The following is a 67,321-nucleotide window of genomic DNA, read 5'->3' as shown; positions in this document are numbered from 1 at the left end:
CGGTACACGATTTCCTCAGTCAAACTTGCATGACTGCCACGCCAGACTGGGCATGCCAGGTGGCCAGGTACTCGTGTACTTGTTACATAATTTAAGGCTTATCATGTACTCGGTACACGATTTAAACACCTATTTTTGGGAATACTTTCCCCCCAATTCTATTTTTGTCATTATTTATTAAAAAAAACATTATTTAAAAAAAATCCTTTTATTGTTATTGTGTATCTAATCACTACTAGACATGTGTCACTATTTTCCCTATTAAATTGAATGCCTTCGCCTCTATTTTCACACGGAGAGCATATTATCCGAGGTGCCTTTTTTTCTTTTTCTTCAATGTCTTCTTTAGAAGGCTTTGGCTCCACTGATTTACCCAATACAGTATTGTCGTCTATATCATTTTTTCAGCCAACCTAATACCATTCATCCTCAAAACTCTTCTTTCCCCCCACCTGTCTCACAATCTTGTTTTCCTCCGATTAATATTCCTCCATCATTAGACCCTAATTTTAACCCTCAACCCACGATTCCTCCTTCTCAAAAACCCCAATGGAGTTTTTCCTTTATCCTTCTACTCCATCTTTACCATTTTTTCCTCTGCCTCAACCAAACGCAAACCCCTTTTTGTCCCTTACCTAGCCTCTATCCATCAAACTCACCGATTCTAATTATCTCATTTGGAAGAATCAACTCCTTAAGTTCATTATCGCTTATGATATCGAAGGTTTCGTTAATGGTTCCATTCTAGCACCACCCCAATTTCTTGATCCATTGAGAACTCAGGTAAGTCTTCGATATACAATTTGTCAACGATTTAATTGGACGATCATGAGTTGGTTGTACCCTTCCCTTTGTGAAGACAGACTTGGTGAAATTGTGGGTTGTTCTACTGCGTTCGAAATTTGGGATACTTTCAAGAGGGTGTATGAATATTCTTCTACACCAAGTATAATGGGTTTACGCTCTCAATTCCAACGAGTGAAGAAAGATGGCCTCTCTGTTTCTCAATACCTTACACAGATCAAGGACATCGTTGACCATTTTGTTGCCATTGGCGAGCCACTCTCTTATTGAGATCATTTGGCTTATATACTCGAAAGGCTTGGAATAGAGTATAACACTTTTATCTCAAGTATACATAAACCTGATAGGGACAACGACCTTCAAAGATATTGTCCACTTTGGGCATATTTCAAACCAAAAGGCTTCATTCCAATGGGGATAGTCATCCTGACTTATATACCATGATCTTCCCCTTATCTAATCAATGTAAGGCTTTGGTTGCATTCTTAACAATCCTCCCATCGAACAAAGGACCATCGAGCCTCCCCTCAAATAGTCATCCATCCATCTAACTCATATCTAGATTAACTTCTTTTCACCCCAGCCTACCGCCTATCCAATAGAGTTAAACCATGGATCATACCATGACTACTTCCAAGGCTCCACTATATATATTTATTCAGCACCGAAAATCCTATCGAGCTTGGTTAAGTTAGAGGCATGGCTCTAATACCACTTGATAGGGACAACGACCCTCAACCTATCTCGACAATGGTATGATATTGTCCATCATGGTTTTGTTTTTGGTTTCAAACTACTAAAAGGCCTCATTCCAATGGAGATAGTCATCCTCACTTATATACCTATGATCCTCCCCTCATCTAACAAATATGGGGCTTTGGTCACATTCCCAATAAAACCATCCTTGGTTGATGTTCAGAGTCTTCTCTTGGCCTATGATGCTCGTTTGGAAAAACAAAACACCGTGGATCAGTTGAATGTTTTTCAGGCTAACCTCGCAAACTTTCAAATCTCTTAAGATAGACGAGGATCCAAACCACATTATTCAGGTAAACCGCCTCCATTTTCATCTACGCTCTCTACTCCTTATACCCCTCATCCATCTGGTTTTTCCCCATGTTTAGTCAACATATGCAGCCATTTCCCCATTCCTCCCCTGGTCCTGGTAACAGCCATTTTAGCTCACCATATCCACAAAATAGAAATCACAAAACCCCCCGCCCTTAATATCAAATCTACGGCAAACTTGGCCATACAACCTTTGCATGTTACAACAAGAATAACCCTGCCTATCAAAATCCTCTGAGGCCTCAACCCCATGCCTTCTTTAGCTCTCTGCAACGTGCACCAAATATATATGTCTCCCTTCAACTACCATATGCTACTGACATCTCCTCTACCCAATCCTCATCTCATCCCGATGATGCTTGGTTTATGGACTCGGGTGCTACTCATTATATGACACTTGATATCAATACTCTTCATTAACACCTTCCATATAATGGATATGAGCAAGTCGTAGTACGCAATGGTAAGACTATCCATGTTCTTAATATTGGTTTTGTTTCGGTTTCACCACCTTATTCTTCTACTCATGTTCATCTTAAGTTTACTATCCATGTTCCTGATATTTCCCATAATTTAATTAGCATAGCTAAGTTGTTTTCTGAACATATGGCCTTTGTTGAGTTTCATCCGACTTATTTTCTTGTAAAGGACCAAATCTCCAAGAGAGTCCTGCTTTGGGGACACCTTGATTGTGGCCTAACAAACTCTCCACTTTTGATTTCATTCCTCTAGTGTCTCCAACCTCAATAACTCCAACTATCTTTCTCTCAATTCTACAAGATCCTCAAGTTTGGCACCACAAGCTTGGTTATCCATCAAGTTCTGTCGTCCTTTCTATTTTAAGTCAATGTAATGTCAAACTTAGTTCTAGCTCCATTCCATTTTGTAATGCGTGTCAAATGGCCAATATTTGATCATATATTGATTAAAATCAATATATGATAAAAAATCAAATGGCCAAATTAAAATCAATTAAAATCAATATATGATAAAAAAATCGATCAACCCAACCCGAATTTATTATTAGCTTTAAAATATTTTTTTGTTACTTATAGCACAATTATTTATCATATATTGATTTTAATTTTATTTAATTCCAATATTTTTTAAATAATTTATTCTTCAACAACTTTTAAAAGTGGTTTCTTTGCACTTTAGAAAGAAAATTTTCACTATATAAATTGAAAATTGAGTTGTTAATCTTAATTCAATATATGAAAATACTTAAATTAGATTTTTACATATTTACGTTTTGCTTCTTTTTAGAACAAAATTATAAATAAATGACCCGATTAACCTGAACAAACCCAAACCAAATATTTCATGGTTGGGTTGGGTTGGGTTCATTTTTTAATAAGGGTTATTTAAGTTGAAGAAATTTACAAACCGAATAATTGAGTTGGGTCTAAAAAGTCTTTCAACCCAACCCAACCCAACCCAACACATAAACACCCCAAAAGAGGTGTTTATGAGTAGCAGCCCTAAGCACGGGTGTTTAAAGGTAAAGCTAGTGTATGTGTTGGTTAGTGATCCGTGAGCAAGGGAATGCGACGTTAGTCGGGGTACGCATTGGCCGAAAGAAAGACAAGATGGGATGCAAACCTGGGTGTTGACGAAGGACTTAAGCATTCAGCTTAATCACCCAATTAGTGGGCTAAGTGGCGTGCTTAGAGGCAATAAAGATGGGTTAGTGCTCCAGTTGTCACTTTGAGAAAGCTTGGTGAGCATGCATCCTTAGTATAAAAGGAAAGTTTGAATTGAGGTGCTTGGTTTGGGAATTCTACTCGAGTTAAGGAAAAAGAACTTTTGCCAACTTGAAGCTTGAACATTGAAGGAGTTGAAACAGGACTGCCAGAGGAAAAATTTCCATGGAATTGAGTTGAAGGTTGAAGAATTTCTTTAAATGTTCAAGAATCTTAGGCTACACGGATGAGTAAAAAAGATTAATAAGTTTCAAGCTTGTGAAGAAGAATCAAAGGTTGGGATTTTAAGCTAAGCTAATTAAGATGTTTAAAGATAAGTCTTGGAAGGAAATTTCATGAGATTAAGTATGAAATTTAAGTTATTTAGGTTGAAAGTGAAATATGGAATTTTGGTGGGATGAACAAGCATTCAACTACAACCCACACATAAGCAAGCAGTTGACCAACAGAGGCTAAGTGTGGATAAGCATCCATTGCATAGGTGAGATAGGCACGTTTTAACGCCTAGGAGCCTCTTATGTCCAAGCTGTTACCCACCTAGTTAATCACAAGGTAAAAAAATTTGGTTAAGTGTGGTAATGCGTTAAGTACAATATACTGAGGATGCGTCGAGTAAAAAGGGGAACAAGAAGATGCGTCGAACTAGGTTTGAGGCTTAGCATGCGTTATCCTGAATAATAAGTTAAGCTTGAGAGGGAGCTAAGGCATTAATAAAAGACTCTTGTTATTCTTACAAGGAAAATACGTATAGTGGAGGCTTACAACCCTTTGAGGGAGTAACTTAAGATAGTGAGTGACTAGTTTTTAAAATATTTGCAAGTTTTTAACTTATGAATCTCCAACACATAGTCAGATTTATCTTGATTTTCCAACGTATGTTTTAAAGTATTGGGAATCGTTTATAAACGTATGTTAATGGTTTTAAGACAGATTCTACATGGGTTTTCTATGCGTCCCACTCGAGTTTTATGCCATGACTTAGCATTAAAATAAGCTATTTACCGATTCTCATAAGCTTGATAAGTATGTTGTTTTATAATGTTAACATGTATATTTGACATGTAAAACCTACTCTTAAGCATTGGTATCGAAGGTATGGTAATGTACCCAACTATATAACGATCCTTGCTACCGAAGGTTTGGTAAGGTAAGTAGGATCCTAATAAGTTCTACGTGCATGTAATATCTATGTTATTGGCATTGATGAGATCAAGCAAAAGGGTTCTCTCGCGTGTTCAGGCAAAGGAGTAGAGGAATTTTACAAGAAATGTTGATGAGTTTTAGTCCAGGGTTTAACATGCTATGATTTTCTTATTTTCTTATTTTTATTTATGAACTCTGGAATGTGAATGTGAATGTTTTATTCTAAACATGTTTATATCGTGAGCTATGAAAGTATGATCTATTTAAAAGAAGTCACTCACTGGAGATTTTCAGCTCACCCCTTTTTAAATGTTTTCCTCCCCAGGCAGTGGTTGAAATCTCGGGGCCTTGCAGTTTTGCCAGTCAGTCACTTCTCAAAAATATCAGAAACTTGAGCTTAGGTGGCTCATCAACTCTTTGTTAAACTTGAGTCTTATGTTCGTACTAAGGGAAGTCAGGGTAGAGTTTTGATGGTTGTTGTAGATAGACTTACTGGACCCCTTAACTATGATATATGTGATTAAATGTTCTACTGTATGAGAATCTTTATGTTTAAGTTGTGTTGACTATGTGGTAATGGTCTGTTATAAAATATAACTTGTTTATTAGGTGCCAAGGGTGTTGGTTCATGGAATTATGTTGGCGGTAATTATCATAAGAGGGTTAACAATTGCTGTCTTCACACTTCTTCTCAGATTATGAGGGTAATTCGGGAAGGGGTGTGACAAGTTGGTATAAGAGCATAACATTTTGGGAAATAGAATCATGCATTAGACTAGGGGCATGTGAATAATGTTATGAGCCCAATAATGTATATTTTATAGGAACCAAGTCTCGAGAAAGTGACGGACTGACTCAGCAGATGGCTGAAAAGGATTGTGACCCTTCCGGAGATCTCGTAGCTTGAAGGGATCCAAATTCAGTTAGAGAACCAATAGTATAGAGAGCTACATCAGAGGGAGATTCTACTACCCATCAGGTTAGAATTGATGGAGTCTTTGATAGAATTGCTCAGAAACCGGTAGCTAGCGTAGGATCTATATGGACGGATCTTGAGAAAAAGTATGGCATTGAGAGGATGGCACTGGGTGCCACTACATTTGAGGATACTACTGACCTTGTAGAAGTTGAGGCATGGTTAATTCAGATAGAGAAATGTTTCCAGGTAACAGGATGCTCTGAGGATCGTAAGGTCAAGTTAGCGATATTTCTGCTGCAGAAAAGGTCCAAGCAATGGTGGAAAGTGATAGATTCTAGAAGGAACAAATAAAAGGAGATGACATGGGATATGTTTAAAAGGATATTTGAAGACAAGTACTATCCTACTTCTTATTGTGAGGCAAAAAGGAATGAGTTCTTGAAGCTCGTTTAAGGTGATATGAAAATTGTTGAATATGAGTAGAAGTATACTCAGCTATGCTTCTACGATTATAGCTGAGAAAAAAGTCACGTGCAAACATTTTGAGAGCGGATTGAGAAGAGAGATACAGACTCCTGTTACTGCTATAGCTAACTTGACGTATTTTTCCTAGTTAGTGGAGACTACAATGCGAGTAGAGGAGAGATTGGTAGAAGACAGGTAAGACAGGAAAGCCTTCAGAAGAGAAAAGAGGAAATTTACTCCAAGAGAATCTGCCAAGAGAGATTTTAAGCCCCATTTTAGTCAACAGAGAAGAAGTAGCCAGACAACTAAGGGATCTAGATTGGGACGTACAAGAAAGTTAGTGGCCAGTACAGGTAGGAAGCCTTAGTGTACCAGATGTGACAAATATCATTCAAGATAGTGCTATGAGGGACAAAATGTTTGCATTAGTGTGGACTACCTGGGCATTACAAGAGGGAATGTCCCCAATTAATGATAGGGGCACAAATTGAGCAAAAGGCAACATCCCAGACAGTGATGTAGCCTAAGGTAGGCACACTAGGTGATGAGGGCACTAGTAGTGCCAAGCAGAAAGGTGTAGCAGGACAGCCACGTCAGTCGGGCAAGTTTTACGTTATGACCCAGCAGGAGGTCGAGGATGCACCAGATGCTGTTACTGGTATGGTCTTTATTCATGATACACATGCTCATGTATTATTTGATTTAGAGGTGATTCATTCATTTATTTCTAGCATGTTTGCATTGGGTATTAATAGGATGTTAGAAACTATGCCTAGGGAGTTAGTTATTTTTACCCCTGTTGATGATGTGCTGGTAGTTAATAACTATTATAGAATTGTATAATTGTAATAGAAGGACAGAGCATGTTGATTGATTTGATTCCCTTAGAATTGCTAGAGTATGATGCTATTCTGAGAATGGATTTCTTGTTTAAATACCAAGCAACTGTTGAATGTCATAAGAAGGAAGTGATATTCAGATTACCAGGTCAAACAGAAATAGTGTTTGCAGGAGAAAGGAAAATGTTCCTTACTTGTCTGGTTTCAACAGTAAAGGTCAGGAAGCTGTTGAGTAAAGATTGTGCAGCGTACTTAGCCCATGTAATAGTCTCATAGTCGAAGAAGTTAGGACCAGAGGATGTTCCTATGGTGCAGGAGTTCACGGATGTATTCCGTAAGGAGTTATTAGGATTACCACCTACTCGGAGCTAAGTAGGTGTCGTTAGTTCTACCTAACCCGAAACAAACAATATTTGTAAAGCTCAAATAACAACCTAAACTAACTCATAGTTAAAGTAGAAGTAAGAGGTCGATCCACAGAGAAATGTTATTTAATATTTTCTTTGACCAAGCTTAAATATAAAAGCTATAAAAACAGGGGTTTTTGATTAAGACAAGAAAACATGCTAAAGATCAAAAGACAAAGGATAGTTATAACCGAATTTTGAGCAATATTGCTTTTAGTCCAAATTAGACATTCGATACAATTCTTATCATTGAATTTTACAAGTTTAATTCACAATCGAATTAAGCTCACAACTATTTACTTAACTAGATTAAACTAGTCTCTACAGAGACGGAGAACTAGCATAACCTCGTCAAGAATGCGTCCTAATCAACAATTAAGGTAGGATAGCTTTAACCCTAATCAATCTACATGATTCTACATATATTGGGTTTGATAGCGGCCATATAGAAGAGAAAACACGTTCATTAAGTTCTAGAATTTAATTGCACTTATTAATTGTTAAGATAGCTTACTCAATTAACTAAATTTTCTTCAAATCTAATAATTAGTACATCTTAGGATAGATATTAAATACACAATTACTATTTCCTCTTGTAGATCTTTGCTAGACATTCTATCGAACACATTAAAAGCAACGCACTCAATCATGAGTGAATGTGACAAAACCAAGCATCTAGGCTATACATGTTCAAGATATAGATCATTCAACATGCTTCAAGAATTAAAAACGGATTCAAGAATGCTCAAATCAGATTGCTAATGATAAAGAAAAGTAGAAAACTCAAAAGAATTTGCAAGAACTCTTGAAATAGAAACAAGATTCGATTACTTCACAAATCTTGATTACAATTAAAAAAGATATCAAAATCTAAACTAAGTAGGAAACAAAATAACCATAAAGTCTAATTGATACAGAGTGAAATTCCAGCCTCCATCGAAATCCTACTCCCTCCTTTTCAGCAAAAATGAAAGAAAACTATTTATACTTGCAAGGTAGCATTACAATGCTGAGGCTATCATTGCAACGCTAAATTGCAAAAATGCCAAAAAGCATTGAGCTTGAGATGTGATGCTGGTGCTTGATGCTGCATTGCATGAGGCATGCACGGGATGAAACACGTCAAAATCCGGAGCATTGCAACGATATGGGGAGAATTGCAACTCTGCCCCATTTTGCAACAAAAGCGAGCGTTCTATCTTCAAGCGTTGCTCGACACTTCTCCTAGGGTCGTGTCACTGAAACTTGATGGTGAAACTCAATACTCGATGCTCAATGGCATTTACTTAATGGTACTCAATGCTCGATTATACTCGATTATACAATGGCATTTTGGTAATTTTCTGATTCTCTTCAATTTAGTTGATTTTCTTGGTCATTTTTTATCCTTTTGGCCCAAGTCTCTCTTAATGACTCCTAAACGCCCCGGGGACCGTTTTACCTACAAAATTAGCAATTAAAGTAAATAATCAACACTATTTTGGGGAAATTAACATAGAACATATATATCATTTGAAAAGCTAACACCATCTGATAGAGAGGTGGAGTTTACCATAGATTTTATTCCAGGGACAACACCCATCTCTCAGACACCTTATGGGATGGCACCAACTGAGCTGAAGGAATTGAAAACTCAGATGCAAGAATTAGTAGATAAGGGCTATATCAAAGGATGAAGATCAACAAAACAATCAAGAAAAGAAAACAAAGGAATAGGGCTTAGAGGATGGCAGATCAACAAAACAATCCAGAAAAGTCAAATGTAGTAATCAATGATGATGCAAATGCTCCGGCCAACCTCATTCTTCTAGATAATGATCGCAACAATCCCATTAGGGACAACACTTCTCCAATTCTATATGATTTCTCACCTGGAATTATGCGTTCGACATTAGATGGTTCCGATTTGAGATGAAACCGTCATGCTTCAGATGATTCAAGTAGCTAGACAATTTGGAGGGAGACGCGGCGAAAACCCTCATGCTCACTTAAGAAGTTTCCTTGAAATTTGTAACACATTTGTATTTCACAACATCACTCAAGAAGAAGTTAGGCTCACCTTATTCCCATTTTCACTATGCGATGACACCAGAGGGCTTATTAACTTAAACCTAGTGAAATCACATCATGGGAACAAGTCGTGGAAAAATTTATGAAGAAATATTTCCCACCTACAGAAAACACAAGAAAGAGAATGAAAATAAAAAATTTTCAACAGGAAGAAAATGAAACATTAAGTGATCCATGGGAAAGATTCAAAAGGCTAGTAAGAGATTGTCCACATAATGGACTCCCTAATTTTTTACAAATGGAGATTTTTTTACTATGGCTTGAATTCAGCATCTCAAACTGTCATAAATGCTTCTGCAGTAGGTGGTTTATTGGATAAAACTTATGTTGAAGCTAAAAACAACCTTGATCGCATCTCAAAGAATCATGGGGACTGGAAAGAGAGTGAATATGGCTCAAGATCGAACAAGAGAGGAAGAAGTGGATAAAGTAATGATGCCATCGTATCACTATAAACACAGGTGAATGTGATGACCAGTTTGCTGCAGGCAATGACAATGACAAAAACATTGTCACATATGATTAGTGACTCAAACAAAGAAATATAATCACTGATCCTAAGACTTATACCAAAAACATGCAGTAAAAGTAGTAAGATGGGGTTAAATCCACAGGGAAACTATTGACTAGCAAGGTTGATTAAAGAGTTCATGTGACAAGGGGGTTTTGGTTTGTTTTGTGAAAAAGGAATTAAAAAGTAACATGTAGAGAAAAGAAGTTTGAACGATAGTGAGCACACAATTGGGTTGAAGTTAATAAATAAAAGGGGACTTGGGGATAATATGTATGTCCAATTTCAATCATTAGATACTAATTAATAACACCGAATCCGTGAACTCCACAACCTATTAAAGATACTAATAGCCCAATTAGCCAAATTTGTTATGAAACCAAATTGGCCCCAATTTAATTTAAAACTATTCTTTCTCAGCGAAATCAAGTTAAAATTAAATTACATTTCGAAAGGGTTCATGTGTTGAGACATACTACAAGTTGGAAAGCCTAATCCTATAGCATGATTAATTGGGCAAGATTAAACTAGGGCAAACATGCATGAGATCAGAAATAGTCTTAGCCGACACATGTAATCCTAGTTTGTGCAACTAAATCATCAATTATGCATAGCGTCATGAAGATTTTGCAAACAAGAATTTAATACAATCGATTTGTCAAATCAATTCAATAAAATTCTATTAAATATAATCCAAATCAAACCCAATGAGTTCACAAAATTCAGTACAATTAACTATAATTCTTCAAGAAATCAAACATACAACTGAACCCAAGAAAGAATTTACCTAGCCTTGGATAGGAATATGGAAAAGATTAATGATTGAAAAGGACATAATGATGAATCTGGTGAAAATCCACATAGAAATCGTCCCAATTGTTGCCCAAAATCGTTCTCTTTTTTGTATTTTTCTTTACACCCTCTGCTGTAACCAAAACTCTCTATTTGTAAAACAATCATAGCATCATAATACCGAAAGCATTGCAACACCGTTGCCAATCAAACATTGAAGGAGAGGTGCAATGCTGCTATGACAGTGCGTTGTGTGCATGCGAAAGCCATTCGTCCGTTGGAGTTCGTAGTGTTGCAATGCTTTGCTGAGCGTTGCAACACTACCTTGTTTGCTCGCTTCTGTCCAATAGTGTCGAGTTGGAGCGTTGGTTGGGCATCGTGACTTTGATTGCTTGTCTTGAAATCGATGCTCTCTACCTTTCAATGTCACACGAGGATCAAGGAGGGTTGCAACACTGCCCTTAAGGGCAGTTTGGTTATTTTGACATCTTTACTCACTATGGTGCATCAAACTCCTGTTTTTTTGCTTCTTTTTGGCTTGTTTTCATCCCAACAACACATTTGCTCGTCAGGATCAATTTACCTACAAATAAGACAAATAAAGCATAAGAATTATTCAAATAAGTGGGATTAAGGACATAAAATTAGCTCTTTTTGAGAGCTAACAAACACCCTTAACTTAATACTTGATTGTGTCGAGCAAGGTCCTAACATTTAATTATGCAATCAATAAAGTACTGTTCACTCTATTTAATGATCCCCAACTCAAGTCTTAATAGTCTTACGAGCTACTCAATAAAACACATGACAAACACTCAATTGAGGCTCATTGTAAAAGATACTTTTTCAATCAAACGAATGTATAAATGAACACTAAGGCCACGAAAATTTTTTCCACAAATAAAAGAATACCCAAAAAAGTTTTATCTTACTCCCATTTTTTCCCTCTACTCTGGCTCAGTTATCAGCTCAAGACATACCGCTCTTGCTAAGAGCAACACTTAACCAAGAGTGCACAAAACATAGAGGGCATCAATTTTACTGAGAGGGCTAGCTTTCACACTCAATTGCCGAAAACCTATCCATTCTTTTCTCGCGGGTCCTAACTACACACGATGGAGGTAGCTCTCTTCTCCTCCATCCATGCACACACTGTAAATCCCGAACCCTAATTTTCGTATATAAGTATGTTGATAGTATGTTAAGTATGATTAACTCATGATAAAACTATGATTGTACGAAAAAGGTTTGAGAAGGACAAAAAAAGAAGAAATAATTCTAAGTGTTGAAAGCATAAGGCTCTCAGGTAGAAGTTTCTTGTGTGCCTATTAGAAAGAAGGAATGTGCCTAAGTGTTGAACCTAGCGTTGAAGGCTTGATGGCCAAGGAAGTGTGTGGCAAGACTTGCATTGAGGCAAGGAGTAGGCATTGGCCAAGTGATTGCCAAGGATGAGACCGTGCGTTGAGTAAGGACTAAGCGCTGGCCAAGCTTTGCGTTGAGTTTCGAAGGCATGGACCTCGCGTCATTGGGCAAAATTTCCCTAGGGGTTGTGGCAGCGTGTGCATGGTCGGGCGAAGGCTTACGTGCGAGGGAGACCATATGATGGCTGCAAGGTTAGGTGATGGCGTGAGGAGGCGTGTTCTTAGAATATGCCAACACTAAACTTTTTTGCTGTCTCTGTAATTGCGTGATCTATCTTCTATGTCTTAATCGAGCTAACAGATGATAAATGGTATGCGATGTTACAGAGTTTGTTATAAAATATCAATTGATGTGTTTAGATAGTGTTATGCGCATCACAAGTTTTCTTGCGATGAAATCAAGTATAATTCCACCATGAGTTTCTCAGAATGATCCGAGGTCGAATGCGGGGATTTGCGATGTTTGTGCGACAATGAGGTGATATATGCGGTCGTAAACAAATTATGATTGTGAAGTGCTAAAGAGTAAAATGTGATGGTAAATGAATAAACAGGTAACAAATAATGCTGAAATTGTGCAAGGTGTGCTTGAGTGAATGTGATGACAAGATGTGGATAGAAATGTAGGGTGAAATGGGTTAGAGGAAAATATTATCGCGAGTTTGATCCTGTTAAGGACGCAACTAAAGTTCCGTCTTCCCTTGGCTTACACCCTTCGGTGATTTCCTGTGTCACCATATTTCTATGATAATCAGGGAAGAATGTTTCCAAACGCAAGGTTGTTTCTATTTCTAGAAATACTTATTGCTTTAGTTAACATTCTATCAACCTTCTTTTGAGAGGTGGATTAACATCTTCACTTTTGCTCTCGCAGGTGAAGATGCGATTGAGCATACGTTAAAAAACTTAGCTGACATCTTCAACATGGGTTGACTCACTCGCTCAATCCTTCCCACACACCCTAGAAGTTCAGTGACTCATGGTGAAAGAAATGAAGGATGGATGCATAATGGTGAATAGAGAGATGAAGATGAACATGGTAGTGATATTACTTGGTAAAGCGTTTGTTAAAGAGATATGAATTATAGACATGAAAGGAACAACAAACGATGAACAGAAAGTAAGAACAGTCGAGAGCTGTGTGTCAATGTCCTGGCACGGATCCCGATCGGAGCTACTTGCTTGCCAGCGCGTTGGATGAGTGGAGGAATGAGGTGGAGAACTTCCTTCTCAAGAGAGTTCTTGGGAGAAGAGTGTTCCTTGCACAAAACTTCTTTGTGTTATTCTCTTCATCTCTTCGTCTCCCCTCTCTCCTCGTCTCCTGTGCTGAGTGTTGCTATTTATAGATTTTAGCACTTCTTGCCTCAGTGGTCCAGCTCTGAAAAGTTAGCTTTTCTTGTTGCGGCTGGTGGGAATGTCCGCTCTACTCCACGTTCCATTTGTTAGACCGTATGTCAGAAAAAGTTGTACGATTTCAGAAATCCTTGAGAATGCGTTGATCTTATTGTTTATGAGCAATTGTCGGATGTGGTGATGCTTGCTACCTGCAAAAGAAAGGTTTGGACATCCTTTTTTCCCTCGCAATGTGGTCAGCGGGTGTGTTTGCGATGCTTTTACAAGCTTCATGTTTCTAAGCCAAATTTACTACATTCGACTAAACTTTTCCTTCCTATTGCCGCATATTCTAAGTAAGACGATATAAATAACATGTATTTTTAGGCGCTAAAGCATGTGTTGGCCGAGTGTGGTGCATGCACCTGAGTGAGCCTTGTGTTAGTGAAGTTTGAAGGATGAATCAAACGTTGGTGATTAGTTGAAGCCCTCCCTTTAATCACTAACCTAAGTGGGCCAACTACCGAGATTAGGAAAATTAAACCCATTTAATGGGCTAGCTGGCACCTAAAGTTTAAGTTGAGGCGTGAAGTTTCTACTATAAAAGAGTGTTTCACTTCAGGCTTCTGGTTTAGCCATTTTAATCGAGCAAAAGAAGTGTTTTTAGAGTTCATTTGAAGGTTGATGAATGTTGTTGATGCTCTTGCGCTGCTGGAAGAAAACTCTTATGGGATCGAATTGAAATCTGAAGATTTTCTCAAGAAGGTCAAGTTCTCGGATGACTGAAAGCAAGGTGTGAAGATTGAAGGTTATCAAACTGACCAAGAAGAACTTAAAGCTCAAATTTTAAGGTTAGAAAGCTAAGACACCTATAATCAAGTTTGTAGAAGGAAAATTTCCAAAATAAACTCTAGAAAAAGAGTTATTTGAGCTCAAAGTTGAATCTGGAAGTTTTAGTTGAATAAGCAGGCAGCCGCTTCAGTTGAGTAAGCAGGCAGCTAAACCAACTAGGCGGAAGCACTGATGGATGCGCACGCGAAGAAAGATTGGGCATCAGGCGTTGTGCTAGACGTGCATGCAAGGTTTGCACTGAGGGGCGCAAGGCATGGGGTGTGCGACAGGATGCGCGCAGATGCGTTAAGGCGGCATGTGTTGGCGCATGAGTGAGGCGTGCAGTGCATAAGTGTTGTAAGTGTGCCAAGACAAGGAAGAGGTGCTTGTGACCGTATAAGCCTAGAAACACAACTTAAGGTATTTTCCTAAGTGTTGAACGCATAAGTTGGGTATGCGTTAGGAAAGGAGTTTTGATGTTCTAAGTTAAATGTTAAGCTTAATTAAGTAAGTCTCACAAGGGGACTAATAACATTAACCAAAAGTGTTTATCATTTCCACAGGATTAAGGGGAAGCTTACCATCCCTAGGAAAGATGCCCAAGACTATGAGTGACAAACCAAGTATTTACAAATGCTTAGTAAATGCATGTTTGATTTAAAAGACTAGTTCATACTTGCTTTCATTTCTAAGTATGATTAAGATAGTTTTCCAAGAAAACTAGCTTTCAAAGAAGTTTCAACGCATGCTTAGTTTTAATATGTTTATGAAAGCATGATTTAAGTACTTCTATTCTTAATGTTCATAAGGCATGCGTTGATAGTTCCCATGTAAATGATGAATATGATTTCAGCATATGATTTAAGGTACATATGCTTTCAAAGTATGCTTATTTCAAAGAATGAGTTTTATGATATTGATGTTGAACCCGAAACTGAAGGACTTTGAGAAGGTATCTAGGCCCTAGTACCTAAGGTATGACGATACTTAGTTATTATCATATGCATGTAGGTAGAGTTGCTGTTCGTTTTATTGAGATTGCTCCGCACCAACTAAGGTTTGACATTGAGGGATTGAACAAAAGGGTTTTCTCTCAATAAAAGATTATGTTTATTAATGTTTTCGAGTAGTTTTATGTTAAAAAGTCTTAAATATGAGTTTGCTCGGTAGTTTTTAGTACTTATGTTTTATATGGTCATTCATTGGGCTAGTAGATCATCCTTTCAAATGTTTTCTTTTTCGTAGGTAGTGGTTATCTTCCTAGAGGTTAGCTGCCTTGCTGCTCTGCCACTCAAGGACTCAAGTTAAAACTTAAGCCAGAAGTGAAGTTTAGGTGTTATCTTAGATTTGTCTATGTATATGTTATGTTTATGTTTAGGGACTTGTTAAGAGTTTTCGAGACCTGCTAGGTTTTTGGTATCTTTAATTATGTTATATGTATAGTGTGTGCACTGAACCTTGGTCATTTAGGTTATTTTGTTAAGTTATATTCAGAATTTTTATGTAATGAGATCTTGTATCAAGAGTTGTTTAAGTAGGTTTAAGAAGATCTAGATGGGTAGTAAGTGCCATAAAAGGAATGGTAACTGTTGCCATCACATTCTCTTCTTGATTAAGACGGTAATCAGGGAGGGGGTGTGACACACACGCTGTTATTTTTTTGCAGGCAAGCTACTTTTGCCTCTTTTTTTTCTTAAGCAACTAATTTGCTTCTCTTTCTTATTTTCTTTCTCTTATTTACACTAGGCCTCTTTTTTCTCAATGTCTAATTTTTCTCTCAGGGATTAAAAGTTACTCCTAAGCTAAAAGTGGGACTTTCAAGGTGGTAATGAGAATTCAAAAGGAATAACCCATTTCTAAGTCTCTTTAGGATTTATAAAGAAAATTTTTTCGACCTAGGTTCATTATGCATGGGTTTTCATGAAAAGATTTTTTTTAGAAAGAGCTCAAAATCATGAAAGAATTTCTTTCTTGAACACATACAACTCAGTGAGTGCATCATCGACTTGTCGTTGAAAAGAAACGACAAACAGGGCAAACAAATCATGCAAAACCAAACATTCAGACAAATTTTCAACATAGAGATTCTTATTTCATTTCATAGCAACCAATGAAAAATTATTCAGATCACAAAAAGCCGATCTCAGATGCATGTTTCCAGTAGTGATTCGATACACAATAACAATAAAACAGAAAATATAATGGAGATAACAGGGACAAAACTGCAAAAACATAATAATGAAATATCTTCAATCATACCCCCATAAGAGAATGGGCCTTAAAAAGGATTGTGAGCTTGGTTCGAAGACTGGAAAAATGAGTTGTCGGTAATGCCTTAGTGAGAATATCTGCCAGCTGATCATCTGAGGGCACGAACCAAACAATGAGCTGATTTCAAAGCTTTGTGTGACTTGAGGGCCAACATAAATTTGATGCCGCTGTCGATTTTTAGACAACTAAATGTGGGGCAACTTGTGTCCACATCCGTGACTCTCCAACTGGCCGACAGATCTCTGGTTCATCTAGAGGGTAAGGTAAAGGACGTGCTGATCACAATTGATAAATTTATTTTGCCAACTGACTTCATCATCCTGGATTATGAGGCCGGTAAATATGTTCCCATCATTTTGGGGCGACCTTTCCTATACACAGGTCATGCTCAAATTGATGTGCACAAGGGCGAGATCACTTTGAGCATAAATGAATAGAAGCTCAAATTTAATATAATTCGTGCCATGAAATTTCATGATGAGGAAGACCTACCAAATTTGAAAGATGACGTAAATTTGATTGAAGAAGAAAAGTCTGATGAAGAGTATGAAGAAGAGGATGCCGAAACATCCATAGTTGTCTGCAATGTGATCATAGCAAAAACAAACAAAGAAGAAGGATCGATTGCAACGCAAGAAGTAGAGTCGAAGGAAGAAAGAAAAATAATACAACCTTCTCTCGTGGAGCTACCAACCTTTGAACTAAAAACCCTACCAACACACCTAAAGTACGTATTTCTATGGCAGAATGAGAAGCTGCCAGTAATAATTTCCTCCGCACTTAATGCAAATCAAGAGAATGCGTTGATGAGCATTCTCAAAAACCATGTGCGAGCAATCGGCTGGACACTTGTGGTATTAGAGGAATTAGCCCTGCGTACTGCATGCACCACATTCATTTGAAGACGACCACAAAGCAACCATTGAGAATCAATGCAGACTTAATCCTGCGATGAAAGAGGTCGTCAGAAAGGAGATTATCAAGTGGCTGGATGCGGGCATTATCTATCCCATTGTAGATAACACGTGGGTCAGCCCCATGCAATGTGTGCCTAAGAAGGGCGGAATGACGATAGTCCTCAATGAGAACAGAGAATTAATATCGCAAAGAACCATCACTGTTGGGAACCAAGGTACTCATTCATACTGATCACTCGGTAATCAAATATTTGATGAAAAAGAAGGATGCAAAGTCGAGATTGATCAGATGGGTTCTCCTCCTTTAAGAATTTGATATCGAGATAATTGATCGTAAGGGGATAGAGAATCAAGTTGCAAATCACTTGTCCAGACTGGAGAATCCTGAAGTTGACCACAATGAATTTGAAGTGAGTGTCGTGTTCTCGGATGAGCAGCTATTTCGAATAGAAGAACTGCCATGGTATGCAGACATCGTTAACTATTTGGTCTGTGAACAATTTCCTGAAGATTACACCTACCATCAACAGAAGAAGCTCAAGAATGAATGTAGACACTACTATTGGGATGAGCCGAATCTATATAAAAGAGGTGTAGACCAAATAATTCAATTATGCATACCAGATGCTGCTTAACAACGCATATTATCACAGTGCCACGATTCACCTTATAGAGGGCACTTTGGAGGACAACGCACTGCAGCCAAAGTTTTGCAAAGCGGATTCTTTTGGCCTTCATTATTCAAGGATGCTGCTGACTACGCAATGAAATAAGATCGGTGTCAATGCACTGGCAACATTTCATGGAAGAACGCAATGCCGATGAATACTATCTTGGAGCTGGAATTATTCGACGTATGGGGGATTGATTTCATGGGACCATTCCCTCCTTCAAATGGTAAGCACTATATTTTATTAGTCGTTGACTATGTCTCCAAGTGGGTAGAGGCAATTACATGCGCCACGAGTGATGCGGCAGTAGTCTCCCAGTTCCTGAAGAAAAATATTTTCACACTTTTTGGCACTCCCTGTGCCATCATAAGTGATGAAGGATCACACTTTGTCAACCACCATATAAAGGAGCTGCTGCGCAAATACAATATCCTTCACAAAGTGGCCACCGCATACCATCCGCAAACAAATGGCCAGGCTGAAGTGTCCAACCGTGAAATTAAATTGATACTTGAAAAGGTAGTAAAACCTTCGTAGAAGGATTGGGCAGTGAAGCTTGATGATGCATTGTGGGCATACCGGACCGCATTTAAAACACCAATAGGTAAGTCCCCCCATGCGTTGGTATTCGGCAAAGCGTGTCACTTACCCTTGTAGCTGGAATATAAAGCATTGTGGGCAGTCAAGAAACTGAATTTTGATTTAAAGGAAGTAGGGGAAGCATGGAAAATGCAATTGGTTGAACTAGAAGAATGGAGGAACAATGCATATGAAAATGCGAAAATTTATGAGGAGTGCACCAAGCGCTGGCACGATCAACGCATATGCGGCAAGAACCTCCAAGTCGGACAAAAAGTCTTGCTTTTCAATTCACGTCTGCGACTCTTCCTAGGAAAGCTAAAGTCTCGTTGGTCCGAACCGTTCATAATTCGACAAATACTTCCACATGGCGCAGTAGAATTATCAAATGACGATGGTACCAACATATTCAAAGTCAATGGGCAGCAAGTAAAGGTATACCATGGAGAAGATTGGCATCGCCAAGTCGACTCCATGGAACTAAGAAACTTTGAATAAAGAAGGAAGTAGGTGGCCCCTGCATTGTCATACGATCGCAATTTCTCAGGGACGTAAGTTTTCAACTCTTTTCTCCACTACTCAGAATCTTCACTATCTTTCAGCTATCTTTTCATTTTTCAGTTCTATTTACATCAAAAAAAAATATTTAATTTGCGTTAATGATTTTTCTTTTGTTTAAAATAATTTGACCCTCTCTTTGTTTCCTTACAACGATAGAGGCGCTGAAATGAGGCGATGTCACGCAAAAAAGCATTCATCTTATTTCATCGCTGCAACCCACAGAAGAAAGATCACCGCAAGGATGGATGCGTCAACACAATGCAGGCGACAACACAAAATTTAGGGGTGCACTCTTCCTTATCTTTATTTCAAATTTTGCGCTATCACATTGCATGTCGCTTTTCGAAGTTTTATCACCGCATCCTTCTTGATTACCGCAATCATTTAACAAGTAGATAAATTTAGTAGTTTACTGCATTCGGTTTCTTTACCTAGTAAGATTTCATTGATGAAAAATATGCTTCTATTTCGTTCGTATATATTAGAGTCAACTTAATCTTAAGATAGTCACCTCATACAATATTTCTAGAAGTTAGGGGTTTGCTAGCTTTCTTTCAAACTCTCTTTACAACGTATTCTAGAACATCGCATAAGTTATTTTAATCTTTTGGCAATGGGGACATTGCCGCATTTTAAATTTGGGGGTGAGTATTTATTTTCGACCTTGCTATTTTCATTTCTTAAAAAAAAAAAAAAAAAACTTTTTTTGAGAATAACAACTCCACTGTCAACGCAAAGGGGAAACCCATGTTGATAAGAGTTAAGTTGTGAAAGGCACTTACTCGTAGTTGGAGTCCGCATGACACACGTGGGGGAAAGCCAAAATGAAAGTAAGTTACCATGATCAACGCATAAATCGATGATCGCAACTTCAATGCCAAATCGGTATGAGTTTAAGAAAGAGTGCACTGCTCGTAGTTGGATGTCTGCATGACACCTGTGGGGGCAAGCCAAAACGAAGGTAAGGCACTTGAATCAGTGCAAGGTCAGAAAAGAAATTGCAATAAAGAATTTTTTGTGCAAGGATAAATCTTTTGTCACCTCGGTAGAAAATTTTCTTTTTGAAATAAATCATGCGGATGTTCCGAAATTTAGTAAAGTTCTTTTGAAAGTTAAACTTGCAGTCCCTAGGTCTTAGAAATATTTTAAGAGTAGACTTGAATAAGACTTAAGAGAATTTGTAGTATTAGGATTTGAATGAAATATCCTTGAGAAATCTAGGAAAAGAACTTTGCGGTGGACTTGCTAAAGGAATCTTTAGCTTATGCTTGAGGACAAGAATTGTTTAAATTTGGTGGTGTGATAACGGGTAGAAATGCACGTTATCATAGTGCTAAGTTATTAAACAATGTTGGATTGCATTGTGAATGTCATGTTGTCATTGCAGAAATAGAAATAGAGGTTTATGTGTAATCCCTGTAGACTTATTGCATATTTATCACATGCGTTCTAGCCTTAGAAGCCGTGGCATTCACGCCGAGAGGTGGTTTACTATTGCCATGCATGTTGCATGATCGCAAGGCATGAACGTAACCTAGGAAGTGTTAGCCGAAACCCTTCTCAACCTGTTCACCGCATATTCATCATATTTCTCGTTGCCAACTCTTTTCGAACTCTGTCGTATTTATTATTATTTTCATTAACACAACAACAAACCACCACCTTATTTATTTTACCGGTTACCGCAAAGTTTTCATAAGAAAATTATCAATGCAACTATTTTCACAAGTCTCTGTGATCGACCCTAGATTTACCAGGAAACTCAGAGAAATTTACACTTGGATTCTGCTGGAGAAACTTGAGTGCACAACGTAATTTCATCAACACCTATCATCCATTTCCACATTTAATAAAATAACGCATCAGCGTGATAAGTTAATTTGAAACGTTCAAATTAGAATTAAGGGAATTAATAATTATATGTAATATAATTACACGTTTAACCTTGAAATTAAACGAAATTGGAGAATCAATTAATATTTAAATATGATCTAAATATTAAATTCATGAATAGGGATTCATGATGGTGGAGTTAATGTTAAATAATTCAATATTTGATATTGAATTAATTAGAATTAATTAAATTGTTTATTATTAATTTTGTAAAATTAATAAAGATTTCATTTTTGAAAAATTGATTTTGGAAATCAATTACAAACTCAAAATTGAAAAAGATAGAAAATGGAAAATCCCAAAAAGTGGGATTTCTCCACTTTCTAATCAACAAGCTCACACATATTCCACCATAGTTTTGTGTCATTCATCCAAGCATGAGCTGCAATTCATGCAGCAATTCCTTTGTATGGAAGTCATGCAAAAAATACTGAATATTGAATTGGAATTTGGGCATTCAAAGGGTTGCATTTGGCTAAAAAATTGTTGTGAAGAAGTGTTATTCACACTGTCTTAAACCAGAGATCTTCTTCTCCATTTTTCCCTTAATCCAAGCTTATTTTGAGTCCCACAACTCAATCTAAGGCACCAAGAGGATAGTAGGGAAGACCTTGAGGTGGTGCACAAGTGTTTCTTCAAAGGTATGTCATGAAACCCTCTTATTAGTTTATGAGCATGCTTAATTTAAAGCCAAAATTAATTAATTGAAATGCTTAATAATCCGTTTTACTTGCACTGCGTGTTTTCTACCTCTAACAGAAGCCAAGATCCAACAAGAATAAATTTAGCAAACGGTATGGCAGTGGTTGGAGGTGAGCGACGACGCTATCTGCGGCGAGGAACTGGCTGGAGGCGAGTGGCGCGACTGTTGGACGAAGGAACGAACAGCAAGGAGGAAAAGACCTCAGAGGATGGGGGCGCTTCGTGAAGACAAATGAGAGAGAGAGAATTTGGGGGGGGGGGGGGGGGGGGGTGTGCGGTGCATGAGGGAGAGAGAGAGAGATAGAGGGAAGAGATAAATTCATGTGAATTTAATTCAAGTGAATTTAATATTCCAATTTTAAAACCACATGACATAAATTCATGTGAATTTAATTCAAAATTACTAATACACGAGATGTTACATTCTTCCCATCTATAACGACCCAACAATTAGCCTCCATAATTTTGAATTTAATCTTGACAATAACTCCAAATCCATCTATAACCATTCATCTCTTAATGCCAATTCAAAATTAACTACTTCCCCTCCAAATAGAATTTAATTTTGACAATAACTCCAAAATAAATTCATATAACTCCAAATCCATCTATAACCATCCATCTCTTAATTCCAATTCAAAATTAACTACTTTCACTCCAAATTGAATTTAATTTTGATATATATTTCCTTTTTTCTTTTCCTTAATAAATATATCACAATTAAACTCAAATCTTTCACCTTTTCTCCAATTAATTAAACAAACCTTAAAATAAACTCACCAACTTTAAATCACTTCTTTCCAAAAATCCTAAATCCCAAAATTAAATTCCAACTTTCCGAATTAACTTAAATCCAAATTTACAAATCTTTTTAGATACTTGATTTAATATCTTTCAAATAAACCAATTATCTTCTCCTAATTATTTACTTAAACTTTGGATCCAAATTCCAAAATTAAAGAGGATAAAATTTTAAAACCACAATTTCTCTTTTTCCCTTTCAAATTTCACAAAATCTCAAAATTTCTTATCCAAATAATTCAATTATCCCTTCCAATTAATTTAAAACTCTACTCAAAGAATCCCCATTAACCAATAAAACTTCTTCAACTGTAACAATTTGATTCCATATTCCAATGATTAGGGAAACTAAAACTCAACAATTTAAGATGATTAACTTAAATTTTCCTAAAAACTTGGGATGTTACAAGACTGTTGAAACTTGAGTAATGAACCATGCATGTGAGTGAGCATATTATTGTGTCCCTACTGTTTTATTCTACCTTGCTCGAGGATGATCAAGAATTAAGTTGGAGTGATGATAGCACTGAAAATATGCTATCATATTCCGCTTAACTCGAGATTGTTCTTGTATTTTATATGTTTATTTGATGAATTTATAGGTTTCAAGTACATAAGAGGTAGAATGTTGCGTTAGTGAAGAAATAGAGCTAAAACGAGCAAACACGGAGCTTAATTATATCAATCAGGAAAGAGAATGCCAAAATGACCAAAATACTCTTAGAAGTGCAGTGCACAGCGTAGCGGCGCTAGCACCCAACTCTTTTTCCAGAAGCACCAAATTTGGTGCAGCAGTGCGATGCTCTGAAGTCTAGGCACGTGTAAATTTCTATCAACACCACGACACTGGAATGGTTTTGTAAATAAGAAATTTGCCGCCTATGTGAGAATCTTGAATTCCAATCGAGCTCCACACGATTTTTTTTTTCTATTTTCACCATCTTTTTTTTTTCTATACCTGTACCTAAACAATTCTTGGTTGTCCATCATGACAATTATAGGCTAAGGTAACTTGTTCTAGCTTGAGTTTTAGGATTTTTCTTTAGTTTCATGTACTTGTGAGCCTTCAAACCAAATATTGATGTATTTTCCTGATTTAATTATGTTTTTATAAGATTATGATTATATTATCCGACGTTTGTAGATTTTAGGATTGACACTTTTGATTAACATTCGAACGTGACATATAATCTTATTTTGATCACTAATAAGCAATAAGCTAGGCTAGCTTGCGAATAATATTGTTCTAACCAATCTAGAACTGAATCAAATGAATACTTAATCATGGCTTTTCCTGTTGAATATTCCACCTAATATTTTCCTAGATCTTATACAACTAAGACAAATTTGGATTTTCATATTTTTCATCAATTCTGAAAAATATTAAAACAAGATATGGATAATATGCTCTCTGTGTGAAAATAGAGGTCGAAGTATTCGATTTAATAGATCATAGATAAAGTGATGATCGACCTCAACATGTTTGGTTTGGTTGTGAAGGACTAGATTAGGTGCCATATAAGTTGCACTAACATTATCACATAAAAGAACGGAAGGTCAAATAGCTAAACCAATTCTAGATAAGATGGATTGAATACAAATAAGTTCAGATGTAGCATTGGACATCCCTCAATATTCATAATCCACACTCGAATGTGAAACAACACTTTGCTTAAATGACTTCCAAGAAACTAAATTAGAACTAAGAAAAATACAGAAATCGCTTGTACTCCTATGATCATAAATATAACTAGCCCAGCCTGCATCAATATAACAAGTGAGAGACTGATGAGAACTCTTGGTGAATGATAAACCAAGAGATGAAGTGCCTTTCAAGTACTGAATCTTCAACAAGAGTTGTTAAAGAGCCTAGTACCTCAACAAGAGTTGTTGAAGTAGGTTCATCTAGTAGGTCAAATCCACCTCAGGTGTTGAGGGAACCTCGACGTAGTGGGAAGGTTGCAAACCCACCTATTCGCTATATGGGTTTAACTGAAATCCTAGCTATGGTAGCTGATGGCGAAGTTGAGGATCCATTGTCTTACAAGAAGGCAATGGAGGATGTTGGCAAAGATGAATGGATCAAAGCCATGGATCTCGAAATGGAGTCTATATACTTCAATTCAATATAGGATCTTGTAGATCAACCTAATGGGGTTAAACCTATAGGTTGTAAATGGATCTACAAGAGGAAACGAGGTGCTGATGGGAAGGTGCAAACCTTCAAGGCTAGATTGGTGGCAAAGGGTTATACCAAGGTAGAGGGAATCGACTATGAGGAGAGTTTCTCATTTGTTGCCATGCTTAAATCTATCCGGATCCTCCTATCCATTGCATCATATTATGACTATGAGATATGGAAAATGGATGTCAAGGCTGCTTTTTTGAATGGCAATCTTGAGGAGATCATTTATATGGTGCAACTCGAGGGATTCATAACCCAAGGTCAAGAGCAAAAGGTTTGCAAGCTTAATCGATCCATTTATGGACTGAAACAAGCATCTTGATCTTGGAACATAAGGCTTAATACTACAATCAAACCTTATGGCTTTGATCAAAATGTTGATGAGCCTTGTGTTTACAAGAAGATCATCAACAGTTCAGTTGTTTTTCTAGTGTTGTATGTAGATGATATCCTACTCATTGAGAATGATGTAGGTTTACTGACTACAGTTAAGAACTGGCTACCGACCCAATTCTAAATTCAAGAATTGGGAGAGGCTCAGTTTGTTCTAGGTATTCATATCTTTCAAGATCGAAAGAACAAAATGCTAGCACTGTCTCGGGCATGAAGTTACATTGTCTAAGGAACAGTGTCCTAAGACACCTCAAAAGGTTAAGGAGATGAGACGGATCCCCTATGCATTTTCCGTGGGCAGTTTGATGTATGCAATATTATGTACTAGATTTGACATCTGCTATGCAGTGGGGAGAGTCGGTAGATATCAATCTAATCCAAGATTAGATCACTGGACAGTCGTTAAGAACATCCTTAAGTATCTATGGAGAACGAGGGACTACATGCTTGTGTATGGTTCTAAGGATTTGATCCTTACAGGATACACGAACTCTGATTTTCAGACTGATTGGGATTCTAGGAAATCCACATTAGGATCAATGTTCACTCTAAATGGCGGAGCAGTAGTATGGCGAAGCACCAAACAGGGGTGCATCGCGGACTCCACCATGGAGGCTGAGTATGTAGCGATTTGTGAAGCTACTAAGGAAGCCATTTGGCTTAGGAAATTCTTGACTGATCTAAAAGTTGTTCTGGACATGTCAAAGCCCATTACACTTTATTGTGATAATAATGGTGTTGTGGCTAATTCCCGAGAGGCATGAACCTGTCTCTTATACACATCTAGATGTGTATAAGAGACAGGTTCTGGACATGTCAAAGCCCATTACACTTTATTGTGATAATAATGGTGTTGTGGCTAATTCCCGAGAGCCTAGGAGTCATAATCGTGGCAAGCACATAGAGCAAAAGTATCATCTCATCTGAGAGATTGTGCATCAAAGGGACGCGATTGTAATGAAGATAGCTTCGGAGCGCAACGTTGTTGATCCATTTACGAAGGCCCTCATGGCTATAGTGTTTGAGGGTCACCTGCAGAGTATGAGTCTATGGGATAGGTGTTAGCTCTCAAAAAGAGCTATTATTCCTAGCTTAATTCTGGCTCATTATCGGATTTTACATGTTTATTTCCCTATTTTGTAGGTACTGAGCGATCATAAGGTGGAATTGGTGATTGGAGCCAAACGAGGTTAATTTGATGCAATTAAGAGATGATTTAAGCATCTGGTCTTCAATGGATTTGAGACAGCCAAATTAACATCGAGTAGAGACAACCATTGAGTTCTATTAAGTCAAATTCCACTAAGAAAACAAGTATTAAGCACCGAGGAAGTGAGCAGCGAGTATCAAGTAGCAAGCAACGAGTATCGAGTATCTGGTAAAACAATCAGTGTTGCAACGCTCTTATCAAGCCTTGGTCCAACGCTCACTCGATGCTGGAAGGCAATAGCATCAAACGCAGGGCAGCATTGCAACGCTTCCCCAGCGTCGTGACGCTCCGAAGTTAAATCAACGCCAGCATTGCAACGTACCTCGATGTTTGACCCTAGATGTTGTAAAGCAATGTGCTCAGCGTTGCAACGCCCCCTTCAAGCGTTGCAATACTACGACAATTGATGGAAAATTGATGACCATGCGGTGCAAGAAAGCGTTGCAACGCTATTTTGCACCATTGCGACGCTGCGAGCAACCTATAACTAAAACATTGATTTTCAGCAATTGAAGATATGCAGAGAATAAGAGAGTTATAGACGCCAAATGTTTTTGTCTTCCAAATAGAGCAAATTCTGAGAGTTTAGTTCAGTTCTAAGAGCCATTAAAGCCAAATCCCCGATCAATCTTCATCAAAGTTTGCCTCGACCCATTCTTCTGATCATTGTAATATGTCTTTTAGAGGCTAGGTTGAGGGGTTATCAAAATTGTTATCAAAATTTTGGCTAATTGGGCTATTAGAATTTCAAATAGGTTGAGGGGTTCACATAATTGGAGGAATTAACTAATAACTAATGATAGAAAATAAAAAGCATGCAAACTATTAGAATTTTTATTTATTCTTCTTTGTTTGGTTTTTAATTTATCTTGTAAACAAAATCAAGAATCACCAAAACCCCCTTTACTTGGAATTCATTAATTGTTAATTCAAAAAATTCCCTATGGATTCGACCCGGTCTTATCACTTTGCTACATTTGTGGTTTAAGTCTTGGATCGGTGAAAATAAATTATCTTTGCTTGGGTCAAGGACATTCACGACACGCTAGTCTCGGAGATCGAACAAAATTGGCATTGTTGTTAGGGATGCCCACGACATGCTAGTCTCAGAGACTGAACAAAATTGGCGCCATTGTCGGGGAGACTTAGCAATTAGCCTAGAAATTTTTTTTGAATTCCTTTTAATAAATAAAAATATATATAAAAAAAAGTGTTTAAGTTCCCTTTGGTTTATGACCCGCTCCTCTGAGAGTGCAGATTTTGTTTTCCTTGCAGATATTGACTAGGAGGAGAGAAGATTCTGAAGGAGACGTAGAGAAGAGATCCCAAAAGAAGAACATCCACGAATAGCTGACAACACAACCATGGGAGAGGCAGTCTGTGAGAAAACCTTAAGGGAGCTGGCAGAGCCTAACATAGACCAGCAGCCCCTGTGCATCATATTTCCACCTACCACAGTGCCATTCGAACTTAAACTAGGGTAATCACTTTACTGTCAACCTTCAGAGGCTTGCAGGGGAGAACCTTCATAAACACATCAAGGATTTCCATATGATTTGCGTAAGTATGAGACCCCATGGAGTCACTAAAGAGTAACTAAACCTTAGGGTGTTTCCTTTTTCACTACAGGATGACGCCAAGGATTGGTTGTACTACTTAGCTCCAGGGTCAAACACTACTTGGAATGATCTAAGAAAGAAATTTCTTGGAAAAAATTTTCCAACTTCTAAAGCCCATTCCATAAGGAAAGATATCTATGGCATTAAACAATTTGTGGGTGAATCTTTATCTAAGTATTGTGAGCGCTATAAACGATTATATGCTAGTTTACCTTATCACCAAATTCCTGACCAATTACTAATTCAATATTTCTATAGTGGCTTGCTAACAAATGACAAGAACTCAATCGACTTGGCAGCCGGAGGTGCTCTTGCTGACAAAACACCTAGGGAGGCCCAGGAGTTGATATCACGCATGATGGAGAACAACCAGAACTTTAGCACTAGGGCCAATGAATCTTATTTGACTGGTAATTTTGAAGTTAAAGAATTAAAAGCCAACTTTCTAACTTGACTTCTCTTGTGACGTAGGATGCCCAAAGAGGAATGGCTCAAGTCAAGTCTTTGGAGCCTGTGGAGTACCAGGGCACACATCTGAAGCATGTCCTCAAGCACAAGTAAATGCAATTGGGGGTTACCAGAGGAAGTACGGTCCGCATGGCCTAGTATACAACCCAAGATGGCGTGACCACCCTAATCTAAAATAGGGACGTCGAGGGCAAAGACAAGGTCATGACAACTCTAATCAACCATCTCCGTCTTCCTCAGGTATGTTCTTAGAGGACATTGTTAAAACTTTGGCTGATAATTCCCTCAAATTTCAACAGGAAATTCAACAGCTGAAAAAAGACTCCTTCCAGCTATCAAAAGACAGAAAGGCCTAGCAGCAAAAGACCAGGGCGAGCATGGCCAATCTAGGAACTCAAGTCACACAGTTAGCTGCCGTAGTAAGTCTGTAACATCCTAAGTTTTTCATTTTTCAAATTCTGTATTCTCGTAAAATTCGAGGACAATTTTGTTAATTTCAAAGTTTAGTTTTGTTTAAGGGAGAGATATGGATTTATGACACATTAATTTAATATTAAGTTAATGTCGAGAATTTAAATTTATATTGTGAAAATTAATTTGATTTTGATTTTGGAATTTGAAGAAAAAAGGGGAAGAGTTTTAAGAATATATATATTTAGATATATTTGTGTATATGGGAAAGATTAAAATAAAATTGAAATCAAATATAATGGAATAAAATAAAATAAAATTTTATTATATTTTATTTCTTTCATTAAAATAACCTTTTTCTTTTAAAAAGGCAAAAAAAAAAAAAACTCTTTTCTCTCCCTTCTTCTTCTTCTTCTTCTTCCTCCCCCCCAACGTGAAGACCCTCTCTATGTGCCCTAGCAGCCGCTGGCCATCTCCTCTCCAATCGGTATCGCACGTCTGACCGCCATCGGTTCGTTGGTCATTCGTCCGTCGTCCGTCGTTCATGTAGGTCAGCTCGATCTCATCAGCAAGTAGCGATCGTCCAGAGCTTCTCCGTCACGTACCAATCTCGCCCAGCCGGTCAGATTCGCATCTGCAAGCTGCCGTCAATCGTCTGGCTGCTTTGTTCGTGGGTCGTCGCGCCATCAATCAAGGTCTGAAGCCAAATGACCCAGCCCAGCCGTCGAAACTTCCACCGTGAGTCGTTCTTCCACCCTGTTCCGTCGAGAGTCGTTTGTCCACTCGGTCCTGCACGTCGTTGCCATCAATTCAGTGTCATCGCCGTCAATTTCGATAAGATTTTGTAAGTGTGTAGGTTTTCCTTTGAATGCTAATCAAATTGTTGGTTCCGTTTAATGCTTACCCATTATGTTTAAACCATAGATTCGAGCTTTGGAGGAATTTTAAGGTCGAAGTGTGTTGTCCGGCATTACAAAGGATTGATTTTGTTGCAGTTGGTTAGCCAACAGAATTGGGTTTTTAAAATTTATTTTGGACCAAGCCACAATTACGGTGTTACTTCAAGGTCTTGCTTGGAAAGAAGAAGATAAACTTGCTTGGGTTTATTTGGATTTAATTCTGAGGTAAGTAATCTTACCACTGGAATTGCCCACGGGCCAGGCTTTAGTTGTATGCTAGCATGATGGGTGTATGTTATGGTAAATGTTAGCATGTTGATTGATAGTATGACCTGAATCAAAGTATGTTCTGGCACGAGTTTTGATTTTTTTACATATACACCTAGGCACTTGATTGTTAGTATGAGGTGGTATGTGTTTCCATATGTTGGTATCTGATCTGTTGATCTTGAGGCATATTTGTATGTTGTGGAACTATGATGTTAAGGTATACATGAATGTTGTAGAATATGTTGTTGAGGATTATGCGTATGTGGTAGAGCCATGGTATCGAGGATTACATGTATGTCATAGATTCGTACGGTGTTGATTTTTGAATGTTGAGACTGTGTGAATGTCCTCACTGATTATTTAGATGCTCATCAGTTTGTGTTTCCTTCGGAATTCACCAGTTTTGTGTTTCCTTTGGGATTCACCAATTTGTGTTTCCTTCGGGATTCACCAATTTTGTGTTTCCTTCGGGATTCACCAGTTTTGTGTTTCCTTCGGGATTCACCAATTTTGTGTTTCCTTCGGGATTCACCAGTTTTGTGTTTCCTTCGGGATTCACCAGTTTTGTGTTTCCTTCGGGATTCACCAGTTTTGTGTTTCCTTCGGGATTAACCAGTTTTGTGTTTCCTTTCGGTCACCAGTTTGTGTTTCCTTCGGGATTCACCAGTTTTGTGTTTCCTTCGGGATTCACCAATTTGTGTTTCCTTCGGGATTCACCAGTTTGTGTTTCCTTCAGGATTCACCAGTTTGTGTCTCCTTCGGGATTCACCAGTTTGCGTTTCCTATGGGATTCACCAGAGGTAGTAGGCATACTTAACTACAGTAGGATAGGACTCAGTCTCTTACCTATTTCATGTATGTATATGTGCTATAGGTGGGTATCTAGAGAACATAGATGCCTAGCCTAACCCCAGTGGTAGGGTTACTTACTGAGTATTTCATGCTCATTCTTTCTTATGTTGATGTTTCAGGTAAGGGTAGAGATGCATCGGAGATGATGCAGTGGAATTCGGGATCGTGCCACTGGGACTAGTTTTTACGCTTCCGCATCCTGAAATTTAGAGTCCTTATTTTTCCCTTAATGTTTAGTTTTACTGTTTGAAACTTATTATAAAAGATTTTTTTTTATACTTTTAATAGTCTTTACGAATCATGGGTACCCTATTATTATCTTAACAATTGCATTTAATAAATGGCTTTTGAACTTCTCGTATCTATTTAGCATTTATTTCAACATAACTGAGCATCGTTGCAAATCCTATGCATGCATTTATTTTAGTAACAGCCTAACCTAAGTCCTAGGGGGTCGGGTCGTTACAAAGTCGAATAGAAATCAAAGGTTCAGGGAAGTTGCCTGCACAACCAAACCATGCCAACGTTGGTGCCATCACACTGAGGAGTGGCAAGGAACTTTCGTCAGATAATCTATCACCACCTAGTAAGATCGATGAAGAAACTGAAAACAATAAGGGTAAATCTGGAACACCATCATCCACTCCCAAAGTAAGTAATCCTCCTTCACCTGTTATTGAACCTTATGTTCCTAAAGCTCAATTTCCTAGCAGACTAGCACGACCAAAACAAGAACAGAGGGACAAAGAGTTGATCGAAATGTTCAAAAAGGTAGATAAATATTCCTCTCTTGAATTCATTCTAGCAAATCCCCAGGTATGTTAAATTCCTAAAGGAACTGTGCACCAAAAAGAAGACAGGTAAGGATAGAGAAAAGGTAGTGGTAAGTAAGAATGTATCGGCTCTCCTGAAACATAATATTCCTGAAAAATGTCGAGACCCAGGTATGTACACTTTAGCTTGCATAATTGGTAATGGAGTCACCCGGCATGCCATGTTAGATTTAGGAGAGTCTATTAATTTTATTCCCTACCATGTTTATGAGGATTCGAAATTGAATGATTTGCAAAAAACTGTTGTATGCATCCACTAGCTGATAGATCTTATATCCAACCTTTAGGGATTGTTGAGGATGTATTGTTGCAAGTTAAAGACTTGATTTTTTTAGTTGATTTCTATATATTAAAAATGGATGAAATTTCTACACCTTCATCTTCTACGATTCCGTTAGGTAGACCCTTCATGAAAAATGCTAAAACTAATATTGATGTAGATATGGGATGTCTATCTGTAGAATTTGATGGGGAGGTTGTATCTTTTAATATTTATGATGCCATGAGATTTCCTAAGGAATATATGTCATTGTGTTTGATTTAGACGCATGATGTGATTGATGAGATTGTGTTGGATGATGATAATAATTCTAGCAGTTGGTTGCCCCCTGTATTGATTTGGATTCACCTGATTCACATGACTTATCTCTTCCTGATGTTGATAATAACAAAGTAGTAGAATCTTCTTCTAACTTTGATATTCTTGATTTGCAGGTACACGGGATTAAGCTAAAGGCTCTCCCTAGCCATCTGAAGTACGTGTACCTAGGAGAAGGAAACACCCTTCCAGTCATAATCTCTAGGGAATTGACACTACCCAAGAGGAATCCTTGATTGAAACTTTGAAAACTTACAAGGAGACCATTGGGTGGACTTTAGATGATCTTAAGGGAGTAAGCCCTTCACTTTGCATGCATATAATCACTCTAAAGGAAGGAGCCTAGCCCACAATCCATCCCCTTAGAAGACTAAATCCCAATTTGAAGGACGTCGTTCTCAAAGAAATCATCAAACTCAATGAAGCCATAATCATTTACCCAGTCCCTGGTAGCAAATGGGTAAGTCCTATCCATGTTGTTCCCAGAAAGACTGACATGAAAATTGTGGAGAACGATAAGGGAGAGATGGTGCCAATGCGTGTACAAAATGGATGGAGAATGTGCATCGATTTTCGAAAGCTCAACGAGATAATGATGACATGCAGAAATGCATGTCATCTTAGGCCTTTTACTTAGAATTATGAAGTTTGTTAGACAGAATATGCGGCAATCATGATAGGAATTCATGAGAAAATGAGCTTGCATCGACCAGCATGTTGAATCTCAGCTAACCCGTTATTTTGCGTTATTATGCGTTCAATGTTCTACTTTTGTAGCTAAAACAGGAAATGGACGTAAATGCTGAAATTGAACCACCGCATAGACGACCACATGTAGAGAAACACTCCATCGAAAGGTCGAACGCGTCGATCAACGCATGGATGTTGCGGTAATCAGCCGTATACGTCCATCGCATGGCAGTTGCGCTTGCTTAACGATTGCGGTCATCGTGTAGAGTTGCGGTATTAAGTGAATGCGGTCATTAAATGATTGCGGCTACGCAACAATGCATACTAATGGGATCAACGCAAGGTTGATGGAATGAACACATCAACGCATCTACCTCGAGAAAAACCAAAAGATGATGTTGACATTTCACCTACCACGCCGTTGGTGGCAGAGGTTCAAAAAGGACTAACGCGCCGAATGTCAGACTCAGAGCAGTCCAATTAATGTTGTCGACAACCCAAGCTCTATAAATAGAAGTCGATGAGCAGAAATTCAAGTTATCCAAGGATGATCCTTGTGGTCCGGGGATTACCCCTGCAACCTAAGGTTTTCCCTGCGATCTAGACAAAATGTGTGAGAAGACACTTGAGAGTTCTTAACCTCCTTCATCTATTCCGAGTGATGACCGAAGCCTTCGACCAGAGTTAGATCTCGAGAGAGTCAGCTCCACCGCCCATCCATGGCACCACCAGCAGCCTTGATGCACATCTGCTTGAAGCAAGTCTTTGCTTCTAGTCGGTCATTTCATTTTCCTTTCTTTTCTTATATTGTATAGTATACATTTTGTGATTAAGGAATTAATACATTTTGTGTTAAATACATTTCTATGTTTCCGTTGATTCCATCTCCATCTTATTTACTTAACATCTTTACTTTCATTGCAACATTTAGTGAGATTGCTTAGGTATCGCATACTTAGTCATGTTGATTAGGGATATGAAGCAAGTAGAAACCCACCGAAAGATGGGTGTTGCATGAATGTGTGAGTAATCTTATTTGCTTAGTGTGAAGCTGCGGCAATGCCTGTCTATAGGCTAACGCAATGCTTATCTATGAGTAAAGTCAGCAACAACCAACTGTCCAGAAGGGTAAGTGGTTGATCGCATTAAGCAATGTATGCATTGTTCACAAGAGATAGGAATAATCTTAGGTTAGCCAAGTTCATGCGGTTACCTTGTCCTTTGAGCGCATCAGTCATAATTTAGGCATACTTGGGAGAGTAGCCTAAAACCTAACTTGCATCACATGCACCCTAGGAACAGATATGATATTATGCGGTCGCCTTATTTATGTGTGTGTGATTTTTTCATCGCATAAATAAGAATAGAGGCTTATGTATAGGTCCTATAGACTTATCGCATATATCGCATGTGTTCTAGCATTAGAAGCCGTAGCATTCGCACCGAGAGGTGGTTTAGTATTGTATGTGTGTTACGTGATCGCATGGCTTGCATTGACTAAGGTTGCCCTTGCGGTCACTCTTAAGGGTTGCAATGAAATCATCTCCATATTTTATCTATTTTTCCCATTCATTTATTTCATGTCAAGAGTTGTTGTGTCTCTACCTCTCATGCATATTCTCATTACGTTGTCTGTTAGATAGAAGTAAGAGTAGGATTAGCTTAGCAATCTCTCCATCATTCTTTTATTCAAACCGCGACATGCACATTACCACATACATATAGCTACAAGTCCCTGTGTTCAACCTCGGATTACCCGAAAAACTTGCGTTCGCGTTATACTTGGCGTGAGCGCAAGAAAACTTGTGACAAGATGCATGGTCATCGTATACATTTTTTACGCATATTCATTCCAACGCATGACCATCGATGCATGACTATCAACGCATATATTAGGAACATGCATCACATACCACGTCCAAGGGATTTTAGTTGTCAAGTGAAATTGACTTCTAATTTCCCGCCACCAGGTAACCAAGAAGGATCATTTTCCTATTCCTTTCTTGGATCAAATGGTGGAACGGCTCATTGAAAAACCATTTTTCTGTTTTCTTAATGGCTTCTTTGGATTCTACCAAATCTCCATTGCTCAAGAAGACCAGGAAAAGACCACCTTCACTTGCACTTACGGTACGTATGCCTTCAGGAGGATGCCATTTGTACTTTGCAATGCCCCGGGTACATTCCAAAGGTGTATGATGTGTATATTTTTTTGATTTTATAGAGAAGTACATAGAGATGTTTATGGATGATTTTACGATTTACGGAAAGTCTTTTGACGATTGTTTGCATGATCATAGCTTAGTATTGAGATGTTGCATTGAAGCTAACCTTGTTTTGAATTATAAAAATGTCAGTTCATGGCCTCTCACGGTATTGTTCTAGGACATCTAGTTTCTAAAAAAAGGAATTAAGGTAGATAAAGCTAAGGTAGATGTTATTACTAACCTCCCCTATCCTACCTGTGTTAGGTGTTGGGATTGGTATCCTAATTCTCCCGGAGTCTCGTTGTTTGTAATTGTACACATTGTTTTATGAATAAAATAATTGTTATTTCATTTTGGCATTTACTCATATTCAATAAACAAAGCTCCATGGTTATCTTATGTAAACTTAAGCATGTATATGTGATATACAAGTGGATCATGCCTTAAGTGATAGTCTAAATAGGTCTGTAGTATAAGGATTAAGGTGGGATACCTTATCCTATTGACATTACGGATACGACCCGCTTTGTAGAGATTTACAAGTGTTGTAAACTACTACAAATGGTAGATCCTGACCATTCATGGGAGACATGCGAGCGGGGGTGTCCTATACAAAGAATTTGTATAAGACCGGACCATAAGATGACTAGACTCTGTATATAACACTGCTGATACTGGAGACTCACATCTCATCTAAACAACTATAGGTGACACGACCTCAATCCTCAGTGTTCTAGGAACTTCTGCCTTTGAGGGTTGTCTTTTGATTAGTATGGGTGAGAGTGGCCAGATTGCCAACTCAACATGCCTACCTTTTTTTAAGTCGATATACAATGTTGTGTACCATACCAGACATTTGTTATGCAGTAGGGATTGTAAGTCGATATTAGTCTAATCCAGGGTTTGATCACTGCATGGCGGTCAAGGCGATCCTCAAATATCTTCAAAGCCCGAGGAACTACGTGCTCGTGTATGGAGATAAAGATTTGATCCTTACAGGATACACGGACTCTGACTTCAGACCAATAGAAATTCTCACAAATCGACATCGGGGTCATTTTTCACTCTGAATGGAGGGGTTGTAGTGTGGTGAAGTATCAAGCAAGGATGCATTGCGGACTCCACTATGGAAGCCGACTACGTAGCACCTTGTGAAGAAGCTAAGGAAGCTGTTTTGCTGAGGAAATTTCTTTCAGATTTGGAAGTTGTTCCAAATATGGATTTGCCTATCACTCTGTATTGTGATAACAATGGGGCTGTGGAAAATTCAAAGGAGCCTCGGAGTCATCATTGAGGTAAGCATATAAAGCAAAAATACCACTTGATCAGGGAGATTGTGCATCGCAGTGATATGATAGTCACGAAGATCGCGTCGGACCACAACGTTAGCGATCCCTTTACAAAGGCTAAAGTGTTCGAGGATCACCTGAAGAGTCTGGGTCTGCGGGACATGCGGCATCTTGTCTAGGGCAAATGGGAGATGATATTGGGGTATGCTCTAGTTTATTGTATATTGTGGGAGATTATTGGGATTTGTGTCCTAATTCTACTAGAGTCTCTTTGTTTGCAATTATACACATTGTTTTATGAATAAAATAACTGTTATTTCATTCTGGCATTTACTCATATTCAATATACAAAGCTCCATGGTTATCTTATGTAAACTTAAGCATGTTTATGTGATATACAAGTGGATTGTGCCTTAAGTGATAACTTAAATAGGTCTGTAGTATAAGGATTAAGGTGAGATACCTTATCCTATTGACATTACGGATACGACCCGCTTTGTAGAGATTTACAAGTGTTGTAAACTACTACAAATGGTAGATCCTGACCATTCATGGGAGGCATGAAGCGGGGGTGTCCTATACAAAGAATTTGTATAAGACCGGACCATAAGTAGACTAGACTCTGTATATAACACTGCTGATACTGGAGACTCACATCTCATCTAAACAACCATAGGTGACACGACCTCAATCCTCAGATGTTCTAGGAACTTCTGCCTTTGAGGGTTGTCTTTTGATTAGTATGGGTGAGAGTGGCCAGATTGCCAACTCAACATGCCTACCTTTTTGGGGACTTGTCTAATCTGGGAGCTAGGAATTTACTTACACAAGATGGAATTCACTCCTTCTCCGAAGAAAGGTAAGAGATAGATTGCTCCTTTAAGGGCTGATTTCCAGGGCTTGAACATAGTGGCCACAGCTTCTCTTTGGAAAGAGGATTCAGTCATCGTAAGACTATGACTTATGTTCATTAGAGGATTCATGGTGTGATCTATGAAGGGTTGTCACATTATTGATTGGTTAAGATGGACACATAATATATCTGTGGTAAGGAAAGTTCAGCTGTCGATCTTTAGTGGAGTGCCTGACAGTTTTACGGATGGTGGATCCCATGACTAAAGATTTTTAGTCAGTTATTCACGTACCGTTGGAGCTTCGAGCTACAGGTCCAAAGGTCCTTGGTAGCTCAATGGATTCAAGTTGAGGATCAGTTCTTGGTGTTGATTTGAAAATGTTCAAATTAACAAGACGTAATTCAATTATATATGATATGATTGGTATGGTGTATGAGATACATCAAGTGAGGGATAATGTAAATGAGATTTACATTAAGTGCCATGGAATAGAAAAAGAGCTATGGTTTATATGTTTCATGAGATGAAATATTAAAACTATAGGTTATAAATATTTATGGTAAGTTAGTTATCATTATATTTATAATACATTTAATTATTGGATAATTATTTATTTCTATAATAACCATTGAGTGGGAGGTTATTTGGTTTTCATGGTAACCGTGAGATAAAAGAAAAAATTTTCCTAATTTTAGTAGAAAGAAAATAAGATTTGAAAAATTGTGATTTTGAGATTTGCATTCTCGGAAAATCTCTATTGAGAAGTTGTCAAGTAAATCAGATTTACTAAGCAACAGCTCGGAGTAGTTACTAAACGTCGTGTTGAATGTTCTTACACGATAGACACTCAGCTAGACGATGAGCTAAATGATCGCATAGCTTTTCCTAACGATTGAGGCATCGACTTATATGATATGGTTATTCATCTCCCCACTTGCTCAATCGTTTACACAATTGTGTTCCTCCAGTTTTCTGCCTTTAACCAAGTATCCACAATCAGAGCACCTCATTCTGGGTTCATTACATGGAAACTGGTATTTAGATCGCGGTACACCTATGATCACTTTAAGTTGTGTCTTAATTACCACTCGACACAGTCGAGGTTCTGTGGAGGCCGTTCACGGTGTTTGGGGTGTTCGTGACCTTGGCAATCGCTTAGTTCGAGTGTGCGGTGTTTGTGCAGTGTATCGGCCATTTTGGAAGAACGTTCGTGTGTTGTTGTGTTGCTGTGATCGAGTGTTCGTGATCAAGGAACTTGAACATGAGTCACAAAGGTTTATTGATTCTTCCCTTCATCTGTAGTAAAACATGCTGTAATTTCTATTTTATGCATAACCATATGTTTTCGTTTGTGATTGTAATTGTAAAGTTCATATACGATTAAAATTTGGAAAGATCCTTCTACTGCTCATAGAAATCCTCATGTCTGATTTCCTTCATTAGGGAGATTTGGTCTTTTCTTGGTAGTGCAGGTTTCTATAGGTGTTTTATCAAGGACTTTTCGAAGTTGGCACTTCCACCATCGACATTGCTTCAAAAGGATGTTCCATTTGATTTTGACAAAATGTGTAAGGATGCATTTGACACTCTAAAGGAAAAGCTGACCACCACCCCAATTTTGCAACCTCTAAAATGGGATTTATTGTTCGAGATCATGTGTGATGCTAGCAACCTAGCAGTGGGAGCGTTAATAGGTCAAAGGGTCGATAAGAAGAGTCATGTCATATGCTTTGCATCAAGAATCTTGAATCCTACCCAGATTAACTATACCACGACCGAGAAAGAATTTTTTGCCATTGTTTTTGCTTTAGATAAATTCCGTTCTTACATTCTTGGCTTTCCTATTACTATCTTTACTAACCACTCTACTCTCAGATACTTGATGACCAAGAAGGAGTTGAAGCCCCGACTAGTGCGTTGGATGCTCCTCCTTTAAGAATTCAATCTGACTATCAAGAACAGGAAGGGAGTAGAAAACTTGGTAGTAGACCACTTGAGCAGGATTGTACAAGAAGAGAACCTTGTACCTGTACGAGAGGATTTTCCAGATGAGTTCTTATTCCAGATTGCCACACCCACTCTATAGTATGCTGATATGGTGAATTTTCTGGTTATTGGTAAGTTCCCTTATGACATGCCTAGTTCTAGGAAGGCCAAATTAAGAAGTGATTCAAAGAATTTCGTTTGGGATCCACTATACCTTTGGAATATTTGTTCTGATCAAATCATTAGAAGGTGTGTCCCAAATGAAGAGTTTAAGTCTATGCTTGCATTTTGTCATGAGATGGCCTGTGGTGGGCATTTTAGTCCTAGAAGAACTGCTAGAAAAGTATTGGATAGTGGGTTAATTTGGAATTCTCTGTTCGCCGGCTAGTTTGCATTTTGTAAGTCTTGTGAGAGGTGTCAGAGATCAGGATCCTTGTCTAGGAGGAATGAGATGCCATTAAACTCTATCTTGGTGTGTGAGGTTTTTGATGTGTGGGGGATAATTTCATAGGCCCTTTCCTTCTTTTTATGGTTTTTTATATATTCTTTTAGCAGTTTGAGGCAATCCACACTAAGACTAATAATGCTGTTGTGGTTTCAAGATTCTTAAGAGCTAATATCTTTTTTAGGTTTGGCATACCTCGAGCTATAATTAGTGATCAGAGTACTCACTTTTGCAATCGAACTATCGAGGCACTCATGAGGAAGTACGGAGTTCACCATCAAGTCGCCACTCCATACCACCCTGAAACAAATGGAAAAGCTGAAATCTCTAATCGTGCGATCAAGCGTATCTTGGAAAAGATTGTGAATCCATCCAGAAAAGATTGGATCATGTGCCTTGATGATGCTCTTTAGACCTACCCGACTGCATTTAAAACTCCTATAGGAACAACACCCTTTAAGCTTATCTACGACAAGGCGTGTCATCTATCAATTGAAATTGAGCATAGAGCATATTGGGATGTTAAGAAATGTAATATGAACTTAGCCCAAGCCAATGGGGAGAGATTATTGGAACTACAAGAATTGAAGGAACTACGCTTGGAAGCCTATGAGAACTCAAGAATGTACAAGGAAAAGTCAAAATTAATACATGATAAGGGTCTCTTGAGGAAGGAATTTCAAGTTGGACAGAAAGTGTTCAGTTAGGACCCATGAGAAAAGAGTGATAGGTTCCTGATAGTCGAGTGTGAAAGCTAGCCCTCTAGGTAAAACTGATGCCTTTTGCATTTTGTGTGCGTGAGTTTTAGGCACTCCTAGATAGTATTGCTCTTTGATATTCAATGTTCTATTTTTGTAGCTAACGCAGGAAGTTGACGTAAATGCGGAAGTCGGACCACCGTATAGACGACCGCATGCGGAGAAACTCTCCATCGCAAAGGCGAACGTGTTCGATCAACGCATGAGTGTTGCGGTAATCAGCTGCATGCGTCCATCGATGGGAGTTGCACTCGTCAAGTGATTGTGGTCATCGTGTAGAGTTGCAGTATTAATGAATGCGGTCACTGCATGATTGCGGCTACACGATAACGCATACTAATGGGATCAATGCAAAGTTGATGGAATGAACGCATTAACGTACATCTCGGGAAAATCAAAAGCTGATGTTGACATTTCACCTACCACCCAGTTAATAGCAGAGATTCAGAAAGGACTAACGCCGCAAATTTCAAAATCAGAGCAGTCCATTAATGTTGTCGGCGATCCAGGCTCTATATAAAGAAGCTGATGAGAAGAATTCCAACTTATCCAAGGTTTTTGCCTGAGGTTCGCCTTAGGGCAGATCCTTGTGATCCAGAAAAATGTGTGAGAAGAAGCTTGAGAGTTCTTCACCTCCTTCCTCCATTCCGAGTGACGACCGAAGCCTTCGACCGGAGCTAGATCTCGAGAGAGTCAGCTCCTCTGCCCATCCATGGCACCACTGGTAGCCTTGCTTCCAGCCGGTCACTTCATTTTCTCTTCTTTTCATATATTGTATTGTATTATATTTTGTGATTAAGGAATTAATACATGATGTGTTCAATGCATTTCTGTGTTTCCTTCCACTCCATCTCCATCTTCTTTACTTAGCATCTTTAACTTTCATTGCATCACTTAGTGAGATTGGTAGAGTATCGCATACTTAGTCATGTGGATTAGGAATATGAAGCATGTAGCAAACCACTAAGAGGTGTGCGTTGCGTGAGTGTGTGAGTAAACCTTATTTGCTTAGTGTGAAGTTGTAGCAACGCCTGTCTATAGGCAGATGCAATGCTTATCTATGAGTAAAGTCAGCAACAACTAACTGCCCGAGAGGGTAAGTGGTTGGTCACATTAAGCAATGTAAGCTATTGTTCACTAGAGATAGGAATAATCTTATGTCAGCAAAGTTTATGCGGTTACTTGAGAGAGTAGTCTAAAACCAAATCTAAGACTTGAGAGAGCAGATTGGAACGCATAAGCAAGAATGGGGAACTTAGAGATAAGCTCCGTTTGCTATCATACAGCGTATGCACTCTACGGATAGGATATTGCATGCGTCCAGGAAGTAGGATACGGTGGTATGCAGCTAGCACGCTCATGCAGCGAGAGCACGTGAGTGGGTTATGGAGGTTTAGATAGGCATAGGCTTCCCAGTAATATCGCAGATACATCACATACATCCTAGAGTTAGGCTCAAGTGTGTGTAGCATGATCACATGGCTTGTGTTGACTAAGGTTGCCCTTGCGGTCATTCTTAAGTATTGCAATGAAGAAATCTCCATATTTTATCTATTTTTTCATCCATTTACTTCCTGTCAATAGTTGTCGTGTCTCTACCTCTCACTCTGATTCTCATTGCGTTGTCTGTTACTTAGGAGTAGAAGTAGTGTTAACTTAGAAACCTCCCATTCATTCTTTTATTCAAACCGCCGCATGCACATTACCACATTCATCTAGCTATAAGTCCCTGAGTTCAACATCATCCAAGAAACTTGTGTTCGCGTTAAACTTGGTGTGAGCGTAAGAAAACTTGTGACAGGACGCATGGTCATCACATACATTTGTTAACGCAAAGTCATTCCAACGCATGACCATCGACGCATGACAATCAACGCATACTTTAAGAGCATACATCACATATTGCGTCCAGGGAATTTTAGTTGTTGAGTAATTAACATCTAATTTCCCGTCATCACACGTTAGTCTCGGTGACCGAACAATAGGCCACGGCTGGACTAGGGCAAATGGGAGATATTGTACTGGGCGTGTTATGCCCTAGTTTATTATTGTGTACTTTGTATTTTCATTATATTGTACACCCCATTAGCTTTAGGTCAAGTGGGAGATTGTTGGGGTCGATGCCCTAAGTCCAGTAGGGTTCTATAGTTTATAAACATTGTATAAACAAACTCATTATGTATTTAATAAAATATTTGACATTTTCTTCATTGTTTATAAAATATGTGATATTTTAGTTGCATTAACCACAAAGAAATAAACTAACATCCTAGGTTATCTTTGTAACTTAAACATATATATGGAGACATACAGATGGATCATGTCTAAGTGATAACCTAAATGGTCTGTAGTAGATGGATAAGGTTAGGTACCTTATCCTGGTGACACTACGAGTATGACCCACTCTGTAGGTGTTACAACTGTTGTAAAGTGCTACAAATGATCTGGGAATATTCTATACAAAGAAGTTTGTATAAGACTGGACCACGAAATGTTTAGTCTCATTATATAACATCTTTCATAATAAAGACTTACATTTCACCAGCAAGACCATAGGTAACATGATCTTAATCCTGAGTGAGGTGTGAACTTTTGCATATGAGGGCGGTCTTTTAATTTGTATGGGTGAGAGTGGTCAGATCACCGACTCAACAAGCCTACCATTTTGGGGATTCATCTAATTGGAGAGCTAGAAACAGCTTCACAAGAAGGAATTTACTCCTTCCCCAATGTCAAGGCAAGTAGATAAATTACTCCCTTAAGGGCTGATTTTGGGACTTGAACAATGTAACGCCATTTCCGACACATTATCCTTTAGGGTTTGATCATTGTTGTACTAAGATTTATTGTTCATTAGAGGGATCAGTAGTATTTAAGGAGTTAGATGTAACTACATGGGCAAAATGGTAGTTTTGGCCCAACTATACTTACGAGCAATTTGTGAAGGGTAATTGTCATGTTGATTGGTTATAACCAATAGATACAGAAATATATTTGTAGTGCAAAGAGTGCAACTTCGTCTTTATTGGAATGTCCGATAGTTAACGGGGGGTGAATAATTTAATTAAAGAGTTTAATTAATTATTCACGTACCCTTGGAGCTTCAAGCTATAGGTCCATGATGTCCCCTCAGTAGCTTAACGAGATTAAATGAGAATCAGTTTTTGGATTAATTTGAATTCTTCAAATTAATTGAAAGAATTAATTATATATGATATAATTAATTAAATTTTAATTATATGTGATATAATTACTATAATATATTTGATACATTATAATATTAAGTATTTATGAGAGGAAATAAATATTTGAATTTGATCCAAATATTAATTATATGAATTGGATTCATATAATTAAATTTAATATAAATGTCATTTATATTAGAAGCCATTGGTGAGAGAAAATTGAAACTATAAGTTTGATATAATATAAAAATTATAGGTTATATATTATATGTGATATATATATATACATAATAAATTAATTATTATACATACATACATACATACATACATACATACATACATACATACATATATATATTATTATTAATTAATTAATTAAACTTATTTTTTTATTTTTTTAATTAATTATTTGAATTATTGGGAGGGAATTAACTTCCCTCCCCAATTGTCTCTCCACCTACATATTATGTGGGTGGTTAACAGAGGGAGTGTTTTGGTGTTTTCTTCTTCTTCCTGCAACACAGAAGGGTTCTATGTTCTCAGGGAAAATAAATAATCATCTGCTCCTCAAAAATCTTTTTCCCTTCCCTCTCAAAAATCCAAAATAGTCAGAGCCCACTCGTCTTAGGTTCTCTGCCTGGAATACCGAGGTCATTCTCGTGGTCGTGCCCAATTGGCCATTTCACAATTCATGATTTGCATAGAGGAGAAGGATACATGAAGAGTGTCTTCAAAGGTAAGAGTTTTCTGAAACTCCAATTTAATTTTTCTATAATTTTCTTCTTAAGCATGTTGTTATAGTTGAATTAAATGCATGTTTTTTTGTTTCTCTATAAAATTAAGAGTGCAGTTGCCGGTCTTTAGTGAAGTGACCAACAGTTAATGGATGTTGAATAATTTAATTAAAAGATTTTAATTATTTATTCGAGTACCACTGGAGCTTCAATCTACAAGTCCATAAGGTCCCTTCTGTAGCTCAATTAAGATTATTGAGAATTAAATTAATTTTGAATTAATTTGAATTGTTCAAATTAATTGAGAGATTAATTATACATGATATAATTAATTTTAATTAATTATATATGATATAATTAACATAATGTATGCAATACATTATAACATAAAATTTATTGAGAGGATATAAATATTTTAATATGATTCAAATATTAATTATATGAATTGGATTCATATGATTGTATTTAGTACAAATTTGATTTATATCAAATACCATTGATTATTGAGAGTATTACAAACTATAGGTTATATTATATTTGATATGATATAAACCATATGTTATGTGTTATAAAATATAACACATAACATTTTTTATTTAAATTAAAATTTATTTAAATTTAAATTAAAAGGGAGGGAGTTATTAAAATTAACTTCCTTCCCTTATTTTCTCTCATGAATCGTGGGATAAGGCAGAAAGAGTTATGCGATCTTCTTCTTCCTTCTCTCTTGTGGTTCATGCAGATGCTCCAAGTGTATATGTGAAGATCTTTGCTAAAATCCTCTCAAGAATTCTTTTCCCTCACCTTTACCAAAGTTTAGAGCAAAGCCCACAACTCTTGCTCTTATTCTCACCCTAGAATACAGAGGAGAATCTTGTGGTGGTGGCCATTTTATTTTTTATTCATGATCGTTCGTTGAGGTGAAATTCGTGAAGATTTTGTGACTTCAAGGGTAAGATCTTCTCTAACCCTAATTTCATTTTCTTCTTCTTCTTTGCATGTTGTAATTTTTCCTGTATTAATTGCACAAACTGTGTTCTATAATTTTTTTGTTCCGCTAAAATAAAAATCGGGCAATCCCCGCTTCCACAATGGAACTTCACTGTTCCTTCAATTGGTATCAGAGACAGGTTTTTTTGTCCCAATTTTTAATTTTCCAGAATTGTTGGGTTGCATTCTGTTTTTTTTTTTTTTTTTTTTTTTTTTTTCATATTGACAAATTATATTGAATGTCAATGGTTTTGATTTTTGGATGTTTCAGGATTGGACCCTTCTAGTTTTTACAGCTCTATTTTTACAAAATTGGTTTGTAAGGGCTCTTTGTTTTTTGGCATAAATTGTTAAAGAGTCTGTAATTCTTTAGTCTTGAGTTACTCTATTGTTCCCAATGATTTTCTAGAGAAAATAAAGCCAAAATTAGAGGAAAATCGAAGGAATTCGCAACTATACAGTGGTTACTGTATAGTAGCATTGCAACATTGTGTGCTAGCGTTGCGACACTGCGAAGCGTGAAATGAAATGTTCATTCCATAGCGTTGCAACACTTCGAGATGGAGAGAATCGACCGGTTCACACGCGGTTCAATTCGTGGCTCAGCTAGTTCACGTCTGATTCGTTTGGTTCGAACGATTCGAGGGCAGTTTGGGTGTGAGGAGGTTCGGTTCATGCGGTTCAAGGTCCAGTTCGCTTGTTTTGAACCAGTTAAGCTATTAATTTGTAATAGTTAGTTGTTTTTTTAATTAATTAAATTAATATAAGTTTTATATTAATTAATTAATTGATTAGGAGTCCAATCCCAGTCCAATAGTTGTTTAAATTATGCATATGATGTATGGTTTAATTTATATAATTATATGTCATAATGTATGTCATATAGTAAAATCCCACCATAGGTTATGCATTATTCATGCATCATTTATATTATAAATGTTAAAATATATAGTTGCATGATTTATTTTATAGCATGCTCATGTATGATATAATATAAGTGTTATAATATATGTTTGCATACATTAATAACATAGTCATGCATCATTTATATTATAAACATTATAATATATAGTTTAAACGTATGGATATATGTATGTTATTAATTATTTCATTACTTTAGTATATAGGTGTTATGTATGTTAAGTAATGAAATGGAATTGCATGAAGCATGTTACTACTTTAGGTTATTTTATAATTGTTATAATTTACCTAAGTATGCTTTAACATGCAATGATTGGTTTTAATTTATTTCATTTCTTTTATAAAAGTTATAATTAAATAAAATTAGAAATTGAAATCAATAATTCAGATTTGCATGCAAACCCTAGGTTAAATATTTTTTTAAATAGTTTTAAAACAAGACTTACATAGACCTGAGATCACATTTCTAATGAGATTAGAAATAAGTTTAATATTTCAATTAGTTTAATATGATTAAATTGGTTTTAATTAAAAGATTAAATTTGTAATAAATGTATCTATAATGGACCTTTTGTCTAAGGTTAGTTCTGTCTAGGCTAGGGGATTTAAGTTGATGAAAGTGAAACACCCCTACCTGGGAACAGACTTGGGAAAGTGAATTAGATAGATTTTCTACAAGCATGTAATTATTGATTAAAGTTTATTAAAGTGTATTAAAGTGTTTAATGAACATTAATCAAAATTGTTTAACTATCCAAAGTAAGTGTTACTTTTGGGAAAATTTAAACAATCACTTAGTAAAATAATTAGCCATATTTTTTTTAAGTTAAATTAACCCTAGGTGAAACATTCAGTGAGAGGAAAATGGGGTATATGATACTTCATTTTTCCTTTTCATGTTTGTCTTTCATAGTTCACACCGTGAGATCTATACTTGGCCTCAAGGCACCTTTTCTTGTGTCCCCCTACAAGTGATGTTTGTATAGGTCAATACCAAGTTGAATGGAGAGAGTGTTTATAGTAAGTGGGAACGGGATGTATCAACACATCCCACGGTCTCTCTCATTAGTTTGAAGTAAATTTTCATGCTCGGGCTCGAGGCACCTTTGCTTGTGTCCCCCTACGAATGGCATTTGCATGACTTTTAACTCAAACTCCAGAAATGGATAGGATTGTTTTAGTTTTTGCCCCAATTAGCTTTTTTCTACAATTGGCTCATTGGGACGGAACTTTAGAATCTAAAATGAGGGGCTACATTTAGAAGAAACTGTTAAGCAAGTTAACAATTTTTGGACTAAACAATGGTGATTGATATTTACAGTAATAATGAGTTGTTTTATATGTTGGTTGAGATGGTCTCATTTCAGTGAAGGGGTACCTAATCACCCTATGGTGGCTTTTATCTTGCCTCACGGAAACATCATTGCAAAATAGATGTCACATAGTGTGAGTTAAATTATTTTGCTAAATTTGATTGGTTTTCCAAATGGGTAATGCTAGAATACTAGTATAGATAATTTGTATGTTTCAGCAATTTTTTTTTATGACTTCCGCAACACAAAATTTACTCTTCACTGACAAACTTACCGACGAAAATTATACTACATGGAAAAAAACAATCAACATGATTTTAATCATTGATGACTTGAGATTTATCCTATGGAGAATTGTCCTTCTATTTGTGCTCAAAATGCTCCTTGAAACATTCGAGAGGCATACAAGTGTTGGAGACGGACAAATGAAAAGGCCCGAGCGTACATCTTGGCATGCTTTTCTAAAGTCTTGGCTAAGAAACATGAGCCCCTAATCACTGCCTGTAAGATCATGGAGTACCTATGAGGGATGTTAGGACAACCGTCCGTACAACTCAAGCATGACACTCTGAAAAACATCTTCAATGTTTGTATGCAAAAAGGGGCATCAATTAGAAGACATATTCTCAACATGATAGTCCACTTCAACGTGGCAGAGATGAATGGGTCTGTCATCGATGAATCCAGTCAAGTCAGTTTCATACTAGAATTTTTACCTGAAAATTTTTTGCAGTTCCGTAGTAATGCTGTTATAAACAGGATTGACTACAACTTGACCATTTTGCTCAATGAGCTATAGACTTTCCAATCCTTGATGAAAACCAAGGAATAGAAGGGTGAGGCAAAGGTTGCTTCATCCTCTAACAAGTTCTACAAAGGTTTGACCTCTGGAAGTAGAGGCAAGAAGGCCAAGGCTGCAAAAGAAATCTGTTTCCATTGCAACCATGAGGGACATTGGAAGAGGAATTGTCCCAAATACTTGGAAGAAAAGAAGAAGGCCAAGCAAGGTAAATATGATTTACTTATTTTGGAAACTTGTTTAGTGGAGAATGATGATTCAGTCTGGATAATGGATTTGGGTGCCACTAACCATGTTTGATCTTCGTTTCAAGGAATTAGTTCCTGGTGGCAACTAGGGGCTGGGGAGATGACTATGTGTGTTGGAACAGGGCATGTCGTCTCAGTTGTGGCAATTGGAGGACTCTAGCTTATTTTATAGAATAGATATATTTTATTATAAAATGTATTTGTTGTTCTTGATTTAAAGAGGAACTTAATTTCTATAAAGTGTTTGATTGAACAAAACTATTCGGTACATTTTTTCTATAAATAAAGCGTTTATTTCTAAGAATGGTATAGAAATTTTTCTGCTAAGCTGGAAAATAATCTTTATGTGCTAAGATCGTTAGCAACTAAAGCAGTCCTGAACACTAAAATATTTAAAACTACGATAACTCATAATAAAATACTTAAAATTTCTTCTAAGGAAAATGCCCAACTTTGACACCTAAGAATAGGACACAAATCTCAATAGGATTGAGAGACTGATCAAGAATGGACTCCTACGCGAGTTAAAAGAAATTTTTTTTCTTATATGTGAGTCATGCCTTGAAAAAAAAAACTAAAATATCTTTTACTGGAAAAGGTCATATAGCCAAAGAACCCTTAGAACTTATACATTCAGACCTCGATGGTCCGATGAATGTTAAGACAAGGGGAGGTTTTAATATCTTATCATTTTTTCTGATGATTATTTTAGATTTGGGTATGTTTATTTAATGCAACATAAGTTTGAAGCCCTTGAAAAGTTCAAGGAGTACAAGACTAAAGTTGAAAACGCATTAAATAAAACCATTAAAACATTTCGATCAGATCAATATGAAGAGTATTTGGATCTAAAATTCCAAGTTTATTTGATAGAACATGGAATTACATCCTAACTCTTGGCACCTGGTACACCTTAGCAGAATGGTGCATCAGAAAAGAGAAATCGAACCCTATTGGACATAGTTTGCTCTACGATGAATTATGCTTCCCTACCGAACTTGTTTTAGGATTATGCAGTACAGACTGCGACTTCCATTTCGAACTGTGTTCCGTCCAAAAGTGTTACTGGAACACCTTTGGAATTATAGAATGGTCGTAAGGTAGTTTACGAAATTTCAGGATCTGGTGTTGCCTAGCATATGTGCTTGAGGCAAACCCTAATAAATTAGAACCTTGTTTAAAATTGTGCCTATTTTTAGGTTACCCTAAAGGAATGAGAGGTGGTTACTTCTACGATCCTAAGGATAATAAGGTGTCTGTGTCAACAAATGCTACTTTTTTAGAATAAGAGCAAATAACTCGCAGTAAGATTGTGTTGAGTGAAATTTCCAACGAAACTATGAGCCTTCGATAAGAGTTGTTGAAAAACCTAATACCTCAACAAGAGTTGTTGAAGTTGGATTATCTAGTAAGTCAAATCCACATCAACTGTTGAGGTAGCCTCGACGTAGTGGGAGGGTTGCAAACCCACCTGTTCGTTATATGGTTTTAACAGAAACCCTAGCTGTCGTAGCTGATGGAGATGTTGAGGATCCATTGTCTTACAAGAAGACAATGGAGGATGTTGATAAAGATGAGTGGATCAAAGCTATGGATCTCGAAATGGAGTCTATGTATTTCAATAAGATTGGGGATCTTGTAGATCAACTTGATAGGGTTAAACCTATAGGTTGCAAGTGAATATGCAAGAGAAAATAGGGTGTTGATGGTAAGGTGCAAACCTTTAAAGCTAGGCTTGTGGCAAAGGGTTATACCCAAGTTGAGGAAATCGATTATGAGGAGTCTTTCTCACCTGTTGCCATGTTAAAGTCTATCCAGATCCTCCTATCCGTTGCCTCATATTATGACTATGAGATTTTGCAAATGAACGTCAAGACTGCTTTTCTGAATGGCAATTTTGAAGATACTATTTATATGGAGCAGCCTGATGGGATTTATAACCGAAGATCAAGAGAAAAAGGTTTGCAAGCTTAATCGGTCCATTTATGGATTGAAAAAAGCTTCTTGATCTTGGAATATAAGATTTGATACTGCGTTCAAATCGTATGGCTTTGATCAGAATATTGATGAGCCTTATGTTTACAAGAGAATCATCAACAGTCTAGTAGCTTTTTTACTGTTGTATGTAAACGATATCCTACTCATTGGGAATGATGTAGGTTTACTGACTGAAATAATAATTGGCTAGTGACCCAATTCCAAATGAAAGATTTGGGAGAGGCACAATTTATTATGGGCATTCAGATCTTTCGAGATCGAAATAACAAAATGTTAACCCTGTGTTAGGCATCGTACATTAACAAGATGCTTTTCAAGTTTTTGATGCATAACTCCAAGAGAGGTTTACTCCCTTTCAAACATGGAGTTATATTATCTAAAGAATAGTGTCCTAAGACACCTCAAGAAGTTGAGAAAATGAGACAGATCCTCTATGTATCGACTGTTGGTAGCCTGATGTATACAATGTTATGTACTAGATCAGACATATGCTATGCGATGCGGATAGTCAATGGATATTAGTCTAATCCAAGATTTAATCATTAGACCACCGTTAAGAACATCCTCAAGTATTTATGAAGAATGAAGGACTACATGCTCATGTATGGTTCTAAGGATCTGATCTTTACAGGATACACGGACTCTGATTTTCAGACTGACAAGGATTTTAGGAAATCCACATCAAGATCAGTGTTCACTCTTAATGGAGAGGCAGTAGTCTGGAGGAGCACTAAGTAGGGGTGCATTGCTGACTCCACTATGGAGGCTGAGTACGTAGCAACTTATGAAGATGCTAAGGAAGCTGTGTGGCTCAGGAAATTCCTAACTGATATAGAAATGATTCCACACATGTCTAAGCCCATCACCCTTTATTGTGATATTAGTGGTGTTGTGGCTAATTCCCGAGAGCTTATGAGTCACAAATGCGGGAAGCAAATAGAGTGAAAGTATCATCTCATTGGCGAGATTTTGTATCGAGGGGATGTGATCATTAAACATATAACTATGGAGCACAATGTTAATGATCTATTTACAAAGGTCCTCACAGTTAAGGTGTTTAAGGGTCACCTACAAAGTATGGGTCTACGGGACAGGCCACATCTAGTCTAGGGCAAGTGGGAGATTTTGTACTAAGTGCGTATTATGCCTTGATTTATTGTTTTATGTGTACTTTTATATTAATGTGACTTTTATATTGTACACCCTACTAACTTTAGGACAAATGGGATATTGTTGGGGTTGATGCCCTAAATCTAGTGGGTCATGTAGTTTGTAATTGTAATGTACAAACATTTTATTTATTTAATAAAATATGAGATGTTTTATTTGATATTTAGACGCATTAACCCACAAACCAATAGACTAACATCCAAGGTTATCTTTTGTAGCTTAAACATGTATGTAGAGACATACAAGTGGATCATGTTTAAAGTGATAGCCTAAATGGTCTGTAGTAGATGGATAAGGTTGGGTACCTTATCCTGGTGACACTATGAATACGACCCGCTTTGTAGATGTTACAATTGTTGTAAACTGTTACAAATGATTTGATCCTGATCATTCATGTAGGGACATGTGAACAAGGGTGTTCTATACAAAGGAGTTTGTATAAAATCGGACCAAGAAATGACTAGTCTCATATATAACACCGTTCATAATAGAAACTTACATTTTACCAGGATGACCATAAATGACATGACCTGAATCCTGAGTGATTTGTGAACTCCTACCTATGAAGGTGGTCCTTTGATTTGTATGGGTGAGAATGACCAGATCACTAACTCAAAAAGCCTACCATTTTGGGGATTCGTCTTATTAAAGAGCTGATTCTAAAGCTTGAACAGTGTACCGCCACACTCTCTCTTGGCTCGAGAGGGGTTTGGTTATAGTTGAACTATGACCTATTGTTCATTAGAGGGATCAGTAGTACTTAAGGAGTTAGATATAACTACAGGGGCAAAACAGTAATTTTGACCCAGCTGTACTTACGAGCAATCTGTGAAGGGTCATTGCACTATTGACTGGTTATATCTAATGGACACAGAAATATATTTGTAGTGCGAAGAGTGTAGCTCTCGGTCTTTAGTGGAGTGACCAGTACTTACTGGATATTGAGTAATTTAATTAAAGGAGTTTAATTATTTATTTAAGTACCATTAGAGCTTCAATCTACAAATCCATAAGGTCCCCTTTGTAGCTCAACTAGGATTATTGAGAATTAAATTAATTTTGAATTAATTTGAACTGTTTAAATTAATTGAAGAATTAATTATACATGATATAATTAATTTAAATTAATTATATATGATATAATTAACATAATGTATGTGATACATTATAATATAAAGTTTATTGAGAGGATATAAATATTTAAATATGATTCAAATATTAATTATATGAATTGGATTCATATGAATGTATTCAATATAAAATTGATTTATACCAAATACCATTGATTATTGAGAGTATTATAAACTATAGGTTATATTATATTTGATATGACATAAACCATATGTTATGTATTATATTTGATATGATATAAACCATATGTTATGTATTATATTTGATATAACACATAACATATTTTATTATTTAAATTAAAATTAAAAGGGAGGGAGTTATTAAAAAAAACTTCTCTCCCCTATTTTCTCTCTTGAATTGTGGGATAAGGTAGAGGAGTTATGCGATCTTTTTCTTCCTTCTCCCTTGTGGTTCACGCAGACGCTCTGGGTGTATGTTGGAAGATCTCTGCTAAAATCCTCTCAAGAATTTTTCTCCTTCATCTTTACCAAAGTTAAGAGCAAAGCCTACAACTCTTGCTCTTCTTCTCGCCTTAAGGAGAATATAGAGGAAAATCTTGTGGTGGTGGCCATTTTGCCTTTTTATTCGTGATCGTTCGTTGAGGGAAAATTCGTGAAGATTTTGTGACATCAAGGGTAAGATCTTCTCCAATCCTAATTTCATTTTCTCCATCTTCTTTTCATGCTATAATTTTTCTGTATTAATTGCATAAACTATGTTCTATAAATTTTTTGTTTGTGAAAATAAAAATTGGGCCGATCCCCGCTTCTCCAATGGAACTTCACCGTTCCTTCACTATGAATACAACCCACTTTGTATTTGATGCAAATGCAATAATCTAACGCATTCATGTAGGGGACATGCAAGTAGAGGTATCCTATGCAATGAGTTTGCATAAGATCGGACCACGAAAAAGTAAACACTAGATGTAACTCCGTTAACTAGTCAGGTTTCTATTTTACTAGAATGACCTAAACAACTTATTCTTAATCCTGAGTGAGTTATGGACTCCTGTTCAAGCACGCTGGCGGATCATGGGAATCTCACGATGTGACCAAAGGTGGAGACTAAAGGATACGTTGACATGTGTCCCGCTCCCACTTAATATAGACACTTTCCCCATTCACCTTGTTATTGACCCATGCAAACACTTTCCAAAGGAAGGTCGCGCCCAAGGCAACACAAAACCGAGCATGGATCTCATGTTTTGAACATACAGGGACATAAGAGCAAAACTTGATATGAATATCTCGTTTTGTACTTTTCATCCCAGTAAAGTTTCCTGTCGTATTTTAAGGTTATTTAACTTAGATAAATTCGGCTAAGTCAATCTATCTAAGTTTATGCCTATTGTAACTCTTATAAAAAGGTCTTTACACTACTTTCTAGGTGAATTAAACTCTTTGCATGCTAACATTAAACTATGATTAATTCAACTCAAGTTGCAGGTCAGTTCCCAGGTAGGAGGTATTCCTTAAACCATCAACTTAAATACCTCCAGCCTAGACAGAGCCTAACCGGTAGAGTTCTCTTATAATCATAGTAATGTTTTTCCTACTTAGTTCATTAAAATTATTTTTAAACTAAGTAAAATATAATTCTAATCCTAGTAGAATTAAAATGATCTTAGGTTTAATTAATTTTAAACAATTTAAAATTAATTAATTTATCCTATGATCCTATATTTTCATGCAATTCTTGATTATAGATTGATGGTTTCTAATAATTAATTTTTAAAATATTTTCAAATTTTATTGACTAGCCTTATAATCATGCTCTCTATGGTTTAATTCAATTAACAATCATATTCTAATTAATTAAATAATTAAATAAAATATATTTTATGAATATAATATAACGATTATATTATTACTATGGATTTGTCATGCTCAATGCATCTTGGTTTTCATATTTAATTAAAATAAATCCTTATATTAAGCTAAACAAGAAAATTATACAAGCATGTGCTACACATTGCATTAAATATAACTGTTTATATTTAACCTATGTAATTACATGCTTCATGCTTTATTAATTTCATCAAATCAGCATAACCATTATATTAAATAAATCATGAAATTAAATAATCATGCATTATCTCATACATTATAACCATTATAATATATAAAAATGCATGAGCATGACATCCAAAAAGTATTTAAAAAGCATATGAACCGGTTAATTGGCCTCGAGGATAAAATTACATTAATTTTACAAATTTTATCCTAAAAAGTCATCAGCCACTCCAGAACCGGACCAAAATTGCTCGAACTGGTCAAAAACCACTCGAATCGGGCCGAAACTGCTTGAACCAGACGAAAATCACTCAAACCGACCAAAAAAATGCTCGAACTGATTAAAATTGCTCGAACTGATAAAAAATTGCTCGAATCGGTCAAAATCGCTTGAACCGGTCAAAATCACTGATTGAGCCAACAAACCAATCAAAGTAGTCAACAAATCGCTGGACCAGTCAACAAACTGCATTTTAAACGTCGAACCAAACCGTTACCGAATCAACCAGACCGTTGAACTAGGGTTGACGTCAGCTTCTTTTATGTTATGCATGATGCTGACGTCACGCTTGCGTGTCGCATTTTTTTCAATTTTTTTTTCAAATTCCAGCCTCTGTACCTTGTTTTTCACCATTTTTGGCCAAATTTGGTCTCAATTTTCACCGATCTTCATCAGAAAATGACCTAATGTAGACCCAGATTTAAGAAGACTTAATTTAAACGCCCAAATAAACGCCCATAATGCATGGCCCTTACATGAATGAATCATATAAAAATTGTAAATTCTAAGGCTAATTAACCAAATTAGTTCACAGTAAAATCCAACATTCATAATGCATATCCCACTTTACCTAAAGAAGAAAATTTTAATTTGTTAACTAAAATTTTGAGATGACTCTAATACCAATTTTTAGATTTTAATAACAAACTAAGGAAATAAAATATAAAAACCTTTACTTTCGTTGACGACTCTAGAGGGCTTCACCAACTTTTGGATCTTTATTCCTATGCTGCAAAACAAGTAAACACCACTAAAAAGATTTCACCAGTATTCTCCTTGGGCTAGTGAGATAAAAGGAGGTGGTATCCGACCAAAATGAGAAAAAAAAACATTAATTTTGTGATGTAGAGAGAATGAAGAAAGAAGAAGTTAGGAGAAGATCTCTCACACTCCCATATAACTCTCCATGTTAGAGAGTTTGTTATAACTAATTTATTTAAATTCATTATTTATTTAATTAATAAATTAAATCGAATTTAATTTATTTAATTAAATAACAATAATTTAATTTAAATTAAATCAAAATTTAATTTTTTAAAATAAATCGAATAATTATTAATTAATCAAATTAATTAATAATATTTAATATCTCGTATTTAATTAAATATGTATTAGAAGTATATTCTAATACATCCCTCTATAATAACCTATAGTTTTAATTCAATTAATTTAATTAAATCAAATTAAATAACTAACTAATTCTCCAATTAATTAATTATTAAATTAAATTTCACATATTTAATTGAACCTTATAATTGAATCACATTCAATTATTTTTCTCTCATATTACCTATAGTTTTAATGTCCATCTAATGCGCATTAATTTTAACCTATAGTTTTAATATGAAATTTTATTCATATTAAATTTAATATGTGAACTTCTTCAAATATTTAATTTTTTCATTAAATTAATTTTTTAATCAAATTCAAAACAAATTTATATTATAAAGTTTAATTCCCCAGAGAACTAACACCTACCCAAGAGGGCTCTTTAGTGGAGACTTTGAAAACGTATAAGAAAGCCATGGGTGGACCCTGGGGTAAGTCCTCTCTACATGCATAGAAAAACCTTGGAAGACGGAGCCAAAGCCACAATTCAACCTCAAAGAAGGCTTAATCCCACAATGAAGGAGGTTGTGCTTAAGGAAATCATGAAGCTCAACGAGGCCGACATTATTTATCCAATTCCTGATAGTAAGTGAGTAAGTCCAATTCACGTGGTACCAAAGAAGACTGGTATGACAATTGTGGAAAACGATAAAGGTGAGATGGTGCCGATTCACGTTCAGAACGGATGGAGGATGTGCATCGACTTTCGAAAGCTTAATGAGGTAACGAAAAAATATCATTTTCCAATTCCTTTTTTTGATCAGATGGTGGAACGGCTTGTCAGGAAGCTATTCTTTTATTTTATTTTATGGATTCTCAGGATTTTACCAAATATCGATCGCTCAAGAAGACCAAAAAAAGACAATCATCACTTGCACTTATAGGACTTACACCTTCAAGGGGATGCCATCCATGGTTTGCAATGTCCTAGGTACGTTCCAAAGGTGGGCGATGAGCATTTTTTCAAATTTCATAGAAAAGTGCATTGAAGTTTTTATGGAAGATTTTATAGTTTATGGAGAGTCTTTCGATGATTGTTTGCAAATCTCAGTCTTGTGTTGAAACATTACATTGAAACTAATCTTGTGCTTAACTATGAAAATGTCACTTTATGGCTTCACATGGTATTATTCTAGGACATCTAGTTTCTGCTAAAGGTATTGAAGTAGAAAACGTAAAGATAGATATTATTGCTAACCTTCCCTATCCTACATGTATTAGGGAAATTCATTCTTTTCTTGGTAGCATAGGCTTTTACAAGCATTTCATCAAGGACTTTTCGAAGCTAGCTTTTCTCTATCGACATTGCTGTAGAAAGATGTTCCATTTGAGTTTGATAAGGAGTGCAAGAAGGCTTTTGACACTTTAAAGGAAAAACTGAACACTACTCCAATTCTTCAGCCTTCACGATGGAACATTCCGTTCAAGATAATGTGTGACGCTATTAATCTAGCTGTGGAAGCAGTTCTGGGGCAGCGGATTGACAAAAAAAGTCATGTCATATGTTTTGCATTGAGGACCCTCAATCCTACCCAAGTCAATTGTACCATGACTGAGAAAGAGTTTTTACTATTGTTTTCACATTAGATAAATTTTGATCCTATATTCTTGGTTTTCCTATTAAAATTTATACTGACCATTCTTCTCTTAGGTACCACATGACCAAGAAGGAGTTCAAGCCTCGACTTGTTTGGTGGATTCTTCTCCTTCAAGAATTTAACTTGACCATCAAAGATAGGAGGGGGGCAGAAATTCAGTGGTGGACCATTTAAGGAGGATAGTGGAAGAAGAGGATCCTACACCTGTACAAGAGGATTTTCCTGACGAGTACTTGTTCCAGATAACCACATCAATACCATGGTATGCTGACATAGTTAATTTCCTGGTGACTAGTAATTTCCCTCATGATATGCCTAGTTCTAGGAAAGCTAAATTGCGTAGTGACTCTAAATACTTCATTTGGGATCCACCTTACCTTTGGAAGATTTTCTCTAACCAAATCTTTAGGAGGTGTGTCCCAGATGAAGAATTTGAGTCAGTACTTTCATTCTGTCATGAGCTGGAGTGTTGGGCATTTTAGCCCTACGAAAACTGCTAGGAAGGTCTTAGATAGTGGTTTAATCTGGAACTCTTTATTTGCTGACTGATATACATTTTGTAAATCGTGTGAAAAATGTCAGATGTCAGGATCTCTTTCTAGGAATAATGAAATTCCACTTAACTCGATTCTTGTCTGTGAGGTTTTTTATGTCTGGGGCATGAATTTTATAGAGCCTTTTCCCTCTTCTTATGGATATTTGTATATCTTGTTATTTTTTGATTATGTGTCGAAGTTGGTTGAGGCTATGCCCACTAGGATTAACAATGCTGCTGTTGTTTCTGAATTTTTGAAGGCTAACATATTTTTCATTGAGGCCCTTCTAAGGAAGTATGGAGTCCATCATCGTGTTGTCACTCTATACCATCCTCAGATGAATGGCCAAGCTGAGATATCAAATCAAGAGGTTAAGAGTATCCTTGAAGAAGACCGTTAACCCAAAAAGGAAAGATTGGAGTACACACCTCGACGATGCTCTTTAGGCTTATAGCATAGCTTTCAAAACCCCCATTAGGATGATGCCCTTCAAGCTTGTTTATGGAAAGATGTGCCATTTTCCAATAGAGATCGAGCAAAAAACCTATTAGGCAATTAAACAACGCAATATGAGTTTAGCCCAAGTCAGTGAGGAAAGGCTTTTGGAACTGCAAGAGGTGGAAGAGCTACGACTTGAAGCCTATGAGAACTCTAGACTTTACAAGGAAAAGGCAAACTAATTCATGATAAGGGTCTCGTGAGGAAAGAGTTCAAGGTTAGTCAAAAGGTGTTGCTTTTCAATTCGTGCCTCCAACTCATGCTAGGTAAGCTTAAGTCCAAGTGGCTTGGTCCATTTGAAATTATTAATCTTTTTCCCTATGGTGTAGTTAAGATCAGAAACTTGGAGACTGGAAAGGAGTATAAGGTTAATGGGCACCTTCTCAAGGTCATCAATGAAGGGGAAGTCAACCTAGCTCACTCGAGCTTTGTGTTGACATAATCCTCATACATTTGAGTTAAATGCAGTCAGACGTCAAATTTATCTGCTTTCGTCTTCTTTTCTTTATTTCTTCTGTTTCTTTCATTTATTTTTTTACCAATAAAAAAAAAAGAAAGAAAGAAAAACCCAAAAGCAATAACTGAAAGAATGATGGATTATTCTCTTTCTGTTTACAGGAAATTATATTTTTGGCTATTTTTTTAGAGGCTTTCCCCAAATTCATGCTCGTATCCAAATCCAGGGGAGCTTTTATGTTCCCCTAGCTCCCTCTCTTTGTCCTTTCGCAAGAATTTCTGCTTAGTTATTGATAGCTTGTAGAAATACAAGCTATTACAGCCTTTTACTTAGAATTATGAGGGTTAATGAGCAAAATATGTGTTAAAATGACTAAGGATTCATGTGGGAAAATGAGTTTGCATCGATCAGCACTGAAAATTCCCACTAACCCTATGTCATGTGTTATTTTGCGTCAAAATATCTAGTTCTATAACTGTCGCAGGAATCGATTGTATGCGTTGAACCCAAACCATCGCAAAATTGATCGCATGCGTTGATCTTCATGAGGATAAGTTCATCGCATGGAATGCTACAACTACAGAGTGATAGTCGTGATAAAAGATCGATCGTAAAGTGGGTGGAATGCATTAATGCTTCAGAAGAAACAATCATGAACACATACCTTGGGAGTATAAAAAAGATAAGATCATTATGACATTTCACATACCGTGTCAGTGATGATAGTGATTCAGAGTGGAATTACCAATGTTGTCGGTGTTTGAGCTCTATAAATAAAGCCTTGAAGCCCAAATTCAAAGCATCTAGGACTTTGCCTTAAGCAGATTCTTGTGATCACAGACGAGAGTATGAGCAGATAGTCTTTGAGAGTTCTTCATTCCCATAACCCTTTCCAATTGATGATCGTATTTTCATCAGAGATAGAGCTCAAGAGAGACTATTCCACCGCCCATCCATGGCATCATCGGTAGCCTTGACACACTTTTGATGGAAGCAAGAGATTGCTTACATCTAGTCCTCCACCTCTCTTCTTACCCCTGTACTATATTACATTTTGGCTTAAGACATTAATATATTTTGTAATCAATGCATCTCTTTAGTTCCTTCAACATCATTTTCATCATCATCTTCTACTGTACCATCTTTTACTTTCATCTCAATGAGTTAAATGCAGATTGTAAGAGTTATCACATACTCAATCATGCTGCATAGAGATATAACGCATGTAGCAAACTACAGAGAGGTGTGCGTTGCACGAGTATAGTATGTCAATCCTTTTTGCTTAGTGTGAGGCTATCACAATGCTTATCTATGAGCCAAGTAGCTATAACCAACTGCCCGAGAGGGTAAGTAGTGGAACTCACAACAAAGTAAGTAGTGTTCCTAGAAATAGGAATAATCTTATGCTCAACGTAAGTATGCATTATAGAGATATAAGTATGTGGTGACCACCGAGAGGTGTGCGATGCGTTAGTGTGGCGAGCTGGGATTACCCTTGCGAGCAAACTTAATGACTTGGTGAAATTTCCCCTCAACTCTACTTCTCCATGCATCTCATTATGCGTTAATAATTGCCACATCTCTACCAATTCTCATAGTCAAACTTCAATTGCTCAATCTGTTTTGTTAGGAGTAGAAGTAGCGCATAGCCATCAACTTCTTTCTTTTTATTTTTACTCACCGCCTCAAACATATTACTTTACGAATATTACTTAGTTGTAAGTCCCTGTGTTCGACCTCGGATCATCTCGAGAAACTTGCGTTCTTGTTATACTTAGCGAGAGAGCAAGAAAACTTGTGATAGGAACGCATGGTCATTGAAGGGTCTCTTATTCAAAAGAACCAGTGAGTGGAAGCAAGATCTTTCCAAGCCCATCGTGAAAGAATAAATGCATTCACAAAAATAAAGAACAATTATGCATCTTCAAGAAAATTACAGCATGCTTTCTTAATCAAATACAATAGGATTGAGAGACATACCCTTGAAGAACTCTTCTTCTAGAAATCTCTCGCTTTCGTGAGAATCTTCTAGCAATATCTTGCTCTCGTGAGAATCGTCTAGCAATATCTCACTCTCGTGAGTAACATCTAGCAACCTCTCGTTGTTGTCACAATCACGAACAGTCAAATCCTCGAACAGCAACCCTTCGACACTACCACTCGGCAACCTTGGTATTCTCAGAGTGAGAATCCAGGAGGTATGGGTCTGTGTGAATTTGGTAGAGGGAAGGAGGAAGAAAACAATCGAACTACAGGATCAAGTAAGTGGGAGAAAGGTTTTTTCTATCACATAGACTGAGAGTACTTGATCGTTTAGTCATCTCTGGCTCTTGTGAGAATCATCTAGCAAATCGTCTAGTAATATCTCGTTCTCGTGAGCAATCATCTAGCCGGTCGTTTAGCAAATCTCGCTTGATCGTTTAGTCTCTCGTGAGGGCTATCGTGTAGCCTCATGTGAGCAAACTATTAGTAATTCACTAAATGTAGCGATGACTCATAAAATGAAAACTCTTTTCATTTTATCCTTCAGTTATTCAAAACTGAAATTAACCTCCCACGTGTACGGTTAATGGAGAAAATAAATAACCAACCAAATAATTATCTCATAGTTGTTTTTATTATAAATAAATATAATAACTAACTTATCATATTATATTTATAACATATGGTTTTAATATCACATCATATGTAATATTTAAGCAATAGTTATTTTCTCCTTTTCTTGAATATAAATCATATTTATATCAAATTCCTCCAATTAATGTATCTTATACATCTTATCAATTATATCACATATAATTGAACCAATTTAATTATATCATATATAATCAAATTTCTTGTTAATTTGAACACTTCAAACTAACCCAAAAACTTATTCTCAACTTGAATCCATTGAGCTACCAAGGGGACCTTATGGACCTGTAGTTTAAAACTTCAACGATACGTAAATAACTGACTAAACTCTTTAATCACGAAATCCACCCTTCGTTAACTGCCAGGCACTCCACTAAAGACCAACAGCTGCACTCTTCTTACTACAAATATATTTCTATGTCCATTGGATATAACCAATCTATAGTACGATGACCCTTCACAGATCGCTCGTAAGTATAGCTGGGCCAATTTGTCGTTTTTCCTCTGTAGTTACATCTAACTTCTTAAGTACCACGGATTCCTCTAATGAATAATACATCATAGTCCTACTATGAGTGAACACCTCTCGGTACATGGGAAAGTATGTGACGCCACATTATTCAAGCCCCAGAATCAACCCTTAAGCGAGCAATCTATCTATTTACCCCTACTTCAGAGAATGAGTGAATTCTATCTTGTGTAACTGAGTTCCCAGCTCCCCAATCAGACGAATCCCCAAAGTGGTAGGTTTGATTCAGTAATTTGGCCATTCGCATTCATGCAAATCAAAGGACCACCTTCATAGGTAAGAGTTCCCAACTCACTCAGGATTAAGGTCATGTTACCTATGGTCATCCTAGTGAAATGAAAGTCTCTGTCATGAACGGCATTATATAACGAGTCTAAACATTTCATGGTCCGGTTTTATACAAACTCCTTTGTATAGGATACCCCCACTTGCATACCTCCACATGAATGATCAGGATTAGATCATCTGTAGCACTTTACAACACTTGTAACTTCTACAAAGTGGGTCGTATCCGTAGTGTCGCCAGGATAAGGTTTCCCTCCTTTATCCATATACTATAGACCATTTAGGTTATCACTTAAGACATGATCCATTTGTATGTCTCCACATACATGCTTAAGTTACAACGATAACCAAGGATCTTAGTTTATTGGTTTGTGGTTAATGCAACTAAAATATCCCATATTTCATAGACAACAATGAAGAAAATATTTCATATTATTACATCACAAGTGTTTGTTCATACAGGTGTTTACAAACTACAGGACCCTATCGAGATTTAGGACATCAACCCCAACAGTCATCGCATATACGATTAACGCATATTGCATATTCTTCAGCTTATTGAACATTGCATGCACCATCAATGCATGATCAATGCATGACCATCGATGCATAGTAAAATATCAACAAAACCAAAATATTTCCTCTACCAATTATACATTGAGGACAATGCATACTTTTAAAGTTGGGGGTGGGTGCAAAGCATGATTCTTATTTTCTCATTTTGTGCATAAAATTTACCATATATGTTTTTTGGGGATAGTTGATCCTTGGTATGCTTGGTATAAAATGAAACACAGTTGTTGAATCCTTTTTTATAATTGAATTGATTCTTTTATTCATGTGTTCTCTAGTTAATGCCACCGTAGCAAATTTTCCAGTGTCTCTTTTCTTGGTTACCATGTCCTGCAGAAACTTGGCATAGGCAGATATTTCCTCAATCGCTTAACTAAAAGGAATGTTAACATGTAATTGCTTTAACATAGATTGGAAGCGTTTGTACTGTACCTCTTCGTTTTTCTTCTTCTTTAGCCTCTTAGGGAAATGTGGTAACTGGACTTTCACGGTTCCTATTTCATTTGACTTTGAGGTTGACGCAACCTCAGGTTCTACTGCTTCATTTTCTTTTTCTTCTTCTTGCATTGCCACAATCGCATGTTCAGCTGCGATGGAGGTTGATTTGTTCTGCTCCTTCTTTCTCCCTCCACAGTCTTTCCACTGCGCAATGTCACAACCTAACATTACTCCTTACCTGAACCCCCTGGGTTTTCGTGGAAGCTCGGTTGAACTTGGCAGTGCCCCTTGCGGTTTACTTTTGAGCTCATTTGCAATTTAGCCCATTTGCAACTCAAGGTTGCGGATGGACGTAGCCTGACTTTGAAGCACCATGTCAGTTTTCTCTATATATTGCTTCAATAGGCCTTCTAGGTAAGAAGATTGCGGTGGTTGTTGTGAGCTACTTGCTTGGTTGCTCTGTTGACCATTGCTGTGTTGAAAGAACCTTGGTGGCCCTTCTTTTTGTGCTACATATTGAAAGTTTTGTTGTTGATTCTTCCAAGCAATGTTTAGGTGGTTTTTCCACCCGGGGTTGTAGGTATTGGAAAAAGGGTTGTTCTTTACAAAATATACAGACTGTGGGTTTTGTGGACAATCTTCCATCACATGCCCATCATCGCAAGTCACACACCTTATTGTGTTTTGACTTATTGCATTGATTTGCCTACCTTGCGGTGTTGGGCTGCTGATCGTCATTCCTTGAATCAAATTCATCATTGCGGTCATTTGGTTTTGCAATGAAACAATAGCACTGTTATTTGCATCAGAATCTTTGAGTCTTAATCTCTGGTCGCTCTCCCTCCAGTCTTCATGATTCTTGGAGATGCGATCCAGGATATTCTTCGCCTCATCATAAGTCTTGTCAAGTAGACCACCAACTGCTGCCACATTGGCAGCGGTCTGCGAAGCAGGATTCAAACCGATAGAAAATTTTCATCTGAAGGTAGTCTGGCAGCCCATTATTCGGACAATCTCGGACCAACCTTTTAAACCTTGCCCAGGCATCGCTGAGCAATTCGTCCATGTCTCGTTCAAAATTAGTAAAAAGCTTTCTTCGTCTTGCGTTCTCTGTAGGTGGAAAATATTTCTTCATAAACTTCTCCATCACTTGCTCCCAAGAGGTGATCTCTCCTGGTTCGAGTGAGTAAGCCCATTTCCTAGCCTGATCATAGAGAGAAAATGGAAATAGCGTTAGTCGAACCTCCTCAGCAGAGATATTCGGGAACATAAAAGTATTGCAAATTTCAATAAAACTTCAGAGATGGGCGTGCGGATCCTCGCCACGCCTTCCTCCGAATTGACTAATAGCCTAGATCATCTGTAGCATCACCAGTTTCATTTCAAATCTACTTCCGTCTAAGGCAGGCCTCATGATTCCCTGAGAGAAATCATAGAGGTTTGGCGATGCATAGTCCCTAATAGGCCTATTGCGATCGTTGGACAACAGAATTGGATTTGCAATGACATTGTTGTTGTTTAGTGCTTCATTCCTAGGTTGCTCCGCCATATTTTCTTTATCGGATTGTGGTTGTTGATGGCGGTTCCTCAGTCTCCTCCTAAAATTCCTTTCAATCTCCGGGTCGTAATTCGCCAGAGATTGAGAGTTCTGCAAAGAAATCAGAAAAAAAACTACCATCAACAAACTATTTTGCCGAAGTCCCCGAGAACGGCGCCAAAAACATGATGCGTTATTTTATTAAATGCAGCAAAGTTCGAAAAGAGTTAGCAACGGGAAATACGATGAATATGCAGTGAACGGGTTGAGAAGGGTTTCGGCTAACACTCCCTAGGTTTCATTCATGCCNCAAAGAAATCAGAAAAAAAACTACCATCAACAAACTATTTTGCCGAAGTCCCCGAGAACGGCGCCAAAAACATGATGCGTTATTTTATTAAATGTGAAAATGGATGATAGGCGTTGATGGAATTACGTTGTGCACTCAAGTTTCCCCAGCGGAATCCAAGTGTAAATTCCTCTGAGTTTCCTAGTAAGTCCAGGGTCGATCACAAGGACTTGTGAAAATAGTTGCGTTGATAATTTTCTTATGAAAACTTTGCGGTAATCGGTAAAATAAATAAGGTGGTGGTTTTTTGTTGTGTTAATGAAAATAATAATAAATGCAGCAGAGTTCGAAAAGAGTTAGCAACGGGAAATACGATGAATATGCAGTGAACGGGTTGAGAAGGGTTTCGGCTAACACTCCCTAGGTTTCATTCATGCCTTGTGATCATGCAACATGTATACAATAGTAAACCACCTCTCGGCATGAATGCCACGACTTCTAAGGCTAGAACGCATGCGATAAATATGCGATAAGTCTATAGGGATTACGCATAAACCTCTAATTCTATTTATGCAATGACAACATGACATTCACACAAATATGCGACCACATAATATCATTCCTATTCCTAGGATGCATGCGATGCAAGTTGACAAACAGAGCTTATCTCTAAGTCCCTATTTCTTGTTTATGCAGGCCTAATCTTGCTCTTTCAAGTCAGATTCTAACCTCGCTCTCTCAGGACATTAGGTTCTTTCTTTAGATTCTCTCTCGAGCAACTCTAAAGGGATGTTTCACACAGCATAAAACAAGACAATCGCAAGCAATGAACTTCCTAGAACATGTTAGCTTAGTTCTTCTCAACCCATTCAACTAGTTTAGCTACTCATGCATATTAAGAGAGTGATCAGATGTAGAATTATAACTTCCATTGAATAGATAAAAGATGAAGTACAGAATAACAATACAAGTATAGTAAAGAGCTTGGGGCAATTTCTTGCCACTAGGTGTTACACTATTCTACTCATGCTCTAAAGATATTCTCGCTTTCGTGAGAGTCAACCCCGCTCTCTGCTTTTACGCCCCAAGGTTCTCTCTCGAGCTACCTTGGACGATCTCCAGCATCACCACTCTTCTCTAGCTTCGCCATGAAATGGAAAAGAAAATATGAACAGAGGTCTGAACTTGTAAAGTGATGAATTAATCGACTACTTAACCCCTTCTCTGAAGAATGCACTTGGTATTTATAGGGCATCAAAAGGTGAAAGATGGCTTCTCTTTCCTGGTTGTACAGATGGGACAGCTTTAATTCCTGACTGATGCGCCGAATGATTGTCACCGATAAAGCTGGATGTACTTTGTGATCGTTATCGGTTGTCAACTTAA

General features: G+C 37.1%; 2 protein-coding genes across 2 annotated transcripts; both read left to right on the top strand.

Moving 5' to 3' along the window:
* The first annotated feature begins 6,717 nt into the window (after positions 1-6,717).
* LOC120084077 lies at positions 6,718-32,674 on the top strand. The gene is made up of 8 exons (XM_039039979.1): positions 6,718-6,915; positions 28,118-28,517; positions 28,579-28,698; positions 28,875-28,994; positions 31,127-31,187; positions 31,478-31,823; positions 32,385-32,450; positions 32,555-32,674. Exons 1-8 carry the CDS (start codon positions 6,718-6,720, stop codon positions 32,672-32,674), a joined length of 1,431 nt encoding a protein of 476 aa, XP_038895907.1.
* Positions 32,675-57,076: 24,402 nt separating this feature from the next.
* LOC120084076 lies at positions 57,077-59,635 on the top strand. Its single transcript, XM_039039978.1, has 7 exons — positions 57,077-57,146; positions 57,382-57,476; positions 57,876-58,025; positions 58,300-58,599; positions 58,742-58,801; positions 58,895-59,072; positions 59,523-59,635. The coding sequence occupies exons 1-7, from the start codon at positions 57,077-57,079 to the stop codon at positions 59,633-59,635; spliced, it is 966 nt and encodes a 321-aa protein (XP_038895906.1).
* The last annotated feature ends 7,686 nt before the right edge of the window (positions 59,636-67,321 follow it).

The sequence above is a fragment of the Benincasa hispida genome, chromosome 8, assembly GCF_009727055.1.
Source record: "Benincasa hispida cultivar B227 chromosome 8, ASM972705v1, whole genome shotgun sequence".
NCBI classification, from domain to species: domain Eukaryota; kingdom Viridiplantae; phylum Streptophyta; class Magnoliopsida; order Cucurbitales; family Cucurbitaceae; genus Benincasa; species Benincasa hispida.
This window is presented reverse-complemented; position numbering and strand designations above follow the sequence as displayed.

Coding starts and splice junctions, on each gene's coding strand:
- LOC120084076 (XM_039039978.1), top strand. CDS start 57,077: ATGAAGGAGGTTGTGCTTAAGGAAATCATGAAGCTCAACGAGGCCGAC. Junction 57,477..57,875: donor TCAAGGGGATGCCATCCATG/GTTTGCAATGTC, acceptor ACATTGCTGTAG/AAAGATGTTCCATTTGAGTT. Junction 58,026..58,299: donor TTAATCTAGCTGTGGAAGCA/GTTCTGGGGCAG, acceptor CATCAAAGATAG/GAGGGGGGCAGAAATTCAGT.
- LOC120084077 (XM_039039979.1), top strand. CDS start 6,718: ATGACCCAGCAGGAGGTCGAGGATGCACCAGATGCTGTTACTGGTATG. Junction 28,699..28,874: donor GGGTTACCAGAGGAAGTACG/GTCCGCATGGCC, acceptor AAATTTCAACAG/GAAATTCAACAGCTGAAAAA. Junction 31,188..31,477: donor GGATCGTGCCACTGGGACTA/GTTTTTACGCTT, acceptor GTCGTTACAAAG/TCGAATAGAAATCAAAGGTT.